The sequence below is a fragment of the Spinacia oleracea genome, chromosome 1 (assembly GCF_020520425.1).
Source record: "Spinacia oleracea cultivar Varoflay chromosome 1, BTI_SOV_V1, whole genome shotgun sequence".
In the NCBI taxonomy this organism is placed as follows: Eukaryota; Viridiplantae; Streptophyta; class Magnoliopsida; order Caryophyllales; family Amaranthaceae; genus Spinacia; species Spinacia oleracea.
In genome coordinates, this window is record NC_079487.1 from 63,503,114 (window position 1) to 63,575,202 (window position 72,089).

At 37.7% G+C, this 72,089-nt stretch overlaps 3 protein-coding genes across 6 annotated transcripts; 1 reads left to right on the plus strand and 2 right to left on the minus strand.

The window, feature by feature from the left end:
• Positions 1–19,485: 19,485 nt before the first annotated feature.
• LOC110793234 (uncharacterized) lies at positions 19,486–26,196 on the minus strand. 2 transcript variants are annotated; one of them, XM_021998087.2, is made up of 2 exons: positions 25,896–26,196; positions 19,486–20,905 (listed from the first exon to the last, which is right to left on the minus strand). In XM_021998087.2, the coding sequence occupies exons 1-2, from the start codon at positions 25,999–26,001 to the stop codon at positions 19,788–19,790; spliced, it is 1,224 nt and encodes a 407-aa protein (XP_021853779.2). In that variant the 5' UTR covers positions 26,002–26,196; the 3' UTR covers positions 19,486–19,787. The 2 variants fall into 2 exon arrangements, with proteins under 2 accessions (XP_021853779.2, XP_021853780.2); XM_021998088.2 differs by having other exon boundaries at positions 19,486–20,948.
• A 2,590-nt stretch (positions 26,197–28,786) lies between these two features.
• LOC110774753 (NADP-dependent D-sorbitol-6-phosphate dehydrogenase-like) lies at positions 28,787–30,288 on the plus strand. The gene is made up of 3 exons (XM_021979333.2): positions 28,787–29,034; positions 29,145–29,262; positions 30,151–30,288. Exons 1-3 carry the CDS (start codon positions 28,912–28,914, stop codon positions 30,273–30,275), a joined length of 366 nt encoding a protein of 121 aa, XP_021835025.1. The 5' UTR covers positions 28,787–28,911; the 3' UTR covers positions 30,276–30,288.
• Positions 30,289–33,950: 3,662 nt separating this feature from the next.
• On the minus strand, positions 33,951–39,199 carry LOC110793235 (uncharacterized). 3 transcript variants are annotated; one of them, XR_002534644.2, is made up of 8 exons: positions 38,938–39,197; positions 37,652–37,711; positions 36,713–36,880; positions 36,497–36,631; positions 36,058–36,175; positions 34,462–34,528; positions 34,270–34,371; positions 33,951–34,162 (listed from the first exon to the last, which is right to left on the minus strand). XR_002534644.2 is itself a non-coding variant. In XM_021998089.2 (8 exons), coding segments are annotated over exons 3-8 (528 nt in total). In that variant the 5' UTR covers positions 36,715–36,880; positions 37,652–37,711; positions 38,938–39,199; the 3' UTR covers positions 33,951–34,047. The 3 variants fall into 3 exon arrangements, 2 of the variants coding, with proteins under 2 accessions (XP_021853781.1, XP_021853782.1); XM_021998089.2 differs by having other exon boundaries at positions 33,951–34,167; positions 36,497–36,615; positions 38,938–39,199; XM_021998090.2 differs by having other exon boundaries at positions 36,497–36,615; positions 38,938–39,196.
• Between the last annotated feature and the right edge of the window lie 32,890 nt (positions 39,200–72,089).

The window sequence follows — 72,089 nt, forward strand, 5'->3', positions numbered from 1 at the left end:
TGAAGGAAATAATGCCCTTGGTCCAAGTATGCATTCTATGTTAAGTCTAATAAATGCGGTTCAGTATTAATTAACAAGTTAATAATTCAGTGAGATCAAGTGAGCTGAATGCCTAGCTAGAGGCCGCTTCAGTTCAAGTGGAATTAATGATATTAATCCACAGCTTACTCTTGACTGAACCCGTAGGGTCACACAAATAGTACGTAAACGGATCAAGTATTTAATGGCATTAAATACTCCATCTATGAATATTCGGAACCGACGGATCTTGGTTTCAGTGGGAGCTAAGATCGTCACAGGCAAGAAATGAATACTCCGGAAACGATGATATTGCCGGAAACGGAAATATGGATCGTATCGGAAATATAAATATTATCCAAGTCGTAGATGTTGCCGGAAACGGAAACATGGTACGTATCGGAAAATATTATTGGAAATGGAAATATTACCAGAATCGGAAATATTGCCGGAAACGGAAATATTGTCAGAATCGGAAATATTGCCGGAATCGGAAAATAATTCCGGAAACGGAAATATTAAATATTTGTTCGAAACGGAAATTAATTCCGGAATCGGAAATATTAAATATTGTTCGTAATCGGAAATAGATTCCGGAAATGGAAATTTAATCGGAAGCGTATCGTACGAATTAGCATCGGACGAGGCTTGCCGGACGAAGGCCCAGCACGAAGCCGGGGCCATCGCCCAGCAAGCATGCGCGCCACAAGCCCAGCCAAGGCAGCGCCCAGGCCTACCGCAAGGCAGGCCCAGCGCGCGCCAAGGGCCACGGCTGCGTGGGCCGTGCTGCGCGGGCTGCTGCTCGCACGCGCATGGGCAGCCCTTGTGGCTGCCGTGTGTGTGTGAGTTTGTGCTCATGCGTGATTCCTGAATCTACAAGAGTCAGTGTATGATTAAATTTCTATTCCTAATTGGATAAATTAATTAAATAGAATTCATGTAGGATTCTAATTCCAATTAATTCGCATCCTACTAGGATTACGATTCCTTTTCCATAACTCTATAAATAAAGGCCTAGGGGTCATAATTTATACAGAAGTTTCAAAGTATTCAAAAGTGAGTTTTTTGAGAGAAAATTAAAACACATCTTGCTCATAAAGTGCCGAAATTTTCTAGTACCTTAAGGGCGATTCTAGTTGGTCAATCTTAAGGCGGATCCGGACGTGCTGTGGACTATCTACGGAGGGACGACACTTGGAGTCCTAAAAGACTTGTTCTTGTTCGGTTCGGGCGCAGCTAGGGAGGGCACGCAACAAAGAGTATGCATCTAAATTATGCTATATGATTATGTGTAAATAATATGTTGTCCTGGGTTAATGGTTGTTTCCGCATGATCTATGTAATGTCATATGTATCATAACCTAACAGTGGTATCACGAGCCCCTTATTATTTTCATAATCTAAATTGCATGAACATGGTTAAATATTACAAATTTGCAAGAATTAAAAGGGGTGATTAATTTTCGTAATTGTTAATTAATTGCAAATTGCGTTTATTTAATTATACGTACGCAGTTTTTCGGCAGTTTCTTCGTTACTCATCCGAATTGAGTGATTTTTGTGTCAATTCCGCATGTAAAAGACATTCTAAAATTTTGACAAAAATAGTATTTTTCTGCCGAACCCAGAATTCTCAAATTCGAAGCCTAACTATGACTTTTCGAAGGTTTTAGTTTTTCGAATGCAAAATTTCGTAAATTTAAGATGTTAAATTAAATATTTGCGATTCTTGTTGATAAATCTTGAATTTTTGATTGACCTACTGCATATGTTTAACAAGTTTGAATGCCTAGTCTTGTTAATTATGCAATCTAATTTGTAATTATGATTAATTTGTTGAAAATTAGAATAATTTAGAATTAATTTGATTTTCATAATTAATTGTAATTTAATTAGAAACCTATGATTAAAAACCACCATAAAAATTGTAAATTTACGATAAATTTTAAATTTTTATGACCTAGACTTGAATCCATAACAATCGGAAATCAATTGGATAATAAATTTTCGATTTTTTCGCCCTAAAATTATGAAATTAATAATATTTATTAATTTGTCATTAATTTTAAATATAAATTTTAAATTTTTATGCGATTCGTTCATATAACTTGCACGCACGAAGCAATGGACGCTTCGTGTTACCCTTAAGGGGTGTTGTATAATGCGGGCATGCGACGACGAGCAAGGGAGCTCGTCGCCCGTGCGGCACGAATGCAATGAGCAAGGGCGTAGTGCACGAGCACAAGGCAGCAGCCCTGCCTTGTGTCGTGTGCCACGAGCAATGAACGAATGGGCATGGGCGAAGGGCGAGCCAAGGCAGTCGCGTGTGGGCAGCAAGCGAGCTGCGCCACAACGCGCGCTGCCTCGCACAAGTGCGCGCAGCCTCGCGCGCAGCGAGCGCAAGCTCGCGTGCCACGAGCGCTGCGCCCAGCACTGCTCGCGCGCGCAGCGCGCGATGTCGCTCGCCCAGCGAGCGATGTCGCGCCCCAGCGAGCGATGGCTCGCGCGCGCAGCGCGCGATGTCGCTCGCCCAGCGAGCGATGTCGCGCCCCAGCGAGCGATGGCTCGCGCGCACAGCGAGCGAGCCAGCGCGCCCAGCGAGCGATCTCGCGCGCGCGCACTGCGAGCGATAGCTCGCGTGCGATGGGGCGCTGTGCGGAGGCTTGCGATAGGACAGCAGCAGCTATGCGACGAGCGCATGAGCTGCGCGCACATAGCCAGCAATGGCTGTGTGCGTGCGGCCCATGGGCGTGCAACGCATAGGGTGTTTGCGTTACGATTAGATCGTTTTGAATGTTTAATTTGAAAATTTCAGTTCACGTAATTTTAATTAATTTTAAAATTAATAATTTGAATTAATTTCTTGGATTTTAATTTTGAATATTATAATTATAATAAATGGAATTTATTCTAATTATTTTACTAAAATTAAAATCATGAATTAATTTAAATGCGACTGAAATTAAATTAAATTTTTGGATTCAATTATAAATTTATATGAGCTTTAAATTTTAATTAAATTTGTATGTTTCCGGTTAGACTAGAAATACAATTTTATGTTTAAAATTAGTAAAGCATATGAATTTATTGGTTTGAGTGGGAGCGCTTTTTAGTCATAAACTCTTGATTAGGTCTACAAATCCTTAAGGTTAAAACAACTCGATTAGAATTAATAAGGACTGAATAATTGGTAGATTATTGGTGCCCTTGATTAATTGCTGCAAATGTTTACGTGATGCATAATGTGTTTTACTAACCAGCTATGTGGGCCATTCATGATAATGAATGGGTGAATGGTATATATATTGTATATGTACTGTTTTGCAGGTTATGAAGTGACTAGTATGGCCCAAATAGGATAGAAAATATGGTCTGCGTACCATTAATTTGAATGTAATTGGTCTAAAGCACCAAAGTTATTTTTCAATTCAAAATGGTCTGCGTACCATCAAATAGTTGTAATTAGTTATAGCTTATCCTATTTGAAGAAAATGGTGCCTCCCACGGAGATTTTCAAGACGGACTTTGAAGTCAAAGCTTCAAGATGAAGTCGGGCCATACTAGGTCACAAATATCTTATGCATGTTTTAAGTTATTTATAGCTTTAAATATGTCTTAAAATGCATGCGATCAAAAGCTTGATTATGTTGCATGATTAAGGATTTTAGTTCACTTAAAATCTAACCAACATAGTAAGAGCCTTAAGTTCCAAACTTAAAAATTGAGTTAAAAGGTGCCATGCCAAAATATACACTTGCTTGGATATCCTTTACATCAATCTAGTAATATTTTTTCGCTCAGCGAGGTGTTACTTATTGGTCCTAAAGGGGCAAGGTACACAAATAATTGTGAGTACATGTTAGTTTTGGTGAAACTCAACGATATAAGTAAGGAGTCCTTTTATGTCGTGGCAAATTCGATAGGTTTACCTAATAAGTTCTTAGACGTACCTATCAACCAAGAATAGTTTCTAGACTATTAGCAAAAGGCTTTTGCTTACCTAAGATGTTCTAGGATTAAGTCGACAAACTGTGCTTAGTTCTTCAATGATTTTAGGATCTTGGAATCATTTTATTCACACCTGCCGGAACACATAACTTGAATAAAATGCTTAATAAACATTGAATTATGCATGTATGCTAGAATTTAAGTTTATTAAGAGAAACTGTGAATGGTTATTTATTTGTTTATTCTTTTCAATTGTAGTTTTTAATATGGCAAACAACAATTCATTCAACATTCGATCAATTCTCGAAAAGGAGAAGTTGAACGGGAAAAACTTCCTTGACTGGCAAAGGAACTTGCAAATAGTTCTTATGCAGGAAGAAAAGGAGTATGTCCTAGATGAGGCGATGCCCGAAGCTCCTGGCGACGGGGTCACTCAGGCTGCCCTCAATCGTTGGATTGATGCCAACAAGGATGTGAAATGTCTAATGCTCGCCACCATGAGTGCGGATCTGCAGAAAACGTTCATCAACTCAGATGCTTTCACAATCATCAGTGAGTTGAAGAACATGTTCCAAGATCTGGCTCGAGTCGAAAGATTCGAGACTCATAGGCAAATTCTTGAGACCAAGCTTAAGAAAGGCGAGCCCGTAAGTCCACATGTTCTCAAAATGATTGGACTCATTGAGAATATGAGTCGGCTGGATCAGCAATTTTCTCAGGAAATGGCTATAGACACCATCCTCCATTCTCTTCATAGCGGGTATGATCAGTTCAAACTGAACTACAGTATGAATAGTCTGGACAAAACGCTCACTGAGCTTCACGGTATGCTGAAGACCGCTGAAAAGACGCTCAAAAGTGATAAGCAGGATGTGCTTATGGTGCGTGGGGGCAAGTTCAAGAAATCTGGAAAGAAGAGGAATGCTAAGAAAGGTGGCAACAAGGCCAGCCCAACTAAGCAAACTGGCGCCAAATCTGCAAAGAGGAAGGTCAGTCAACCCACTTCTGAATCCGAATGCTTCTACTGCAAGAAGAAGGGGCATTGGAAGAGAGATTGCTTGAAGCTAAAGGAAGATCAGAAGAACGGAACAGTCGTTCCATCTTCAGGTATTTTCGTTATAGACTGTATACTTGCTAATTCAACTTCTTGGGTATTAGATACAGGTTGTGGCTCACACTTATGTTCCAATCCACAGGGACTAAGAAGAAGTAGAAAGTTAAGCAAGGGAGAAGTCGACCTACGAGTGGGAAATGGAGCACGGATTGCTGCATTAGCCGTAGGAACTTACTATTTGTCGTTGCCCTCCGGGCTAGTTTTGGAACTGGAAGAATGTTTCCATGTTCCAAGTCTTACTAAAAACATCATTTCAGTTTCTTGCTTAGATGCTAAGGGATTTTCCTTTATAATAAAAGACAATAGTTGTTCGTTTTATTTTAAAGAGATGTTTTATGGATCTGCTAGATTAGTCAATGGACTTTATTTATTAGATCACGACAAACAAGTATATAACATAAATACCAAAAAGGCCAAAAAGGATGATTCAGATCTCACCTATCTGTGGCATTGTCGATTAGGCCATATAAACTTGAAACGCTTAGAAAGACTTCAAAGGGAAGGAATTCTAGAACCATTTGACTTAGAGGATTATGGTAAATGCGAGTCATGTTTACTTGGCAAAATGACAAAGCAACCTTTCTCTAAAGTCGGAGAAAGAGCAAATGAACTATTGGGTTTAATCCATACAGATGTATGTGGACCAATGAGTACAAATGCTAGAGGTGGTTTCAGCTACTTTATCACTTTCACTGATGACTTCAGTAGGTATGGTTATGTCTACCTAATGAAGCATAAGTCTGAATCCTTTGACAAATTCAAGGAATTTCAGAGTGAAGTAGAGAATCAATTAGGCAAGAAGATTAAGGCACTGCGGTCTGATAGAGGCGGTGAATATCTGAGCTATGAATTTGATGACCATCTGAAAGAATGTGGAATTCTATCAGAATTGACTCCTCCTGGAACACCACAATGGAACGGTGTGTCAGAACGGAGGAACAGAACCTTGCTAGACATGGTCAGGTCAATGATGGGTCAGGCCGAACTTCCATTAGAATTTTGGGGACATGCACTAAATACAGCTGCACTCACTATAAATAGAGCTCCGTCTAAAGCTGTCGAAAAGACTCCATACGAATTATGGTTTGGAAAGCCTCCAAATGTGTCTTTTCTTAAGATTTGGGGATGTGAAGTATACGTCAAACGATTAATTTCAGACAAACTTCATCCAAAATCTGACAAATGTATCCTTGTGGGCTATCCAAAGGAAACAAAGGGGTATTACTTCTACAATACATCTGAGAACAAAGTGTTTGTTGCTCGAGATGGTGTCTTTTTGGAGAAGGATCACATTTCCAAAATGACAAGTGGGAGAAAAGTAGACCTCGAAGAAATTCGAGTCGAACAACAAACTCTAGAGAATGCTCAAGATGACATTCAGGATGAAACTCAGAGATCTTTAGAAGAATCTGGTGAGAATCATGGTCAATCTAGAAATGTTACCCCGCGTAGATCGCAAAGATATAGATCTCAACCGGAAAGGTACTTAGGTATTTTGACGAACGAGAGCTATGACGTTCTATTACTTGAAAGTGATGAACCTGCGACTTACAAGCAAGCTATGACGAGCCCTAGCTCCAAGCAATGGCAAGAAGCCATGCAATCTGAATTAGACTCCATGTCTGAAAACCAAGTATGGGATTTGGTCGATTTGCCAGATGGCTACCAAGCCATTGGAAGCAAATGGGTTTTCAAACTGAAAAAGGACAAGGATGGGAAACTTGAAGTTTTCAAAGCTAGATTGGTTGCAAAAGGTTACAGGCAAGTCCACGGTGTGGATTACGATGAAACCTTTTCACCAGTTGCAATGCTAAAGTCTATTCGAATAATGTTAGCAATCGCTGCATATTACGATTACGAAATATGGCAGATGGATGTCAAAACTGCTTTCTTAAACGGCGTTTTAACAGAAACTGTGTTTATGACACAGCCTGAAGGTTTTGAGGATCCAAAGAATGCTAAAAAGGTATGCAAGCTAAAGAAGTCAATCTACGGATTGAAGCAGGCATCCAGGAGCTGGAATATACGTTTTGATGAAGCAGTCAGTGACTTTGGTTTCATCAAGAACGCGGACGAATCTTGTGTATACAAGAAGGTCAGTGGGAGCAAAATTGCTTTCCTAGTATTATATGTCGACGACATATTGCTTATCGGAAATGACATTCCTATGTTGAACTCTGTCAAGATTTGGCTTGGGAAATGTTTTTCGATGAAGGATCTAGGAGAAGCACAGTACATATTGGGCATCAAGATTTACAGAGATAGATCTAAAAAGATGATTGGACTTAGTCAAAGCACTTATATCAATAAGGTGCTTGATAGGTTCAAGATGGCGGACTCCAAGCGAGGCTACCTACCCATGTCTCATGGAATGACTCTAAGCAAGACTCAGTGCCCAAAAACACTTGATGAGCGTAGACGAATGAATGGGATTCCATATGCATCATTGATTGGTTCAATAATGTATGCTATGATATGTACACGCCCGGATGTTGCGTACGCACTCAGTGCTACGAGCAGATACCAGTCAGACCCAGGAGAGGCGCATTGGACTGCTGCCAAGAACATTCTGAAGTACCTGAAAAGGCACAAAGATGACTTCCTGGTCTATGGTGGAGATGATGAATTAATTGTTAAAGGCTATACGGACGCAAGTTTCCAAACCGACAAAGATGATTTCAGATCACAGTCTGGGTTTGTCTTCTGCCTCAACGGAGGAGCAGTAAGCTGGAAAAGTGCTAAGCAAAGCACCATTGCGGATTCTACAACTGAAGCGGAGTACATTGCTGCACATGAGGCAGCAAAGGAAGCTATATGGCTAAGGAAGTTCATAGGAGAACTTGGTGTAGTCCCCTCCATTAAAAGACCAATAGCCCTGTATTGTGATAATAACGGAGCTATTGCACAGGCAAAAGAGCCTAGACACCACCAGAGAGTCAAGCATGTACTTCGTAGATTTCACCTTCTACGAGAGTTCGTTGAAAGAAAAGAAGTCGAGATAAGCAAAATTGGAACTGATGACAACATATCAGATCCATTAACTAAACCTCTGCCGCAGGCGAAGCACAACTCGCACACTGCAGCTATGGGAATCAAGCATATTGGAGAATGGCTTTGATGTCTCTGTTTAATGTTTTAAAGTTTTAGAGTTTAAATCTTTTGTAAAACATTATTGGTTAATCATTCACAATAAATGAAAAGAATTCATTTTTCCATTTAATTTGTGGTTTATTAAATGATGAGTCCCTTCAATTTGACGATATATTCAAGATAGACTGTCAGGACCAGTCCTGTGACTAAGAAATGTCTATCAAGTGAACTTGAATGTCAAAGGTTGAAAATGGTCCCTAATCGGAGTTTTCTATAAAATTGGACGCATAGAAAACGTTAGACGATTAGAATGCAAGATGACTAGTAGTTCTGTTTCTTGAACTATGTGGACATGGCAATGTCATAATCATTTGCATAGATACTTACTTTGGGAAGACTAGTATCGGACAAGACCTATGAAACTTTACTGTAAGAGATGAAAATCTGTCATAAGTAAATTTCATTAAATTATTAGACACTAAATCCTCAATACCTGAGTGATTTGAGATTACTTGTTTGAGAACTGGTTGCTTTGACGTTGACCAACCGTCGCACCGTAAAAGGAGGCTATAAAGGCAACGCTCAGGTAATCACCTATCAAACGAAGTCTAATCTCAAGATCGCAAGATTGGGATTGTCCTCCCATAAATCGGGATGAGATGCTTAAAAGTTGTACAAGGCCACTCGGAGAGCTAGAAACTGTGAAATGCATGGCCGTGCTCGGATGAATCATAGGCTATGATTATCTGTTTATTTGATCAGTTGAACTCTGAAACCGAGGAACACCTCTGGACGTAATAAGGATGACAACTCTTACCTTATGTTCAAGAGCAAGCATCGAGCGACAAAGGAATTAGGAAATGCACACTTGTCCCTAAGGACAAGTGGGAGACTGAAGGAAATAATGCCCTTGGTCCAAGTATGCATTCTATGTTAAGTCTAATAAATGCGGTTCAGTATTAATTAACAAGTTAATAATTCAGTGAGATCAAGTGAGCTGAATGCCTAGCTAGAGGCCGCTTCAGTTCAAGTGGAATTAATGATATTAATCCACAGCTTACTCTTGACTGAACCCGTAGGGTCACACAAATAGTACGTAAACGGATCAAGTATTTAATGGCATTAAATACTCCATCTATGAATATTCGGAACCGACGGATCTTGGTTTCAGTGGGAGCTAAGATCGTCACAGGCAAGAAATGAATACTCCGGAAACGATGATATTGCCGGAAACGGAAATATGGATCGTATCGGAAATATAAATATTATCCAAGTCGTAGATGTTGCCGGAAACGGAAACATGGTACGTATCGGAAAATATTATTGGAAATGGAAATATTACCAGAATCGGAAATATTGCCGGAAACGGAAATATTGTCAGAATCGGAAATATTGCCGGAATCGGAAAATAATTCCGGAAACGGAAATATTAAATATTTGTTCGAAACGGAAATTAATTCCGGAATCGGAAATATTAAATATTGTTCGTAATCGGAAATAGATTCCGGAAATGGAAATTTAATCGGAAGCGTATCGTACGAATTAGCATCGGACGAGGCTTGCCGGACGAAGGCCCAGCACGAAGCCGGGGCCATCGCCCAGCAAGCATGCGCGCCACAAGCCCAGCCAAGGCAGCGCCCAGGCCTACCGCAAGGCAGGCCCAGCGCGCGCCAAGGGCCACGGCTGCGTGGGCCGTGCTGCGCGGGCTGCTGCTCGCACGCGCATGGGCAGCCCTTGTGGCTGCCGTGTGTGTGTGAGTTTGTGCTCATGCGTGATTCCTGAATCTACAAGAGTCAGTGTATGATTAAATTTCTATTCCTAATTGGATAAATTAATTAAATAGAATTCATGTAGGATTCTAATTCCAATTAATTCGCATCCTACTAGGATTACGATTCCTTTTCCATAACTCTATAAATAAAGGCCTAGGGGTCATAATTTATACAGAAGTTTCAAAGTATTCAAAAGTGAGTTTTTTGAGAGAAAATTAAAACACATCTTGCTCATAAAGTGCCGAAATTTTCTAGTACCTTAAGGGCGATTCTAGTTGGTCAATCTTAAGGCGGATCCGGACGTGCTGTGGACTATCTACGGAGGGACGACACTTGGAGTCCTAAAAGACTTGTTCTTGTTCGGTTCGGGCGCAGCTAGGGAGGGCACGCAACAAAGAGTATGCATCTAAATTATGCTATATGATTATGTGTAAATAATATGTTGTCCTGGGTTAATGGTTGTTTCCGCATGATCTATGTAATGTCATATGTATCATAACCTAACAAAAAATTGCCTTCCAAATCAACACTTACAAAAATCTAGGGATCTAAGATAGTAGGTTTACGCTAAAGCGAGGTGCTATTTTAGTTGACTTAGGTGGTAAGGCGTCCTAAAGGAGCACGTTGATTGTGGTTACAACTCAAACAACAATGGCATTAAGTTGTGGCAATGGGATGAATTATGGCATTAATTTATTAACCAAGAGTAATTTGGAGATTACTAGCAATAGGTTTTGCTTACCTAAAATCTTTAACTACTTAAGACATGCTAAAGCTGCTTAAGGATTTAGGACTTTTGGGGTCTTGGAATCATTTCATTCATTTTGGACCATGTTTTTGCTTTTTGCATGAATGAAATGTTTTTAATAGCTTTAATGATTGCATGTTTTGCTTTTATTTCAAAGTTATTGAATTGTATGAATGGTTATTTATTGCAAATTCTTTTCGATTGTAGTAATCAAAATGGTCGCAAACATAACAACAATCATATCATCTGAAATTCTGGATGTCGAGTTAGACTTGACCAATTTTCTTGAATGGAAAGAGAAACTTGTCGAAGTTTTGAAAGTTTATGGCATATACTATGTCATTGAACAACCTTTCCCTAGCTATGATGCGCGAGGCATGACTCCTGAAAGGTACAGAAGTTGGGCACTTCACAAATACCTTGTCACGGAGTTCATCCTTAAGTCTATCCCTGAGAGTTGGAGAGGGAGGTTCATTACTTTTGAACCTCAAGCTCTCCTAAGTAGCCTCGAGGATAAGTGTGCGGGTTTTCGACCCTTGTGCCAAGCTGGTGGCAATGGGGTTGACGAATTGACTAATTCGATGAGCGATCTCAAGCTCATAACCCCACGCAAGTCGTGCCTAGAAATCGAACTTCTGGAGGCACAAAGGCGCATCTACTCTGTCAAGATGGACAAAAACACATCAATTCGGTCTCATGTGGATATGATGTCTGGATTATTTTTCACAATTGAGAGACTTGGTGGTTCCATCAAAGAGTCGGTAGCTATTGCACTAGTGTTGAATTCTCTTCATAAGGATTATGAGGGTTTTGAGATGCACTGTCTCTTTCATCAGAAAGAGAGCACATTCTGTGAACTTGTGGAATTACTCATGAAATGCGAGAAAGTCCTTAAGTTCAATCAAGACCATTTGAATGTGAGGTGCACTAAATTCAAGAAAGTAGGCAAGGGGAAGAAAAGCAAGGCTGCATCTTCGTCCACTCCCGGAGGGCATCTGGCGCCTTCCAAGAGCAAGATGAAGAGGAATGCTTCTCCTTCCACATCGCAATGCTTCAATTGTAATGAAATTGGTCATTACAAGCGAGATTGCCCCAAACTAAAGGAAGAGAAGAAGGACGGAAACGTTGCTTCTCCTTCAGGTATGTATGTTATACATTGTAATCTTGCTAATTTTACTTCTTGGGTATTAGATACTGGTTGTGGCTCACACTTATGTTCCAATTCACAGGGACTAAGGAGAAGTAGAAAGCTTGATAAAGGCGAGATGGATCTACGCGTGGAAAATGGAGCACGGATTGCTGCATTAGCCATAGGATCTTATTTTATTTCTTTGCCTAGTGGGTTTGTTTTGGAACTAGAAAACTGTTACTATGTTCCTAGTATCACCAGAAACATTATTTCCGTTTCAAGTTTGGATTCTAAAGGCTTTAGTTTTCAATTTAAAGACAATAGTTGTTCTTTTTCTTTGAATGGAATGTTTTATGGTTCAGCACAACAAGAAAACGCTCTTTATGTGCTAGATACGAGCAAACACATTTATAACATAAATACCAAAAAGGCTAAAACTGGTGATTCGGATCTCACATTTTTGTGGCATTGTCGATTAGGCCATATAAACATAAAGCGCATGGAATTACTTCAACGAAAAGGAATTCTAGAATCATTCGACTTAGAAAAGATTGATCAATGCGAATCTTGTTTACTTGGAAAAATGACAAAGCAACCTTTCTCAAAGGTGGGAGAAAGAGCAAGCGAACTACTAAGGCTAATACATACGGACGTATGTGGGCCTATGAGTACGAAAGCTAGAGGTGAGTTCAGCTATTTCATAACGTTTACGGACGACTTCGGTAGATATGGCTATATTTACTTAATGAAGCACAAGTCTGAATCGTTTGAGAAATTCCGAGAATTTCAAAATGAAGTAGAGAATCAACATGGCAAGAAAATCAAAGCTCTAAGATCGGATCGAGGAGGTGAATATCTTAGCCACGAGTTTGATGACCATCTAAAAGAATGCGGTATTCTTTCTGAATTGACTGCTCCAGGGACACCTCAATGGAATAGAGTGTCGGAACGGAGAAATAGGACCTTACTCGATATGGTCAGGTCAATGATGGGTCAGGCCGAACTTCCTTTACAGTTCTGGGGACATGAGTTGCAAACTGCAGCACTCACACAGAATCGTGCTCCGTCAAAAGCTGTTGAAAAGACTCAATACGAATTATGGACTGGGAAACTTCCAAAGTTGTCTTTTCTGAAGATTTGGGGTTGCGAAGCATATGTCAAGCGATTAATTTCGGACAAGTTACAACCTAAATCTGACAAATGTTTCTTCGTTGGGTATCCAAAAGAAACTATGGGGTATTATTTCTACAACAAGTCAGACAACAAGGTATTCGTTGCTCGTGACGGTGTCTTTTTGGAAAGAAATCATATTTCCAAATTGACAAGTGGGAGAATAATAGACCTCGAAGAGATTCGAGACGAACAACGAACTCAGAACTCTTTAGAAGCAGTTCAAGTTGATGAACCTCCAAGGTCTTTAGAAGAGCCAGTGGGAGTAGTTCCTCAAAACGTTGTTGCCCCTCGTAGGTCAAATAGAACTATTTTTCAGCCGGACAGATGGACAGGCGTCCTCTTGACTGAAAACTTAGACGTTCTCATATTGGATAGTGATGAACCTTTGACTTACAAGCAAGCTATGACGAGCCCGAGCTCCATTAAATGGTTAGAGGCCATGCGATCTGAAATAGACTCCATGTCTGAAAATCAAGTCTGGGATTTGGTTGATTTGCCGGATGGGTTCACACCTATCGGATGCAAATGGGTCTTCAAGTTGAAGAAAGACAAAGATGGAATTGTATACATATACAAGGCTAGATTGGTAGCAAAAGGTTACAGGCAAGTTCACGGCGTTGACTACGATGAAACCTTTTCTCCAGTCGCGATGCTTAAGTCTATTCGGATAATCCTTGCGATTGCCGCTTTTCATGACTATGAAATATGGCAAATGGATGTCAAAAATGCCTTCGTGAACGGTGTTCTTGAAGAGACTGTGTTCATGACACAGCCGGAGGGTTTTGTCGATCAAAAGAACCAAGGAAAGGTATGCAAGCTTAAGAAGTCCATCTACGGACTAAAGCAGGCATCAAGGAGTTGGAATAAACGATTTGATGAAGCAGTCAATAAGTTTGGCTTCATCAAGAATCAGGACGAATCTTGTGTATACAAGAAGGTCAGTGGGAGTAAAATTGCATTCCTAGTCTTGTATGTTGACGACATACTGCTTATTGGAAACGACATTCCTATGTTGGAGTCTGTAAAGACTTGGCTCGGGAAGTGTTTCTCAATGAAGGACTTAGGAGAGGCACAGTACATATTGGGCATCAAGATCTATAGGGATAGATCTAAGAGGATGATTAGACAAAGCCAAAGCACTTACATTGACAAAGTGCTAGCTAGGTTCAATATGATGGAAACCAAGAGAGGCCATCTACCCATGTCACATGGTCGTATATCTAAGCAAGAATCAGTGTCCCAAAACATCTGATGAGCGTAGAAAGATGAGTGGAATTCCATATGCTTCGGCTATTGGATCCATCATGTATGCTATGATTTGTACAAGGCCGGATGTTTCGTTCGCACTCAGTGCAACGAGCAGGTACCAGTCAGAACCAGGTGAGGCGCATTGGACTGCTGCCAAGAACATCCTAAAGTACCTGAAAAGGACTAAGGATCAGTTTCTGGTTTATGGTGGTACAAATGAGTTGATTGTTAAGGGCTATACGGACGCAAGCTTTCAAACCGACAGAGATGATTTCAGATCACAGTCTGGGTTTGTGTTCCGCCTCAACAGCGGAGCAGTAAGCTGGAAAAGTGCTAAGCAAAGCACTATTGCGGATTCTACAACTGAAGCCGAGTACATTGCTGCCTCAGAAGCAGCAAAGGAAGTTGTTTGGATTCGGAAGTTCATCTAAGAACTTGGTGTTGTCCCCTCCATTAAAGGACCAGTGGCTTTGTATTGCGACAATAGCGGAGCCATTGCCCAGGCAAAGGAGCCTAGGAGCCACCCGAAGTCCAAGCACGTACTGCGGCGATTTCATATACTTCGAGAGATCGTTGAAAGAAAGGAAATCGAGATTTGCAAGGTTGGAACTGACGACAACGTCGCGGATCCATTGACTAAACCGTTGCCACAAGTGAAACACAACGCACATGTAGCAACCATGGGAATCAAGCATGTTGGAGAATGGCTTTGATTTTCTAAGTATTGTTTTAGAACATCTGTTAGATCTATGTTTAAAACAATTGGTTTAACCATTTCATATTTATGAAATTTATTTACTTCATATTCATTTAATTGTGAATTAGAATTAAATGATAAGTCCATGTGATATAAATCATTCAAATGGGATGTCAAGATGGATTCTTTGACAAAGAAACACCCATAAGTGAACTTGAATATTGAAGTCACAAAGGATCCCTAATCCAGGTCATTGAAAGGTGGACGACCAATGACTAATGAAGATTAGATTGCAAGTAGATTACTTAGTTCTGTTTCTTGAACTAGAGTGACTGGATGTCAGAATCTTTTGCATAGATACTTATTGGATCTTGTATCGGATTGACCATGAGAACACTTTAAGAGATTAAAGTCATGTCATAGGTAGTTCTCATTATGGGTGATTAGAAACCGTTCCTCAGAACATGAGCGATTATGTCTGCTCGTTTGAGAATTAGTTCGCTTTAATACTAGCTAAATGTCGCACCGTAAAAGGAGGCTATAAAAGCAGTTATTGGGCGTACTATGAATCAAAGTGAGTATTCATAGATTGCAAGAATGGATTGTCCTCCTATCTTTGATAGGATATGGTGTTGTTGTGTAACAAGGCCTCTCGGAGAGTTAGATACTGTAAAATGCATGGCCGTGCTCAGAATGGTTAGGCTTAACCTTCTGCAAAAGTTTGACAGTTGAACTCTGTAATCCGAGAAACACTTCTGGACCTAATAAGGATGGCTTGGATCTTACCTTATGTTCAGTAAGTAACACTAAGCGACAAAGGAATGTGGATGCACACTTGTCTGAATGACAAGTGGGAGATTGAAGGAAATATGTCCTTCACCCAAGGTGCATTAAGTCTAATACCAAGGTTCAGATTAATTGCGAACAATTACTTCAGTGAGATCAAGTGATCGGAACAGCTAGCTGGAGCAATGCTTCCGATCAGTGAGTTCTAATGGATATTGAACTCACAACTTACTCTTGACTGAACCTACAAGGTCACACCAATGACACGTAACAGATCACCGGATTAAATGAAGGATTAAATGAATCGGAAATTCATTTAATAGCTTTTCGGGAATTAGTTGGAAACGTATTATACGATACGACCTTTGTAGGAATCGTATATCGTATCGCGAATATTCGTAAGCTGGGCGACACGAATAAATCGTATCGTACGACAGTGATTCGTCGTATACGAAACGATAAATAATATATCAAAAATATATTAAATCGCGAATACGAAGGGCATCGGAGTTGCCGGCCCGTCGAGCCAAGCACGTAAGCATGCAAGGCCCAACGAGCCAGCAAGCTCGCGAGCAAGGGCGAGCAAGGCCAACCCATTGGGCGCGAGCACGCAATAGCGCACAGCAGCGACGAGCGAGCAAGGCCCACGGCCCAGCTGCTTGGCGCGCGCGCTGTGGGCTTCGGCCTGCAGTGTGTCGCTGGGCGCGGGCGTGCGGTCCGTGTTGCTTGGCTTGCACGGCTTGCTAGCCGGCCTTGCTTCTTAGCTTGGTCGGTTAGTAAGGTTATGAAAATAACCTTACAACCTAATTTCCAACTTAACACAATTCATATTACTAAAACCCTAGAGACACAGAGAACCCTAATTCTCTCTGTGCCTCCAAAGTGAGTTCTTCCCAAAAGCAAAGTATCTTGATCAATTGTCTAAGCTACGATTATCAAGACGGATCTGGTCGTGTCGGTGAACCAAGTAGAGGAACGACAAGTGGAGTTCTTTGTTCGTGTTCGTTGACAGATTATTGTGGAAAACACGCTTCGAATGTAAGTTTGCTTAATCTGTGCTTTATACATGTTTCCTGGCTTTGGGGATTGTTCCACACATGTTATTATGTTTAACTGTATTCCCCTACACTCATGTGGACTCACATGATTTTATCAGATGGGTTCACACCTCCACGGGCATTTTCAATGTTAAAACCGCTTACTTCTCCCAATTTGGTTCCTCTTCTACTGTCCCTCAATCCCTTTCTATTGCCTGGCGTTCAATTAGGAAAGTTAGGGTCCCTTTCAAATATAAAATGTTATTATGGAATGTTTGTCACCAAATTCTTCCAGTAGCTGATAAGCTCTTTCACAGAATCAAGTTAATTTCCCCAGTATGCTCCAGGTGTGGAGTGTACAATGAAACTCACTTGCACCTTTTCAGGGATTGTTGGAGTCCAGTATAGTCTGGAATTTTATATTTCAACGACTATTTTCTGCAGCACAAATTGACTTCAGCTCGTTTTTTAATCTGGCTTGGGAAGACTGGATTTGCTGGAACTTGGATCAAGATCTGAACTGGCGAGTTGTTTTTGCCACAGCTATATGGCACATTTGGATTTCCAGAAATAGAGCAGTTTTTGAGCAAAAAATGTTTAAACCATTTTTTGTATATTCTGCTTTCTTTGTTGACTACATAATTACTAACACCGTATTGCAGGGTCAAGGCAAAGAACCATTAACCCCTCCATCAGCAGGTTATTTGAAACTGAATGTAGATGGTAGCTGGAAGGCTCTCAATGAAGCAGGGGGTGGTGGCGTTTTCAGGGGGGAAATGGGAATTGGTACATGGCCTTCGCGAGCAAATTCAGTGTCATTACTCCCTTGGCTACTGAGCTTTATACCATAAGAGAGGGCTTGATGATGGCGGTGGACTACGACATTAGACAGTTGGAGCTTGATACAGATGCCAAAACTCTAGTGACTTTGCTTAATACAGTGGACCACACTTATCATCACGAGCTTTCACCAGTAATCAAGGATGTTGTTTGCTTAATGAATCGTATTCCTTCGTTGGAAATTAAGCACACTTCCAGGACCAACAATCAGGTGGCACATAAACTAGCAGAATACTCCACCTCAATGGCACTTGGGTACAAACTCTTTCTCAATCCACCCCCTTTTGTGGATCAAGCTTTTCAGGCGGACCTGAATTCTGTTCACCTCAATGGAGGTCAGAGTGACTTAGGAGATCAGGCACAGGATAGGCAGATCATTGATTTAGAAGCTCCTCCACCACCAGAAGTTTCTTCGCAGGACACAGTTACAACGAGTATAATGTTTGGCACCATTCCAACAACGGTGACAACTTCGGTTTCAAGTTTAACAAGGAAGAAGCGTTGGGATGTTGGGAAGGATACACAGGGTGATGCCACTGATGGATAGAAGCCACTGGCTTTTGCTCTTTTGCTTTTATGTATGGTAGATGGAAGTAGTGGTAGTTGTAGTTTAGTTTGGGAGATGATTGCAACTGGTTCAATGCTTTACATGGTAGGATCTAGTGGTTGTAGCTCTCGTTTTTGGGCAGCAAGTTTTTGGGATATGCCCTTTTTGTATAAAACATTACCTATCTAGTTTAATATAATTTCTCGTTTATGCGTAAAAAGATAGTGGATCAAGATTTGATGATGATTCTGGATCTTCTTCGAATGACGCTCAAATCAAGAAGCAAGTGAGACAATAAGAAAGTAACATGTTGAGCCGTTTGAGCAGCCATCATTTACATTTTTATCCAAGTTAATTCGGGAAACACCGGGGAAGTACCAACAGCGCGTTTCCTGTGAGACCAGTCACACCATCAACTTGATGGTGTGACGAGCGCGAAACCAATATCGTACCTTCCCTAAAACTATATAAAAAAAAGTAACAGGTCTAAACTATAGAAGTAACATACCTAAACTAAAAAAGTACCTCCTTTAAAATTATAAGAAAAAAAGAGTAAAAACATGTCTAAACTATAGAAGTAACATACCTAAACTAAAAATGTACCTCCCCTAAAACTATTCCGTATAAAAAAAAGTAACATGTCTAAACTATAGAAGTAACATACCTAAACCAAAAAAGTACCTCATCTAAAATTATAAAAAAAAGTAACATGTCTAAAGTATAGAAGTAACATACCTAAACTAAAAAGATATCTCCCCAAAACTACTCCGTATAAAAAAAATAACATGTATAAACTATAGAAGTAACATACCTAAACTAAAAAAAAGTACCTCCTCTAAAATTATAAAAAAAAAATAACATGTCTAAACTATAGAAGTAACATACCTAAATTCGCAAGTGTGAACCGGTCTCACCATCAGTTGATGGTGAGGACAATCTCATATAAGAATTTGGGAAGTAACAATGCTCGATGGAAAGAAAACTATGTAACTAGCAAATGGTTGCAGTATCCACGATAGATGACATATCTCTCTCGGGATGACTGGATGAGCAAATACGACCCTCATATCAAAGATATGTACACCAGTAACCTAATAGAGAGCCTGACATACTCCACCAGATGAAAAGTAACACTATATTTGAAGATTTCATAGGGGCAATGCACAGACTACATTGAATACATACTCTGCAAATTCTAGAGAAATGACAATACACATGCAGCATCTCCGATAGGAGTAGTACTTGATTTGCAGAGAGATGCAAAGAAATCAACCCAAAATTAAGTCATAAACCTCCCGACAATTATACAGGTTAGTTGCAACGAGGAAGCCCTTCATATAAAATCACAGTGACACCACATCTATAACCAAATACTTCATATAATTTCTAAACATACAAAAACCAAAACATGTGGATTGCTACATAAGATCACATAGACACCACATTTAAAAGGTGTGTCACTATCTAACCTAACGTACTATCCTCGCTCCATCCATGGATACAATGACAAGTTTCACCAGCACCTGATATATACTCTCGACCTAATATATAATGTGCTTGCCACAAAAAAAAAAACAAAAAAAAAAAAACAAAAAAGGCTGGATATGCACCCAAAATTAGGAAATGCCCAATTAATAAGATCATTGCCCTTGAAAATTAAACCTCCTATTGTTACCTTCATTCCAGTAAACAGATGGTTGGTCATCCCTTTGTAACCTTGGGCCCTTATGGTTTGCTACATAGTGATCAGGGCCTTCTCTTTTTCGGCAACCTGAAGTGACGTGTCCTTGTCCTCTATGGATATTTATGGAATCTTTCGGCCCCCAGTTATACTTATCCCTTGGTTTTTGTCCCCACTGGCTGCTCCTACCATTTGGCATTCTGCTACCCCGATATTCTTGAGGTCTATTTCTATTACTGTTACTCCAATAGCTGGTACTGTGTACCTCTTCTGTCTCTTGTTTCCAACTCCTTGAACTTGCTCCACAGTCTTGCCAACCAGAGCTTTCTTTTCTCCATGCGTTACCATCAGCATGCAAGTTACTCGACATTTCAGTGTATTTATTTGGTCGTAAATCCGGGGGAATACCCCATTCACCTCCGCAGGTATTATCCTTAACAACTTCATTCCCCCGACTGCAATGGTTTTCCCAAGGATCTTCTTTATCACTTTTCAACTTGCTTGTATGATTAACGGAATTATCCAACTGATTCCAACCTGTAGCTTTATCCTTGACAGCTCCATCATTGTGTATGTGATGACAATCCCAAGGGTCATCATCTTTATTTGACTTGCTTGCGCCATTATCAGAACTATCCCACTGGCCCCACCCTGATGCTTTATTTTTCTGTACATAACCATGTTCCCGATGATCATCAACATCAGCAGCCCGTTCACAATTTCCTCCTTTTGATCTATTAGTATAAGGTAAATGATACTTATCATCTGGATTGAAGTACGCTTTATCTAACTCCTTTGCTATATCTGGATCTATATAAGGGTTCCAATTTATTTCATCAATATACATATCTGGATTAGGGAGTTGGGTTTCACATGAAAGGCCATTGGTCTCTTCCCAAAAGCGTGTTTTGGCAATATTAAATGCCTCTTCTCCAGCAGAATCATCCCAGCTTAACACATTACTATTACTATGGCAATTCATGAAGTTCTTTGTACTCAATACTTTCTTCCACGGCATCCTTCCCACCAGATAGCAAAACTTCTTCTCCCACATTGGCACATTATCCTGCCAAACCTCTGATGTATGGAGGGTAAAGTAACATTTCAGATCACAGCACCACTGTACATAATCCATGCAACATCCAAGATAATTCAAAGTGAAAATTTTAGTGATACATAGAAGTAAGTTATAAACAGACATAACAATGGAAACATGCACATACACGCATGCACAAGGTTACCTACACGGAATAAATATGGTAACCTAATCAGTTTTGTGACTGCGAGATAATTCATCCGCTGTAACGTTTTATTGTTGCAGAAGCGGCATCTCATGGGTGTTAGACTCATTTTGTTGTCATCCCGGCATACAGAAAATGCTTCATCTTCTCATTGAAATTCAAGGGTATTGGAAAATATCCTTTATATCTTAGCTTACATATAATTTTTAATAAATATCTTGTTACTTCGTATTTCGTAAGGAAGCAAGAGGGCTAAACATGTCTAGTAACTGAGATTTGAGTTTAGTCGTTTAAACTTTTTACACTATTCACATATTTTACTTCGACTATTGATGGTGGTTTATATGTAAGATAAAACATAGTCATGTAAGATATTGTTAGATTCGTCTTAATGTGTATTTTCAAAACATTAACTTTTTCAAATTTTGGCTTAAAGAGAATCAAATATATTAATGATCAAAGTTGTGCATTGGCATTTGTGAAAGTGATCAACATAGCGAGTAAAAACAAATGGAGGAAGTACTTAGTATATAAATTCAATTGTGGGCCTTTGTGGCATGCGCTAACAGGTTTCAAAACGGATTGCACCGATTAATTTGGTAAAACATTTGCAAAATTAGCTACATCAAATATGGAGAAATTAAAGAAAACAGCTAACTAATTAATATTAGACCATCTTACACCCGCATGAGACAGTTTATAACCAATGTCGTGGAATGGTAAAATAAAATAGAACGGCATTTCAAGGAGCAAATTAAAAGTCAATTACACAACAACCACCGCAAAATGGAGCACCTTGTTTTAATTTCATAATGTCAAAAGGCATAAGCAATGTTCAAATCAAGAATTCAAGACCAGCAAGGCAGCAACCATAGATGCAAGATTTGTTTTTTCAAATTCTAGCACATCTAAGCCTTTCAAAATGTAACAGCAATTGAAAGTGTAACAAACCAAAAAATACGCTGGCAGAGTGATCCCATATTGTTAGTTAGAAAGAATAGAACTCTGCAATGACCTGATATTATGGAGAGGGGTAGTTCAGGAAATAGCTTATAAAAGTTAGTAGGGGTATCAGGGGAATAAGTTAGCGGGTAGTTAGGGAAGTAGTACTATATATATAGAGGTTATTTGACAGAGAATGATATGTTGAATATTGTGGATTAATTTGGTTGAGCATTTAAGAGCTCATTGGGAGAGAAATCAAGCCTCTCGAATGCTTGAACATCGGTTACTTCTTGTACTTTTGGTTTATTAATCAAATCTTCATTAATCTCTTGCCTTTTGGTCTATTATCTATGCTAATTCATAGCAAATGGTATCACAGCAGTACAATGCCGGGAGATTAAGTTGTTGATTTTCACACAAAAAAAAAGAGAAAAAAAGATGGAGGTTGTCGGAGATTGTGCGGGTCAATAAATGCAAATATGAATACGAGAGGAGTTCTCCTACATCACACGAAAGAGAAACCGGGGAATTACAGAATTAGAAGAGCGGAAAATCCGGCAAGAGCTCCAAATTCATGAGTTTAATGGGAGAAATTCAAAGGAATGGATCCTTCAGTTGGAGGATTTTATTTGATTTTTTCTAGTTGAATGACGGGGAGAAGTTCAAGGTTGCCATTATCGGACTCGGTGATGAAGCGTTGCGGTGGGTTCAAGGGGAACACCACTTCCTGCCTTTCCATAGTTGGCAAGAATTGAAGGGCCAAGTGATGCTACACACTTTGGTTCATCACCAAACTGTAGATTCTCGTCGGAGTACCAGAATGAGGAGGTTGATTGAGTAGAAAAGGAAAAGGAGGTAGTGAAAATAGATTTGGAAATATCAAAGTGCATAAAACATTCAGAATTTGAGGACATCTCCAAATCAAGAGAGGAGCAAAGCCCAATGGGTGGTTGTTTTGATGGAAGTTCTGAGAAAATGGAGGTGAAGAACAGTAGATCCGAATATTATTTGGGAATTTTTGAGGAAGGTTTTGCCGAAGAACATAGGGGAGATGGGGGTTGTGATTTCGTGATGATTGAGAGTGGAAATTTGAGATATGAGTCTGACGGTTTTTATGGTGGTCTGCCTCAAGGAATATTTGAGCGAGGTAGCGTCGGAGGCTGTGGTTCTGGTGTTGGGCCAAGTAGGTTCGGGTGCGGCTGCGCTGGAGGTGGAGGTGGACGATCTGTAGGCTATTCCAACAGTTACAGGCCTAAGGGTAGAACCACCGTTTGTGGTGGCCTGAATAGGGATAGAGAAGGATTCACGAAGGGCGGATCACCGGCAAGTGGGTCGCGGGGTGGACCTGGGTATTCATCAAGCACAGGTACCGGAAATAGTTCAAGCTTCGTCGCCGGCAAAAAAGTTGTTGGTGAAGTAGGGTGGTGCTCATGGTGGGCCGCTCCACAGATTTTCCAGAAGTGGGCAAGGGATTGTTAGGTCACCTGACGAAAATTGCTAGATTATTTGGAGGAGATGACCCGGGTACCCACCCAACTATGCTTCGAGGAGTAAAGCACAAGGAAAGTTTTGTGTTGGCCCATCTAAAAGCCTTTCTTGTTGCTTTAAATGGGGATAGCTCCTTTTTTGGGCTTATTCTTTTTAGGCCCAAGTATTTACAACCCATTTACTTTACCTACTTTTCCTTTCCTTTCAGTCCACAAGATTATAGCCCACTTAAAAGGAATTAGCTAGCGCCCAATTCTGACACTTCCCCACCCCTCCATGTTTAAGTCCTACACGTTTCTCGAACAAACCAGCTCTAAACACCAAACTCTTCACATATATGACATAATCTACTGGTAATTGTGGTAAGTCCCAGTATTGTTTTCCAATAATCAAGCATTTTGGGAAATGTCAACACCTCATTGATAAGGAGCTTGAAGGCAAGATAAAACAATGTCTGGTTTTTGAGTATCACGACAAATGGGGCACAGATCATTGTGGCTGCCAGCATCGAGAAGTGAGTGCCGACTACTATCCACCTTGAGGACAAGGTGGAAGTTTGGGGGGCCGGTAATGCAATGAACTGATATTATGGAGAGGGGTAGTTCAAGAAATAGCTTTATAAGTTAGTAGGGGTATCTGGGGAATAAGATAGGGGGTAGTTAGGGAAGTAAAACTATATATAGAGAGGTTTTTAGACAGGGAATGACATGTTGAATATTGTAGAGTAATTTGGTTGAGCTTTAAGAGCTCGTTGGGAGAGAAATCAAGCCTCTCGAATGCTTGAATGTCGGTTACTTCTTGTACTTTCAGTTTATTAATCAAATCTTCATTAATCTCTTGCCTTTCGGTCTGTTATCTATGCTAATTCATAGCAAACTTAGATTCAAAAGAGCAATTCCTCATCTCCGCACATCACCAACTTTTGTTTGACATTACTACTGCAATGAATTAATCCAATTCTATGTTATATGATGTCAATTTTGTGGTGTCTTTAAAGGCCTAAACTAAATAAATCATTAAACAAGGAGCTAGGGTAGCAACATTATACTATAGCTTTTGATTGCAAAAGCATTACAGAACTAATCAACAGGAAGAAAAAGTACTTCGATCAATGGATTAATCCTGGAGGGAGTACCCAGATAGAAAAGGTGGCAGTGTCACCTTAATTTTTAAAACAGTAGGCTAACTAGCTTCTCCAAAGTAGCCGAGAATATTTTACAAGCTTCTTCCCCAGAAATGTTTGAAGTGATTGCTGACAAAGGTAAAATAACACTCAAGAGTGAAATGTGCATGGGCAAGCAGTGCCCAAGTCTCCTTTCTACCCCGTCCTTCTCTGTCTATCTCCCCACCCCCCTGTGCTCCTCTCCCATCTCCCCTCCAATCATCTATCCATCTACTTATCACAAGCCACAGAATACAACTCTACTTAACAGCTAAAGAGTTCTGATGTGAGCAGCAGGTGCAATAAATAGTGTGTGGTTAAAGATATGAAAGTTTTAATAAGTGAAAGCAAGGCCATTATATGATCAACCAAGAGAAGGCATAAAAACCGAAGATAAAGAAAATTAACAAAAAAGCGTACTTTCTTTCCTCTCCAACATCTTCCCATAGAGCCAATTTCAAAATCCCAGCATACACAACTTATGCAAACAGCATATGACACTACATTAAGGCTCCGTTTGGTAGGGCGTAAAACGTTTTCATGGAAAACAATTTTCCCCTTTTCAATCATTTTACGTTGTTTGGTTGGGTAAGGGATGTAAAACGATTTTACATGACTTCCTCAAATGTGGAAAACTCTTTCCATTTGAAAGGGAGGGAAACCACTTTTCCTTCTTTCCTCCCTACCCCCTTCTCCTTTCTTCCCCTCAATCTTCACCATTTTCTCCCATTTTCCTTTAAGTTACCAAACAAAGGAAAATTAGTTTGTAATTGTATTTTCCCTTGAAAATTATTTTCCATGGAAAATCATTTTACATTGAAAACGTTTTACGCCCTACCAAACAGAGCCTAAGGGTTTATCACAACAGTACAAACACTACAAATTAATTTGACTTGTTCAATTGAAGTGTTCAAATCAGTAATTAACCTTCATTGATTTTACTTCAACAAACCCAAAACTAAGTACACACTATTGAATTTCTTTTCTAATTCAAGTCTTATTACAGCTCATTTGAATCAAATTTAAAAGCAACAAACTAAAAACATTATACCCTATCAACACAATGGCGCATAACACCATTTAGGTTTAAACATGTTACTTAATTAAACAAAAATAATGAATAATTCAGAGAGTTCAAGAAACCCTAAATACCTAGTTCGCAATCTGTCGTAAATCAGATGAACAATTCAACAAAAAAATACTGTAAAAAATAAAAGAGAGAGGAAAATACCAGTCTCAGGGTCAGGGCAAGGTTCATCTCTGGGAGGAGACCATTGATAATCTTGATAATAACGGCGCCTTGGACGCGCGTAATTCCGTCGATCCCATTTCCCCATTTCGCCTTATTTCTGCTCCCACGAATTGCAATAATCTTAAAATTAAAACAAGAATCCCCAATTCAATTGAAAACAGGTTTTACGAATTAAATTAGGGTTCTTGTGAAGAAGAGACAGAAAGAGGAGCGATGTAGTATTGGACTATTGGGTGTTGAATGCAGAAAGAAAAGCCCCACAGTATGGAGGAAAATTACAGAGGGAAGAAGGAATTTATATGGGAAAATTACGTTTAAACATTTATTTCTACCGACCAGACAGCATGGGCTTTTTTCGCAATTTGGATTATACACCCGAGTGCACAGTGCTCATTGTGCACCCTGTTGAACATTTATTGAAAATCTAATGAACATTGAGAACGATTTCAATGTACATGTACTAGTGAAATATTTAAATTATATGTTCTATGAATTTGAACTATATGTTCATTGGCTATATGTTCTTTGGATATGAACAATATGTTCTTTGTATTTGAACTATATGTTCTTTGTAAAACAGGGTGCACAGTGAGCATTGTGCACTCGGGTGTATAAACCATATTTTGGGATTTTTTTATCCATGACATGATAAATTGATAATTCTTCTTTTATAGTTTTATGCAGTGAAAAGAGGGGGTTTCGTTTTTCAATTCCAGTTGCATGGACCCGGTCCACCATAAGTTTACCATGGACTAGGGTAATTAGAAATATCATTTAATAGCGTTTATTTAATAGCGCTTTTCCCCCTTCCGCTGTCAAAAATGTCAAATATAGCATATTATAGCGCTTATAAAAAACACGCTGTCATAAATACACATATTATAACGCTTGTCCGATATACCCTGTCATTTTTCATACATATGATAACGCTCCTTAAAAAAACGCTTTCAAATGTTATAGGAAAAAACTTAAAAAAATATATACACTTTCAAAATTGACTGAACGCGGCTTGTGAGTGCCTACCTTCTCTCCTTCTCACACCTTCCTCGTTATTTTTCTCTCTCTCTTCTCACCTACCTTCTATGCTTCTACTCTCACCAACTCCTCTCACCGGCCGTCGAAAACCAATGATCCGACATGGAAGGAAATCATAGGAAGCACAACTACACTGTTGTGTTCATTCTTGTCGGCATTTTTGGAATTGAGTTTAGGAAATTAGGGTTTGTGAATTAGGATTTGGGGATTTGGGACTACGCGAGCATGGCGCACCAGTGCTCCACCACGGAACCACTCCATCTGGTCTAGCGACGTGAGTGACTTCCGGTAGCCGACATCGGTGATCGACGACGGAGCCAGATTTGTTTTTTATTTTAGTAAATTTTCAATTAAAATTCTAATTAAATTGTATTCAAATATTTTTGTAATTACGTATTATAATTTGTTAGCAGATTCGCATTGTCAATCGATCACAATCGGAGCATAGAAACCCACGGTAGCAATTTCCTTCATATGGCGGGGCTTTCCTTCTCACAGCAAGAGTGGAAAATCGAATTTCAAGGTATACTCCATAAAATTTAAGGAGTTTTGCTGATTTATGTTTGGGTTGTTCTTAATTTTATGTTTTGAAATGTAGGGTTATAGTTAATTAATTTTCTTGAATTGGTTGTGTAGGGAATTGAAGGGGGGTTGAATTCAATTACAATTAATTAAATTATGGGTTTTGGTCATCTGAATTTGTATATGTAGGTTGTGAGTATTATGTGATTTCATTATTGTGTTCCGATTTTTAATTTGATGGGTTGTTGAATTGCCAAGGGTGGAAACAATGTCACTGTCATTTCAGGATGGAGGAGTACTGAGTTACTTTTTTTCAACTGGTTTTTATTAATCAAAATTTATATTTGCCTGAGATTTTTGATTTTTTTGTGGAACAAAATTTGTTCTTCTTGAACTGCTCTTAGCTGAAGTGAATTTTTTTTTATCATAGCTTATCTTTGTTACTGATCTGCAACTTGCTCACTTGTACTTCGTATAAGCATACAACCTTTAAGAAGATGCATGAGCCCCATGAGAATTTAAACATTCAGTTTGTTGTTCCTCTACAGCTCTATACTTGTTGTTAGCTTTACATGACAAGTAAATATGGTAAATGATAAACTTTCAATGCTCCAACATAATTTATTTTTGAACAATAGAAGTTAGTACTTTTCTCAATAGTTGCAGCACCTCTAAGAGCTTCCTACAAAATTTAGAAAATTAAAGTTAGAATCATTCTAAAAACAATAACCGAAAGCTTTTTCTGACATCTGGAGGAGTTACAACAACAGGTAGCTCTAAACTATAATTACTCCTTGTGCTTATTCTTAATCTGTTAGTCAATTCAGTTCTATTGTTTGGCAGTGAACTGAAATTAGAGAATTGCAACACCAACCAGCATTCTAAAAGTCTATAGTTTGTATTTTCAGTTTTGTAATGAGCACTTGTAATTTGGACTTGCATATGCGGGTTTCATCTACGATGGGTAACTTGCAGATTTCCCTTTACTGGCTTTATTTTAATGATTTACATTTGCAAATTTACATTTTAGATAGATTAAATTCTGTTCTGAGGTAATTAAATTGCTTGAGATTGTCCATTACTGGCTTTATTTTAACGATCAAAAGCTGCTTGTTTAATCAACTTATTTTCTTTTGTTATGCCTATAAAGAAATCAAATATGATCTGGGTTTTAAGGCCCTGCAGTCATAATGGAAGACTTATGGCCCGTCAATAGGCGAAGAGTGTGTTTTTCTGATGTTGCTGTGTTGATATATGATTCTGTACTGTTTGTTTTTTGTTTCAGAATGAATATTAAATTGGAAGGATGTATTTCGAAAATTTGGGGCAGTTTACTTCAGAACAATTTTTTATGCAAGAGCCTTAGAATGACAAGTAGAGAACACATACTGATGTTCAGTAGCACATATATCTTCAGGTCTTTGTTGATAAGATTACGATGAGTAAGCAGTTAAGTTTTGTTGCAGCTGATTACCAGAATGAAGCTGAGGTTAGGGAGGCACTTGCTGATGCATTTCAAACTGGGCTTGTTAAGAGGGAGGATCTTTTCATAACCACTAAGGTCAGTCTGTTTTCAAAGGGATAAAAGGGGACAGTGTTTCTAATTTTGGGAGATATCTGGCTCACTAGCTGACTACTGCACTCATGTATCATATCTGATCCCAATTGCAGCTGTGGAACTCTGACCATGGACATGTACTTGAAGCCTGTAAAGACAGTTTAAAGAAACTTCGCCTTGATTATTTGGATCTGTACTTGGTTCAATTTCCTGTAGCCACAAAGAATACTGGTAAAATTAAAAATCTCGACTGTTGAATCATAAATTGCAAATATAGTTATGCTAGGAACAACATCTGACTGATATAAAGATGTTGGGTTTTTCTGATAATGCTACCGAATTGGTTTATAAATTGCACCAGTCTTATTGTGCCATGTTTGTGAAGAAGCTTGCTCGTGCTCGTGTAAGTATTATTTATTGGTTGGATACCTACGACCTCATTGTTACAGGAGTAAAGAGTTTAAGATAGGATACCCTGATAACTTTGCATATTCCTTGGTTTCAGTTGGTTTTTTTTATCTTAATGATTCAGTCATTCAGACAAGGCTTTACTTCAAAGATATGGGTAAGCAGCTTAATTGGCCTGGTTAATAGACGAAGCAATCTCAGCTTAATAGGCAGCTTAATTAGCCTGGTTATCGTATAATATTGGTTCAGGCAAGGCTTTGCCTGAGTAAGAATCATTGTTTTTATGTCACAATGTTACTGGTCTTAGGGGTTGATTTATGCTTAGGATCTTATTCACTGTCTGTGGAATCACGTTTTCTATAAAATGTTTTTGTTAATTGTTTTCTTTAAAAGAACTTGCAATCCTCTAGTGCTGATCTAAGTCAAAGATGAAGCTTTGCAGAATTGGAGATTCCATTAGTTATAGAAGTTGTTTACTTGTTGCTGCATTGAGCAATCATAATAATCAGCCTGTGGTTTATTTACGAGTCATTTGAATTGTCATTATAATAATTAGTCCCTACAGATTCTGTGTAGTTTAGTTTTAATGGGTTCTGAATGTTAATGTTATTGTTTTTTATTGCCGTTGTACTTGAGTTTTTGAGTAAATCGGATCACTAGATTCCTTGCTTGGATTACTACTGTCTTGTGTAACCGGTTACTTTGTCCCAGATTTGACATCCCAGATGCTTGTGAGAGACTTAATCCCCTCAGTGCCTTCTTTAGATTCACCTGGTCAAGTACAATTTATGATAGGAGATTGTGAAGCTGCAGGTAATGCCTTTCTCTTTAGTTAGATATTGCAGTACCTGCACAGCTTCAATTTATCAGCAAGGCATATTATTTTCTAGCTTCAATTTATCAGCAAGGCAATTTTTGCAATTCTTTTCCAATAGCATCATAATCTATTCCTATAATGTGAAGTTCATATTTTTTTCCCTTCATGTATGCCACTTATTGTTTATGGTAATATTAGTTCATTCGTTTTTTTCCCTTCTATATATATATATATATGAATCCTTATGCCCCCATTGATTCGCAGTACTTTTCAGATTGACAGTTTTCAAGTTAGGACAAAGAGCGGATTGACGAAGCAAGAACCGAATGGGTGCGCCATGTTGTTCAACAATTGTGTAATCGCTAGGTTATGTTGAAGGAACCAAAAAACATACGATTCTATTAATTATTAATTAATGTATTTTGCATAGTTTAATGTTTAGAATTTTTATTTTAGATCTATGCAATCGGTTTTGTAAGGGTGATAATTGTAAAAATTCTTTTAATAGAGGTTTGGAAATTAATTTCAACTATTTACTATTCTTCAATATATGGTGTTATTTTGTGGCAAAAAATGAAATGTTTTTCTAGTATATTATAAATAATTAAAAATAATTTAAAAATAACTTTAATAGCGCTTCAGATACATCCACTATTAGAAAATAATTTAAAAGTTGGCGGTAAATCTTTGACAGCATTTCTTTAATAGCGCTTATAATGTGATATGAAAGAAACATTTGAATTATCCTGATATGACATATTACAACGCTTTTGAAAAGCGCTATTAAAGGTACCTTTTACTTTTAATAGCGGAGCCATCAACAGCGCTTCAAGAAGCGCTGTAAAAAGCATTATTAAGCGCTATAAAAAGCATTTTTTGTCGTAGTAGGTAATTTTAACAGTGAGTAAATTATAGAAACTGTAGGTTCTGTAAAGTAACTATATCTCCAGAATAATAACTATGAACATAATAATGATAAGAATAACTATTCTATCCAAAGAGTAACTATATCATATAGAAAAGTAATTTTAACTGTAAAACAATTACTACTATATATTCATTCTTGCAGACAAAAAGAGTAAATTATAGAAACTATAGGTTCTGTAAAGTAACTATATTTTCAGAATAGTAACTATGAAATAAATAATAATAATAATATAGTAATTTCGATGAGAACAATTATTCTATCCAAAGATTAACTATATTATATAGAAAAATAACTTTAGCTGTAAAACAATTACTATATTATAAAAATAAACAATATGATATAGATGGTTTAGAGGTCATATAGTAATCTTTTCTATTATATATCACATAATTACTGAAATATAAAAGAGTAACTATATCAAAAGTAACAGTAATTATAACTCTTGAACAATAATAAAGAAAACATTAACTACTTGGTTAGTTGTTTTAGCTACGACATTCTAATTCTTTGCATCTATTAAAAAAACCATGTTAAACTCAAATGTTTTTTGAACTAAAAAATACTAATCGACACGTCCACGTGGACCACGTCTCTTTTTTCCACCAACACATCATGTCCTTCCTCTACCACGTTCTTGGTTTCCATTGTTGTCAGGATTTTCTTCTTCTCCTCCTGCTTTTGTTTTCCTTGCAGAATTTATTCTTTGCACGATTTCAATTCTGGGTGCATCATCTTTGTATTGCTGAATCAATAATATTTAAACTAAGTTAATAATTTAACATTTAAATATGAAAAAATAACATAGTAACTATGTAAAACGTGTAGTTTCTATTATGCATCATATAGTAACTCTTACCATTAACGATGGTAAAATACTTGCAGAATTGCATATATAGTTATTGTTATTGTTATAGTCATATAGTTAATGTCAAAATAATATAGTCACTTTTATTAATAATAACATGGAGTACAAAGAAAGATCATAAAAAGAACATAATGATAAGATAATAACTATTAAAAACATATAGTTACTATTATACATGATATAGTAACTCTTAATATTAATGATAGTCATATACGAGCAAGGTTGTAAATATAATTATTGTTATGATCATGTAGTTGTTGTGATCATAACATAGTAACTCTTTTTATTAATAACATAGAAGACAACAAAGAACATGAAAAGAACATTATAATATACATAAAAAACTATACCAAACATATAGTTACTACTCCCTCCATTCCTTTTTGTTCTTCCCGTTACTATTTCGGGCGTTCCATATGTTCTTCCCATTTCCTTTTTTGGACATACCTTTTTACCATAAAATTCTCCACCATCCCTTATTTAATTCATTCACATTTCCCTATTCACCCACCCAACCCCACTTTTATGATTTTTTATTACTTTATTAAAAATATCTTCTCTCTCCTTCATTTCTTTATTACTTTCCTTTACTACTTTATTACTTTCTCTTACATTCAATCATTACTCTTACACACAATCATTACAAGATTCCATTTTCTTAATCTCCACACCATTTCCCAAACGGGAAGAACATAGAGGAACAGAGGGAGTATAATACAAAATATAATACCTATAAATATTATTGATGGTCATTTAGTCACAGAGTTGCAGACATAGTTGATGTGATAATAATATAGTAACTCTATCCATAATACAGTAACTATATCATTAAAAATATAGAATAACATAAAAACATGCACATAACATAATAAACTAACATAGTACCTATTTCAAAAATATAGTAACTATATAAAACGTACAATAACTATTAAAGAAAATAAACATATGGTAACAAGTCATGATAAAATAAACATAATATCTATTTCAAACATATAGTACTATATAAATAATATAGTAACTATTGAAGAAAATAAACATATGGTAACACATCATGATAAAATAAACATAGTACCTATTTCAAACATAAAGTAACTAATATAATAATACACTACTACAAAAACACCTTTTCGTGTTGCCTCTAAATTGCCTTTAGTGTCGCCTATGATGCGACTCTGAAGCTAGGGACTCTAAAACTTTTTGGTGTTTTGGAGTCGCCCCTTTGAGGCGACACGAATATTATTATACATGTCGCCTTTTATGGAAGAGGCGACACTGATGATATATTTTTCAAAAAAATTAATTTATTAATTAATCTTTCCGAGTCGCCTATTATAATAAGAGGCGACACGAAATGTACTTTGAATTATTTTAAAAGAATTAATTAACCTTTAATGTCGCCTCTAATCTCTATAGGCGACACGAAAAATAATTTCCGGAATTGTTTTTTTAATTTTTTAATTGTACGAGTCGCCTCTAAAGTTTATAGGCGACACGAAAACATATTTTCCGGACATTTTTATTAAATATGTTAATAATCGAGTCGCCTAATATACTAAGAGGCGAACCGAAAGATGTTTTGCACAATTATTTTTATTAAGCTAATTACCTTTAGAGTCGCCTCTTAATGTTACAGGTGACACGAAAAGTATTTTCCGAATTATTTTTTAAACGTTTTAACCCATTTTGAGTCGCCTATTATACCAAAAGGCGACACTGAAAATATTATTGTTTTAAAAAAATATATTAATTAACCATAAGAATTCGCATGTAATTATAGGAGGCGACACCTAAAGTATGTATTATGTTTTTATTTTTTTTATTTTGTTCTCGCTAATTTAAATTATTTCTACGTACGTAATAAATTCAAAAAAGTAATAAATAGAGTTGGGATCTGCAGAATAGCGAAAATATTTTTGTATTAATTCAAACAAGAAAGTTGGTTCAACGTACAATTGTAAATAATTGTATTCCAAAAAATAACCTGCGCTTTGTTATAGTTTAATTTCTATCTGTGAAAACTAGAAAATGACTACAAACTACTAATAAAATATCTACTCCATTTTTCTCGAACATCATCGATCTCCTCTTGAGTGTATGGGTTTGGAGAAAATATCTGTACTTCAACAAAATAATGAATTAATTAGTAAAGCTTAGATAAAAGCTAGCGCATATATAGTAACAACTGAGATAAAATAATAACAAACATACATGTACACGTACCTCTTCCACATTACTAATACTTTGTAATCCAAGTAAAACTATTTGATACATGTACTTCATGACGTAATAGCAACATTCAAGCATTTCCGGTTCGCGAGAACACTAAGATACAAATATAATACACATTAAATTAAAGAATAACATATATATGAATCTACGATAAAAATAATAATCAAACTAATTAAATCTTACTATAAATTTTTTCCATCTTAGAGACTTTCGAGATCCTTTGTTGTTGGCTTGCCAAGTCCGATAACTCCTAAACATGAGAACAATTGTTCCAAGTATTATTAGTTGTAGACTCTTGAAACACGGTTAATCACTTGCGTGGCATATATCATTCATTTGAAGACTCTTGAAACGGAACAGATACATCAGATACATGCATAATTAAAGGACAGCTCCATCTACACCACTAATACAGTTTCCTCAACTATGATACGCTCAGTTACAACATTGTTAAATATGCATGTGATCACCGATTTATCCTGTAATACTTTCAATTCTTAAAACCAAATGACCCCAGAATTAAAGAGAACCCAGTATAAACCAAACGACATAATGTATAATGGACAATTAGAACATAGTAATTAGTTAAGACTGCGACTACTGAAATATGCAAAATAGACGTTATGTTTTGCGAAAATCTATTAGGTTGCTGAAATGAAAGACCATATACTTTCAGTTTTGAATAACAACATATCCAATACAGCACATATCAACAAGCTAACATCTCAATTGTGTCTCTTAACCAAGAAAAAAGGGAGTAGAACAGTTTAAGATTACAAACTCAAGCCTGACAGTTCAAACAGAATGTAGGCAGTATATAATCAAACAACCACCAAACCTGAGGCACAAAGCTACTATTTTCTGTTCATGAAGACATTTAATATAAATCAAAGTCTGCGCTTGTTTCGCAATGCTATCAGGCACACTCTTGGGCCTCTTCAAACTCTGAAATCTCCTGATATTTCTGTTTTTTACCTATGGTTTTCATAAGGGGCACTGCCGCACTATGTTTGTTTTTTACTCTCCTTTTTTTGGTACTCAGATCAATCCTCATAGCTAGAATGGCCAATGCTCAAAAGTAGAAAGGTCTATAAAGCCTTGTTATTTGGGGGGGGGGGGGGGGGGGGGGAGGTTGGGGGTGAATATTAGTGCATTGAAGCTAATGCCTTCACTAATCCAAAGTGTCTCAGATTAGTTTTGATGAAGCCTATTAATATATCTTCTTCCTGAAAGTTTCCTTCTACTTTTGTAAGGAATTGTAAAATCTGTGCAAAAGAGTTAATCCTGTAGTGATGTTTGTGTTCTGTGTAATTCTGAGAAGGAGTCTGTTGAGCATTTGTTCTTTGGCTGTTTGTTTTCTGCTGCTGTCTGGCAGAGAGTTCTGAGAAGTATAGGGATCTCTAGATGTTCTGATGATCTCAGGAGTAGAGTAGAGTATGCTTAGTAGCTACTGTCGTAGCTAGTCTTAGCTGTTGCTCAGTTTGTGCTCTTTTTGGGGCTGGTGTTTTGTGGTCTGTGCTCACTGTTCTTTCCCTTGAGTGTTCTTAAGGCTTTGGTTTTTAATATATCCTATTATTAATTGCCAAAAAAAAAGAGTTAATCCCACCTCCCCCTTCCCTTTTGGTGCAGTGTTTCAACAGTTATCCCACAGGCCGGACAACACAGCTAACATTCAGATTATAGCCAACATAAAAACAGCAGTAAAATGACAGGAATTTGACAGTAGTAAAACCAGTTTAAGAAAGAGAACAGAGAAGTTTATTCTAATCTAAAACTTACATAGATATATGTCCTTTTACTTGCACGCTATCTAATCCAACTATTAATAAAAATAGCTGCTCCATTTTTCTCGAACATCGTCGATCTCCTCTTGAGTGTACCGGTTTGGAGAAAATATCTGCACTTCAACAAAAGAATGTATAATTAGTAAAGTTAGGATAAAAGCTAGCGCTAGTAAAAAAAATGAGATAAAGCTATAATATTCAATGATGAGTTTTAAGCCTTTACAAGTAATATTTAGCCATACATATTGCTTATGTTCACAGTCCCAGAGTTATTCTTTCTGGATAATATATCTGAATTGCTAATATCATATACAATAAAACTTTCCAATACAATGTTGAGATGCTAATACTGCCTATTGTTGTCATTTCTTTTGACATACTCCTAGTAAGACAGAGCATCAAACAAATGAGGAAAATAGTTATTAGAACACAACCTTGCCTTTGTAAAACCTGGGTACTGTCACCAATTTTCCAGCTTCTCATAAGCAGACTTTGTAGTATACGAAGTATATCGTACCGAATATTGCGTGTCCAAAAACAACTGAAAATAAACCTGCATAAAACAAAACCTGGGAGAATTATACGCTTATGCAGAATTTTAGAAACTTAGCTACACAAGGCAATGCATATGAATCACGTGAGAGGCTTACATGTAACCGGTCAAGATAATTGGCTACTTGATTAGCTGTAATATGATAGCAAAACTGTAATACATATTTCTTATGCTAACAATCCCGGCTATTCTTTCTGGATAAAGGATACACAAATTGCTAATGTCATATACAGTTTTAAGTTGCCAGTAACAGTTGTGGAGTTGCCTGCAACAGAATAATGGCAGAGGGTGAGATTGCAAGACAAACACATAGATACTCTAAAAATGAAAGCGTATACACAAGGCGAGATTGTAAGACAAACATATTTAATCAACAGAAGTGCAACACTTGTGATATGGTCCAAAGGTGGCTAGGAGATCAGTGTTCCAGGAGAAGAATGACAATGTTGATGCTTTTGTGGCTGCTTATTCTACAGAGCTTACTTAGGCCCAAAAGTTACTTTCACCTAACATTTTCTAAACTATCAAATAATTCCAAATGTTTCATGTAATTATAGCCAACCCAGAATTGATCTTCCATCGCATGATGAACAACAATGGTAGGTTTTGGATAACTTCAAAAGGTTGGTTAAAATAATTTCGGTCACAGATTCTATTTAGCAGAGCTAAATGATTTTCAAGCATGTTCATGAAACACAGTAAAAGCTACAGAAATCTCGACTACGGGTGTTGTTTTGGTGTGGCTCCTATGATTGGTCTGAATACTGCATCCTTTTTTGCAAAAAAATTTGAAGCAGCTACAATGAGACTGACAATTTCTTCCTATAATGGTTTTCTATTTATCAAAGTGACAGAGGTCCGTGTAAGCACGACTCTCTGTGGGCTCAGGACCTTCTATTTGATGCTTTTCTGGCAATAAGTAAACATGTTCTGTACATCTAAGCAATCTGATCTGAGGAAATATCATAGAACTTGGAGGTCTATACAAGGAAAACTAAGATTTATCAAATAAGAAAAGAAACAGGAGAGCTACTACCTTGGAGGTTATCCATTTTTCGTGAATCAATCTTGGTGACATCTCAAACCTGTTTATCAACTGTAAAAGCAAATTGCAGAAAGTTTAGTCTAACTAAACATGACTGTAAAACTCAATCCTCAATTGACAGATAAAAAAAGTCAGTAGTTAAAACCAAATTACTAAATAAAAACAAATTCCTTACACAACCCAACAAGTACTTGAGAAATTAATTTAACCCAAAATCAAATTACAAACATCTTAATTTTGATTAACTAAACTAAAAATAAAGATTATTATTTTCAGAAAAATCAAACTAAAAGCTACAACATAGTTACACATTTACACCGTCAAAATCAGGGAGGAACTCAACCTCAGTAAACACTCAATATGTGCTATATTCTGAAACAAAGCTTGGTGATTTACACAGAGGCCAACAAACGGTATCTATAAGCTTATATTAGTCGATAACAATGACATTGCTAAAGAGTTAGATTCCTTAGATCACTCAATTCTTAATAGCCTAATAGATACAACTATGTTACCGGTATATGCTACAGAAAACCATAAGAGTAGGAACAACTGGAAAGATTTTAGTCTTTTATATAAGGGATCCAAATAAATAAAATATATTCCATAATGTATTTGAACAGATCCACAGAAGACACTAAGAAGAACGACCTCCTCTTCTTCTCATCATTCAGTCCGATTATATCACTTAACATACTATGTTTTGAAAGAACAAATACAAGTTCCTAGATTATAAATTCAACATTGAAAATCAGCTAGCACATATATCAGAATTCTAGGTTATATGATGTGTTTGATGACTGCAATATGCTATGTTTTGAGAGAAATAAATGAAAGGAAGTCCCAACATAGGAATCAGATTGTGTATAGATTTAATAACCAGAGGATTAGGAAATTCTCTTAAATCTCTTTCACTCTATACCCCCCCTCATCCGCAATCAACATCTGACAACTATTATATCAACGTACTACCACCAAAAATTAAACAAAATGCTAACATTCTTTTATCACCAATCGAGATAATCTACAATTTGAAGATTTCAACCAAATTAAACAAATAGATAAGCACTTACAGCAGAATTAGCTTGAATCTATCATTTTTACCGCATAACAATAAAAGGAAACCCTAAAATTCCCGATTAAATGGAGAAAACAAAGAGCAACTTCAAAAATTCAACAAAATCTTGTCAATTGAAAAGCAAGGTAATTGAGTGAAATTACATAACATAAGGAAGAAGAAAGAAGAACCAAGGGTTTAAGGGTGAGAAGAAAATCACCTAGAGCATGAGTAAGGAGACGAGTAGAGGTGTCGAAATCATTGCGAACGGAAGCAACTTTGACATATTCGAAGTCGGACGAAGCTCAATGCATAACTTCTGAACATGATCCTCCATTTAATTGTATGGCTCTTACATTGTCGGTATCATTTCCTCCATCTTCAACCATATGCGAACCCTAAAAGTGGAACTAGAAGAGAGGAAGGGAGTTCAGCGGGAAGTGGAAATGAGGGATCTGGCTTTTCTAACTTTTTTAATGTATCCTAGTAATTATGATATAATGTCTCTTGTTTTATTATTTCGTATTAACAGGCCATATTAAAATATTCTTGTCAATTTTTGAGAAAAAAAAATGAAATAAAATTAAGAAGGAATAGGTGTCGCCTATTCTATATACGACACCAACATATTTAGAGTCTCATTTTATACTACAGGCGACACTAAGGCCTTATTTGGCAAATGGCTTTTTGATGGCTTTTTGGTTGGCTTTTGGCTGTTGGCTTTTTAATCTGGTCAAACAGCCAAAAAATATGTTTGGTAACTGGCTTTTTAGCTTGCTGAAAAGCCAGCTTTTCCGCCAAAAATGAAAAGCTAGTAACACTAGCTTTTTGGAGTTGGCTTTTGGATTTTCACTATCTAAATTACTTTTTTGTCCTTATTTTTTACTAATTAACTAATAGTTAATAATTAATGATTAACAATTAATAATTAATAATTAATAAATAATAATTAACAATTAATAATTAATGATTAACAATTAATAATTAATAAGTAACAATTAATAATTAACAATTAATAATTAACAATTAACAATTAACAATTAACAATTAATAATTAATAATTAACAATTAACAATTAACAATTAACAATTAATAATTAACAATTAACAATTAACAATTAACAATTAACAATTAACAATTAACAATTAATAATTAATAATTAATAATTAACAATTAATAATTAATAATTAATAATTAATAATTAATAATTAATAATTAATAATTAATAATTAATAATTAATAATTAATAATTAATAATTAATAATTAATAATTAATAATTAATAATTAATAACTAATAACTAATAATTAATAATTAATAATTAATAATTAATAATTAATAATTAATAATTAATAATTAATAATTAATAATTAATAACTAATAACTAATAACTAATAACTAATAACTAATAACTAAAAGTTAATAATTACGGAGTACTCCGTATTAATTAATGACTAATAACTAAAAGTGAATAATTAATAAATAATTAGTTATTAATTAATAATAATTAATCATTAATTATTAATGATTAATTAATAATTAATAATTATTATTAATTATTAATTATTAATCATTGATTATTAATTATTAGTTATGAATTATTACTCCATAATTATTAATTAAAATAATAATTTATTAATACTATTGCATAAAGTAATTTATTTTTAAATTTATATTTTATTTATTTGTAATTACGTTTTACTCCGTACATAATACAAAGTATGTATTGAAAAATGAAATAAAATTCATTAAATGTCCTTAAATGTCATTTTACATAGCTACAGCCAACAGCCAACAACTGATTTTACCAAACATATTTGTAACCAATCCATAGTCAAACAGCCAACAAAAGCAGCCAACTTGAACAGCCAGTCAAACCAGCCAAGTAAAACAGCCGACAGCCAACAGCCAACATCCAATTGCCAAACAGGGCCTAAATATTTTCATTTGATTTTAAAGTAAAAGACATAGGTGTCGCCTGCTATTAAATTTTTGACACCAAAACTTTTAAAGTCCCATTTTTAAATGGAGGCGACACTAAAACTATTTCATTTGAATTTTAAAAAAATTATTAAAATGAAAATTAAGAAGAATTGGTGTCGCCTGTTACTAATGTGCGACACCAAAACTTTTAAAGTCTCCTTTTATTATACAGGCGACACGCTAGTCTCATTGGAATATCTGCTAGCAACTTTATGTGTCGCCTGTTTTATAAAATGGTACTTTAAATGTTTTGGTGTCGCACATTAATTTGAGGCGACACTAAAAGGGCGACTTATAAAGGTGTTTTTGTAGTAGTGATATAATAACTATTGTACACATATAGTAACCATTATAATCACACAACAACTAGCTTAACATATAGTGACTATTATTATAATATAGTAAATATTGTACAAATATAGTAACCATTATAATCATATAGTCACTATCTAAGAAGCAGACAAAAATATACTCGAAATAACATATTACATAATGTAATCGTATAATAACTATTATTTATCAAAAAGTCACTATAAACTGTTCTTAACATAGTAACTATCTTAAACACATAGTTATTGTTTTAAATTTATAATAACTTTCTAAAAAATATAGTAACTATTTTAAACACATAGTTACTGTTTTAAAGTTATAGTAACTTTTTAAAAAATATAGTTACTCTAAAAACTACTACTAACATAAACACAATGAATATTCCAATGACTATTAAAAATATTATTTTGCAACATAAATTAAAGGTAACTATATCATTTATATACTAACTATATGAAACACTAACCCTAATTTCACCCAAACAACAAACACTATTTCTTCCTCTTGTGCTTTGCTGCATCAATTCTTAAAGTTCACAACCCTTGTCTCTTTTTTCTAAATTTAAGGCATTATTTCTTCTTATACAAATGATATTGTAAAGTATTTTTGGAGATTCGCCACTAGATAGTGCAACTTTAGGACCTGGAATAACATGTGATTGATACTTCGTATTATTTTCTTATACAAATATCAAATATATAGTAACTATATAAACCATATAGTAAGTATATAAACCATATAGTAACTATATAAAACATATAGTGACTATTATTAAAATATAGTAACTATTGAACATATATAGTAACCATTATAATCATATAGTCAATATCTAAGAAGCGGACAAATACATACTCTAAATAACATAGTACATAATGTAATCGTATAGTAACTATTATTTATCAAAAAGTCACTATAAACTGTTCATAACATAATAACTATCTTAAACACATAGTTACTGTTTCAAACTTATAATAACTTTCTAAAAAATATAGTGTGAGGGGGTCGAAAAAGCACGAGCCTAAAGCGTGACCTCGTCCCTCGTGGGTGTGACGATTCTTTTTATTCAATCAAGTGTAATTGGATTTCCTGTGAGTTTACACCCAATTGACTAGTAATATAGGAGTCGCCATTCAGTTTTTAACGACAATGAGAAAAACTGACAAAACCCGGTTATCGTGACATAAAGGGAGTGCAATTATGTTTGACCACGACGGCCGTAGGTTCCCTTGTGATCCCTGGTGTGGGGATCTCTCAACATACACCCGCAAGGTAGAGATTGAGGGTTCGGGGGACTGTAACTACCGAGAGGAGTACTCGCTCGTCGATAACTCCAGAGGCAGGATATCCTTACTAGCTCAACATAAATAATTGAAGGGACATGCGTTAACTATTAAACTAATATGAGTTGATTTTAGCAATATGCAACATATAATACTAGATCGATCGCGATTATCTGATTTAAATAGCATTAAGGGACCTAGCATGATAATCCAATTTCCCAAAAATATTATATTTGTTAGGCGTGGTAGAACAATCAGATTTAGTTAGTTTAACAGTTCATAAAAAGGGCGAGGAAAGCGATTAAATCATCGAAAAGGGACACATTACGACGCACCCTTGAGAGGTGCGTCACGGTTCTCAGAAAACTAACCACTTTGACTTTGCTATTTCTCCTTTTATTTAACGAATTTCAAATTATGGGACAGGATACGTTCTGTTCGATTTATGGATCGATTGCGACAGAACGCGTGAACAATTTCGCAGCGAGAGGCTTAGGCTAAGGGTTGGAGTCAATACTCAGAATATGAATTGTGTGTGTTTCACGTCGAATTTGGGGCTGTATTTATAGGGAAGAGTTTGTGGAAAGATAGAATCGCAGAGCCCTAATCCACAAAGAATTAGGGAAAAACACGTACCCAGGTATTTTCAGCGCCCAGGCCTGGGCGCCGAAGATTTCGGCGCCCAGAGCCAGGCGTTGAAAATAGGGTCTGGGCTGTTTTCTTAGTCAGATTCGGATTCCTGAAATCCGTAGTGTTTGAGACTTAATCGAGTCTTTTAGTGCGTATCAATTTCATGACGGAATGCGTCTGGGCCCGTTACGAACTCTAGGCTCGTTAGGATTTTAATTAATACGTAACTCTTATTTCCGAATCATATTAGGAATAGGATTCTCGCAGTTTTCTATCTCATTTAGGATTTATGTTGGAGTGCAACACCTAATTCTGACAGGTTTCTATCTTTTATGACTTGCCACTTTTAGAAGCTACCCTTTACGGCAGTTACTATTTTTAGCAGGTTTCCATAAGTAGCAGGTTTCGGGTGAAATGAAAAGGGGAATTGAGATTCGTTTATTTTATAGGAGATGCGTTGTCAAGTGGAGATTTTTGCTTTCATCATCGAACCTTTCCCTTTCGGGAATGGGGACAAAAGTAGGTGTCTACAGTTAGCCCCCACTTTGACTGAGTCTTGGAGTAAGACGATGGTCAAAGTATTAGACGGAGTGCGTCACACAAGCCATGGTGTATGTGACCTGTTTTGCGAGGGTCTCACGAGCCCCCGAGTGATAACATTTGACTTAAGGGTCATCACTTGAAGTGTCGACATATCCCTCACGTGTCATTGGGATTTGTCAACTGATAGTATAGAATACTCCCTCACTTTGTCATTGGAAGTATCTAAAGAGGCGTAGAAACTCCCTCACTTTGTCATTGGGAGTAGCTACAGATGTTTTCGAAATCAAAGCTATAAAGTGTAATCGGGCCTGGCCAAGCCTAATCACGAGGTAAAAATGTTTTTAAAGATTCTCATTTTCAGGGCTAGCTAAACGAGAAAACCCCCTTGTTTTTATGGGATGTAAAACGAAGGAAAATCTAGCACCCTTGTTTTTATAGGACGTAAAACGAAGGAAAATCCAGCACCCTTGTTTTTATAGGACGTAAAACGAAGGAAAATCCAGCACCCTTGTTTTTATAGGACGTAAAACGAAGGAAAATCCAGCACCCTTGTTTTTATAGGACGTAAAACGAAGGAAAATCCAACACCCTTGTTTTTATCGGACGTAAAACGAAGGAAAATCCAGCAAAAGTTATCGCTGCAGCGACTAAGGACCTGCGCGGTTTTAATGGCGCAGACCCCGCCGGCTAAAGTGGCGAGCCTGTCCGCTAAGGGTGGACACCCCATCCGATAGAAGTGGACGAATCTGTTTTTTTGAAATTTGAAAATAAGGACCTACATAGACCCCGCCGGCTAAAGATGGCGAACCTGCCTGTTGTTTTGAGGAAATTTTTGAAGATTATATTTTTGAAGATTATATTTTTCGAAAACTGAGGACCTACGCGGCTAGTGACGCAGACCCCGCCCGCTGAAGGTGGGCGAGCCCTGTCCGCTAAGGGTGGACGCCCCGCTCGCTGGAGGTGAGCGAACCTGAATTCGTCTTTTCGATTTGGGATTCGTGTGCCGCGATCTTGCCCGATTGAGGTGGGCAAGTCCCTATTTCATTTCTTTTCTTGTGATTTCTTTTGAGAATTTCTTTTCATTTATTCTTGCAGGAGCGAATTCTTTCGAGGGATGCTCCGATTTAGTTGCAACCTGAATGTGGGTTGACAACATGCTTAGACGGACCATTGTCTTGTGGTCATCATCCTTTATGGTTTTGAGTTAGTCCTTACGGCTCAATTTTGCCACTACCTAGGTCCTTGATTAGGGGACTATGTATAGGTATCAACGGTGACCTTTGTCTTGAGGTCGTAAACCGGTTTATTTTTTATTTTTTGAGACATCCAAACACGGGACTTCGTATAGCGTAGTCCGGGAATATTGTTTTTAACTTTTTATACTCTATATTTTCTTTCGAGCCCCCAAGAATTCGTGCTTGACGGTCATTTCTTGTTGAAGAGGTTCCTTGGGGATACGCATTTCGTAATGTCCTTGATCGTGTTTGGGATTGCGCTCGTAAGTGCGAGCGATCTTTGTAGTGGCGTGCTACTTTTAACAAAGCCGTGAGGTGCGACTTTCGGCAATTTTAAAGTCGAATGAATATGGCAGGGCCCTATAGAAGTCAGAGCTGTTTTTTTTTTTGGGTCTGTGATCATTTTCGGCGCCCAAGCCTGGGCGTTAAAGATTTCGGCGCCCAGCGCTGGGCGCTGAAAATAATTTCTGGCGAGGTTTCTTGATGACATAGTTGGCCTCTTGTTCATTCGCTTATTTCACTTGGAAGTTCTATGTATTCTCTCTTCTTTTATTTTTTTCTTTGTTTTTAGAACGTGATGATTTTCTTGAGAAGCCGTAGCCGATTGGTGGACTACGGTGCTTGTTGCTTTGGGGCGATTATTTTAAGGAACTGTTGCTCTTAAGGCGTACAGTTATTGTGACAGTTGGGCGAGTCTATATGGCCCGAGGAACATACCTTGAAGCGTAAGACTTTGAGCGCTCTTGTTGTTGTATATTCCTTTTGAACGCGTTCGTGAATGTTCGATACTTAGAATGATGATATGTATGTGCGAACGAGCGTTCATAGAATGGCCGTTGTTTGCGGTCCATTAATCAGTTTGCTTGAATTTTTTTTTTTTTGAGCAATGACTGATTTTGAATAGTTTTCTTAGAAGCTTGATAGGGTTCAGGCCCATTCATGAAGTGGGCTCAAACATCGTACCCTTTTGATTGTTCAAACATTTGCTTCGAGATTTTTTATTTTGCTATGGTTGTTTCGTAGCTTGGAGCCCCCAAGTATGCATGTTGGGATGCTTCCTTTTGGCGTACGATTTTTGTAGGTTCTTGCGAGAAAGATACCTTGGGGTTCCGCTCGTGTAGGTGCGAGCTATCCCTTTCGTGGTAGGTAATATTTTGCTACCTTTAATCCTTAATGTAGAAGTCGTGGGGCTTGCATTTTGATAAGTAGTCTTTGCCTCTTTTACACATGTTCCTTAGTGCAATATGCCTTACTCTTTTTTTCTTAGACTTGTATCGTGGGATGGTTGAACTTATGGTTCGACGTAGGCTTGTGGCCTAACGGCGTGTCTTAGAACATTCTTCCAGGTGTTGGGATATCATTTGCATTGGAGTATTTCATCATGCCTTGTTCAGGTGCTCGAATAAGTGTAGCACCTTCTGTTCGATTTATGGATCGATTGCGACAGAACGCGTGAACAATTTCGCAGCGAGAGGCTTAGGCTAAGGGTTGGAGTCAATACTCAGAATATGAATTGTGTGTGTTTCACGTCGAATTTGGGGCTGTATTTATAGGGAAGAGTTTGTGGAAAGATAGAATCGCAGAGCCCTAATCCACAAAGAATTAGGGAAAAACACGTACCCAGGTATTTTCAGCGCCCAGGCCTGGGCGCCGAAGATTTCGGCGCCCAGAGCCAGGCGTTGAAAATAGGGTCTGGGCTGTTTTCTTAGTCAGATTCGGATTCCTGAAATCCGTAGTGTTTGAGACTTAATCGAGTCTTTTAGTGCGTATCAATTTCATGACGGAATGCGTCTGGGCCCGTTACGAACTCTAGGCTCGTTAGGATTTTAATTAATACGTAACTCTTATTTCCGAATCATATTAGGAATAGGATTCTCGCAGTTTTCTATCTCATTTAGGATTTATGTTGGAGTGCAACACCTAATTCTGACAGGTTTCTATCTTTTATGACTGGCCACTTTTAACAGCTGCCTATTACGGCAGTTACTATTTTTAGCAGGTTTCCATAAATAGCAGGTTTCGGGTGAAATGAAAAGGGGAATTGAGATTCGTTATTTTATAGGAGATGCGTTGTCAAGTGGAGATTTATCCTTTCATCATCGAACCTTTCCCTTTCGGGAATGGGGACAAAAGTAGGTGTCTACAGTTAGCCCCCACTTTGACTGAGTCTCGGGATGAGACGATGGTCAAAGTATTAGACGGAGTGCGTCACACAAGCCATAGTGTATGTGACCTGTTTTGCGAGGGTCTCACGAGCCCCCGAGTGATAACATTTGACTTAAGGGTCATCACTTTGAAGTGTCGACATATCCCTCACGTGTCATTGGGATTTGTCAACTGATAGTATAGAAACTTCCTCAATTTGTCATTGGAAGGATCCAAAGGTGCGTAGAAACTCCCTCACTTTGTCATTGGGAGTAGCTACAGATGTTTTCGAAATCAAAGCTGTAAAGTGTAATTGGGCCTGGCCAAGCCCAATCACGAGGTAAAAATGTTTTTAAAGATTCTCATTTTTAGGGTTAGCTAAACGAGAAAACCCCCTTGTTTTTATGGGACGTAAAACGAAGGAAAATCCAGCACATCGTTCTTTTTTGGAAAAAACGAAAAACCAATCTTTTAAATTTTGGAAAAAAGGGAAAACTACTCACATCGCTTTTTTGGAAAAAACGGAAAACCAAAAGCTACTCACATCGTTTTTGGGAAAAACGGAAAACCAAAAGCTACTCACATCGTTTTTGGGAAAAGCGGAAAACCAAAGAAAGTTATCGCTGCAACGACTAAGGACCTGCGCGGTTAGTGACGCAGACCCCGCTGGCTAAAGATGGCGAGCCTGTCCTCTAAGGGTGGACACCCCGTCCGATAGAAGTGGACGAATCTGTTTTGAAATTTGTTTGTGTTTATTTATTTTTTGAAAATAAGGACCTACGTGGTTTGCGCCGTAGACCCCGCCGGCTGAAGATGGCGAGCCTATTTCATTTTGTTTTTTGAAGATTCTATTTTTCGAAAACCGAGGACCTACGCGGCTAGTGACGCAGACCCCGCCCGCTGAAGGTGAGCGAGTCCTGTCCGCTGAGGGTGGACGTCCCTGAATTCGTTTTCCTATTTGGAACTCGCGCGGTTTGTGGTGCGATCTTGCCCGATTGAGGTGGGCAAGTCCCCATTTCATTTGTTCTCGTGATTTCTTTGAGAATTTCTTTTCTTATTCATTCTTGCAAAAGCGAATTCTTTCGAGGGATGCTCGGATTTAGTTGTAACCTGAACGTGGGTTGACAACGGGTTTAGACGGACCTTTGTCTTGCGACCGTCTGCTTTCGTGGTTTTGAGCTAGTCTTTACGGCTCGATTTTTGCCACTACTTGGTCTTTGATCAGATGACCATGCACAAGTGTCAATGACGACCTTTTTCTGAGGTCGAACCTGCTTTTTTTGAGATATCTAAACATGAGATGGTGTATGGCGTAGTCCGGGAATGTGATTTTGATTGTGCGCTCCTTGTTGGAGTATATTTTTTCGCGAGCCCCCAAGCACTGGGGCTCGTCGGTCGTTTCTCGTATCTTGTAATCATGTTTGGGGTCATGCTCGTATGTGCGAGCGACCTTTTATAGTAGTGTGCTACTTTAGCGAAGCCGTGGAGTGCGACTTCAGTTTTCAGGCGACATCCGGTTTTAGCTTGGCCCGGATTAATCCTTTGACAGACAAACATTTTTCATTTGGAAAACCAACGACTTAACGACACACATTTTTGGTGTTTCGAAGAATGACCATGATATTTATTTTGATTTGAAAAGTGTACATAAGCATTTTCTGAGACAAGTCTAAGTTTCGACCAAGTTTTAATGTTTATATTTGCTTATTCGGGAGCTAAAGGTGCTTTGGGCTTGATCCTACTTGCAATAGGGCCTCGTGTTTAGCAACACGGTTTTAAGTCCTTTCCTGTTCCACGTTTTGTGAAATTTGGGCCTTGGGCTGCATTTTCGGCGCCCAAGGCTAGGCGTTAAACATTTCGGCGCCCAGCTTCGGGCGCTGAAAGTCCTTTCCTGGCGAATTTTGACTTTCGGATTTCTTAACGCGTTTCCGAATGGGATCAGGATGTCACTTGATGCGTTCAGCTATATATAGGGGCTAGATACGTCCCTATTTTCCACCACTCTCAATTTCTTTCTCTCTTTTTTGCTGTATTTTAATTACTCATTGCTTTTGCCATGTCGATCCCTACTTTCTCACTCCAACGGACTGTTAGGCGTTGGCTACGGGCTCTTACTCCCACAGAAAAAGCTTTGTTAAAAGAATACCATTTAGAGGCACTTTTAGGCTTACAACAAATTAATATTGATTATAACTTTCTGCATGCTGCCCTAAGATTTTGGGACTCCGATCATCATGTTTTTGCCTTTCGGGGCAACGAAATATGTCCTTTGTCAGATGAATTTGCTGCGATCCTTGGTTATCCTACTAATGCTACTCCTGTTACCCTTGGCACTATTGAAGAGGGTAAAACAACCATAGGGGCTTTCCTAGGACTAGATGATAACATGTTTGCTGAAATTATTGTAGGTGACGAGGTTAACTTGGCAAAACTTGTAAAACATCACTTTAGGCCTAGTAAGAATATGACCGAACAGAAATTGAATATTCGAGCCCTTGTATTTTGCTTGTTGAATCACTATTTGCTGTCGAATAACAATGGCGCGTTCGGTGACATAAGGTTGATCCCCTTGATTAGCCAGATGGAAAGTTGCTATTCTATTATGTCGTTGGTTGTTGCCGAGACTTTGCTGAGTGCGGATGAGCTGAAGAAGGATGCCAAATCTGAACATTTTAAGGGAAGCCCCCTATTACTGCAGGTAATCGATTTTTCCTTGCGCATGTATACACATTTTTTTTTTGCGTACACAATGAGTTTCAGCGCCCAGGGCTGGACGCTGGAATTTTCGGCGCCTGGTCCTGGGCGTTGAAACTGCGCACCAGGAACCGTTTTCTTTTATTATTTTTTGATCGTGCCCGCTTTTTGCAGATTTGGCTCGTGGAACGGCTTAGACTTTTGGAAGCTCCTGCCGATCCTAAACATTATCGCCCTATAGCCTTGGGTAACCGAAAATACTTGCACCAAGGCCAGGACGAGGCCGAATGGACCTCCCTTTTTACTTATGGCATTTGTTCTATTAAGTGGGTGGTACCATGGTGGGGTTTGACTACTATGACAGGGGGTTCTGATGTATCGGTTTATGTTTCTTTGTTGGGGCTATCTCGTCCCATTTATATTTTCCCTTACCGAGTCATGCGTCAATATGGTTTAAGGCAGACTATCCCTTTTTCTGATACGGTACCACCTAAGGTAGCGGCCTTTTCACAAGCACGGGTTCTAGCGTGGGCTAAGTATTATGATGGCCTCCCGCGTTGGGCCGTAGCTACAAATGGCTTTGTGGGTCTTTCTGAAAACTACAAGTTGTGGATGAGCTCCGATGATAAAGATGTGAGGACCGAGGCTCGAAATGGGGAGCCGGCTGAGCTTTTGATACCTCGTATTCGTGTTAAGTATGAGGGTCCTGATTCTGCCAAACCTCGTACCTATAGTATTAAGACTGTGAAAGCTCGTCCTGATCGAAAGTGAAAGGAAGTTCCTCCCCGTTCCAGTTTCAGGCCTAAAAAGATGCCTAACATGAAGGGGCCTGCTGTTGTTAAAAGAAATGCAAGCTCTCGCGGAGATCGTCGCCGGAACAATGTATGGGTTAGGAAGGCTCAGCCGCCTGTAGAAACAGTGGCTAGTCTAGTTGATGATAATAATCCTTCTCCCACCATTGTCTGTGCCCTTGAGGCTGAGCGGGCTATAACTGAGAATGTTTATGAAGCCTTGGCATCTTTAGAAGTTAGTGTCCAGGAGCCGGTTCTTATGGAGATTGATATTGGGGCAGCGCAGAAGACTGTGGGGGTGGATCCTGCGAACATTTCCCTCTACAAGACTTTATTTGATGATCCGGGAGAATTAGAGTAGTGTAGTTCTTGCTAGGGTGTAGGTGCCCTTTATTTATTTCAGTTGTGTTTGTTTTTATTCTTAGCACTTTTGTTTTCCTTCTTATTATTTTTTCAATAAAGGCGTATTTTTATTTTTATTTTTCATTTTCATTTATTTTGTTTCTCCTCTTTTTTATGTTTTTATATGTCTAACACTTTTTGCACAAAGAATATGTGTTTTTTTTATTGGACCGAATCCTTGGTAAGGATTGCCTACGTATCTTGTCAGAATCAGGTCGCGCGTAGTTCTAACTTTAGAATAAGTTCTAGTATGCCGGATTTCGGTAGATATGCCCTGAGGTGGAAGCATATTACTTAATCGGTCAAATGAGTGAAGTATTATCATTATTTTCATCTGCCGTTTTTTGCCATAAGTCGCGTAAAAATGAAATTCGATTAATTTGTATGGCTATATTTTTGGTAAGCCTATTTGGATACGTACTGTACCCCCCAAGTGTTCGTTATTTTTCCGTTGTGTGCGGATAAAATGACGAGCACTTCTGAAAAGAAAATTTTTGGCAGACAGAGAGTTTCAACGCCCAGGCTGGGGCGTCAAAGATTTCGGCGCCCAGCCTTGGGCGCTGAAAATGACTTGGGCGGTCAATTTTTGACGCTTTGCTTCACATGTTCTTGCATTTATTTCTTTTTTTTGTGCCTTGATTTTTTGCTCGTATTTAAAGTCAATTTTGAGGCTATTTTGGAGGCTTTTTTGACTGTTAGCGTGAAATGCATTTTTGTCCGGATTAATTTTTTCTATTCGTGACTTGAAACAGTTTTGAAAATGGAGTTAGGGTGCGGAAGTTATGAAGACCTTTGTGTAGGCTTTTGAGTGGGTTGAGGTGCGTATTGATGCGGGGGGTGGTGTCTATTTTTTATGAGTTTTTTTCTTGAGCAACCTTTGTATTGTTTGAATTTGATTTCCTTTTGATTTCCTTGGGTTGCATGGATTGATTTTTATGATGACACTGGTTGACTTTTATGTTTTGGGGATATGAATGTGATGGTGCGGTTTATTTTGTGGGTTTCGGGAATTGGTTCCCATGGCACTATTTCAAAACCGAGTGGGCTTTGTTTGTTGGGCCTAGAGTGGGCCGCCTCTTTATTTTTGTATTTTGCAAGTACATTTGTTGTTTATTTAGTGTTAGAATAAAATTTTTAGGAGAAATATTACGCCTTTATTGATTCGGAAAGTAAGGAAAACACACTGAAATAAAACTGACCTATATTCTAAGGGGCCTTAGGACCATCTAAAGACTCTGTTATTTTTTTTCTACCAATCTAAAGAACTACTAGGCGCTTTTTACTAATGGTGCTCTATGTGGCTCAAGCCTGGGGTTTAGTCTCATAAAACTTCGGTCCTTCACCGGTACTCATCTTGAATTCTATTCCTTTTGCATTGACCCACTGATATGTCTTCACCCATCCGTTCTCGATCTCTTCTAGTGTTGATGCAGGAGAGATTAACCGGGTTGGATCGAAACCTTCATCTTGTAAAGCTAGGGTAGTCATCACAGTCTCGTTCTTCATAGGCCTCGATTCGTTAAACAATGTCCATAGAGCCTGGTTGTCTAATATTTCAGCTGTTTTAGTCTTGGTGAGGTGGGGTGCCTCATCCAAGGTGTGGCAGTCATGGAAAATTTCAAATCCGGGTTTTAGCAAGCCATCCTAAACGAAGGGTTCAGGGAAATCGCAGCATGGGTGTTCTTCTCCTTCCCGAACGAACATCCCGTTAAGGGTTCTTTGATACGGGGGAAGGAGGGTGGTTTGTTTGGCTTTGTTAAGGCGTAGCCTAGACAGGCGGTCTGCAATATCTTCCTCCGTTGGTTCATAGCCTAAGCCAAAAGGAGTAGATTTGTTGGGTAAAGGATGGAATGTGCATTCCTTCTTCCTTATGCCCAATGGGGTTCCTGGGAAATAACCTTGAGCTAGCAGCATTCTAGGGATGACCCGGGGTGCATGCGGGTCTAGGAATGCTGGATCATAGTCTTCAATGAACTGGATTGCTTCTTCCATTTGAAACCCATAAAGGTCGTCTGCAGTTTCGGCCGTTCCAACCATAGTACAACTGATGTCGAGATGAGGGGCGCAGATTTCTAGTATCACCCCGTTATGGTTAAGTTTGACCATTTGGTGAAGGGTAGAAGCCACACCTCCTAAGTCATGGAGCCAAGGTCGCTCCAATAGGAGGTTGAAAGTGGGCTTGATGTCGATTATTTGAAACTCCGTGGTGCGTGCCACAGGCCCGGCTTGTATGGTAAGGTTGATTTTTCCCAACACAGGCCTTCGAGAGTTATCATAGGCTCGTACCCCTTGTGTGGAGGTTTGGAAGTCATCGCTTCCTAGTCCCAGACAATGGGCGGTTCGCAACGGGCAAACGGTAACCGCCGAACCGTTATCTACGAGCGCTAGGGGGATGTTTTTCCTTTGCATCCAACTACTAGATAGAGGGCTTTGTTATGGGCACCCCCCTCCCTGGGTAAATCTTTGTCAGTGAAAACTATGGCCTTTTCTCCAGCATCTCTCGTGACGTGGTTAACCAATGAGTCAGGTGTGATATCTGTAGGCACTGAGATGAGGTCAAGTGAGCGAATAAGCTTTTCGCGATGTTCTTTTGAGGTACACATGAGATCCCAGATGGTAATTTCAGCCTTGGTTCTTTTCAATTGTTTCAAAAGAGGATTTTCAATGACTTCTGCGACGGTGGTGTGCCGTCCATTCTCAGGAGCTTGTCTGACTGGGATATCGTCCATAGGAGGTGGGCGAATGTCAGGCTGGTATATTCTTCCTGATCTGGTGAGGTTATCGACTTCGGGTTCTTGAGTGGTGGTGTCAATGAGAGCATACCCGGTTGGTATATCCTTCCGGATCGGGTGAGGTTGTCAACCTCGGGCTCCTGAGGGGTGGTGTCAATGAGAGCATACCCGGGCCAAGTTTCAGTAAAGAGGTCCTGGCCCGACACTTGAGATAGGTAGATATCTTCAACATCATCATCCCACACACCACACACTTCTCTCTCGATTCGATCCATAGGGACCACAGCGAGTGGTACACCTTGGGGTGTAATGTACACCGTAGGGTAGAAGTTCTCATTTTCTGGTTGGTCGAGAGAGATGTGACAAGAGACGAGTGGACTCTTGTTGTTGTTGGGTTTGTCGACGTTAGGGAGAGGTATCACTTCATCCTCTATCATGTCCTGGATGGTATTCTTTAGGTTCCAGCAGTTTTCAGTGTCATGCCCATTTCCTTGATGGAATTTGCAGTAAGTTCCTTCGACCCAATATTTGCTTTTGACAGGAGGGTCACGGGTGGGGCCTATAGGTCTCAACTTTCCTTGATTGGTTAATCTTTCAAAGGCTTGTACCAAAGTCGACCCGAGTGGGGCAAACTTTCGGTCTCGGACCCATCTTCCAGGGCTTCTTCGGGCGGGAGTCTCTTCTACAGCATGGACTTCTTGGGCTTGGGATGTGTTACCCCGATTATAGGTGTTGTTTTTATATGTGGGTTCGCTTTGTATGGTTTTGGTGAGGTCGTCCTCTATCTTTATTCCTACATCATAAACTCTTTTGAAAGTGTCAAGTCCCAGGTACCTAAGGTGTTGTCTGTAAGCCGGGTCCAGGTTGTCAATGAATTTTTGGACCAATTCTGTTTCGGGAGGCCTATTGATTAGCTGGGCCGCCTGGTCCCTCCATCTAGCAAAGTAGGTCGTAAAACCCTCATTTTTCTTTTGGAAGAGAACTTCCAGCTCGCGCATGGTGACTTGGAAATCCATGTTCGACGAGTATTGCTTGATGAAGACATTGACAAAGTCTTCCCAAGTGGGGAAGAGCTTAGGGTCCTGGTGATAGTACCATTTGAGCGGCACAGGTTCCAAGGACAAAGGAAAGGCAGGTAAATACGTGGACTTGTCCACGCCTTTCAAGTTCATGGCATTCACAAAGCTTAGTAGATGATCACGGGGGTTGTCCGTGGCCTTGAACTTTGGTAAGTCAGATGAACTGAAATTTTCTGGTAGTTTGCCAGGAAAAGGTTCAGGATCGAGGGAGAAGTATTTGCTCCCCATGGTTTGCTGTAGGACCATTTTTTCAATCCTCTTCTCGTTATCGAGGTCATTTTTGGCTTGCGCAGCCGCTAAAGCTTCATTTTCCATTTTCAATTGGCCCATAAGTTGGGTCATTTGGACCATCTGGTCTCGCAAATCTTCGATGGACATGTTTGAAGGTGCGAATCGAGGTTGGGGAAGCGGAGATCCTTGAAATGAGGGACGACGGACGGAGCTTGGAGTCACTAAACCGGATGTTGGCGATGTATCTTCGAGACGCACTAACCGTTGATTCCCTGATCGGCACCAAGTGGCAGGACCAGTCCTAGGCATAAGACAAGCTAAAGTTTAGGTTCCCAAAGTTTCAAGCATTACTTAGTCTAGACTTCGACTCTCTCTATTGGTTTTTCACTCTTTCTTTTGTTGGTACACTTTTTAGTTTTTTTCTTTTGGTCATTCTTTGGATTTTCGAAACACTTGCCCGTGTGACATTCATAATTGTTAGCATGTTCGGTTTTTAGTGCCGAGCATTGTCGTCGCAGGAGGCCTAACAACGACGCAAAGAGTTATTAATTTTTTACGAGTCGCTTTTGAAATCGAGTGCTTTTCTCACGCCCTCGTAGCAATTCTTTTTACGAACATTTTTTATGCTACGTATTTTCCTTTCGCGCGGGCACTGAGGCTGCTGCGCCTGACCAGAAGGCCAAGCAGCAACTTCAGCGCCCAGCGTCGGGCGTGAGAAATTCTGGCGCCCAGCTAGGGGCGTTGAAAATGCGTCCCTGGCTGATTCTCGTTTTCTGTTTGCGTCTACTTTTGTTTATGCGACATCGATTTGCGTGCTTGCCTAATAACGTCCTTTACGCGTTGTGCAGCGTTTGTGGGATTCGTTACAGGCCATCCCGAGCGTCGCTTATTTTTGTGGCGATCATTCGGGTTCGCGGAACACGTATTTCGGTATAACTCTTTGGCAAATTAGTCTTATGAATGTTTGGGCAATTTTTTTTAGGTCGTTGGTTTTCTAGGATAGTTTGTCACACACAATCACATATTTCACTACACATACCTAACATTCATCATGAGGCGATAATAACATGTCATGTAGTTTATGATAGGCTTCTATGGGTAGTTATTTGCGCCTGGCTCGGTACCGCTTCTATCGTAGATCCAACACATGCCCCGGTCGAGGTAGTGTCTTCAACAGACGAATTTCGCCCAAGAGGCCAACCCGCAAGTGCAAGTCAAGGGGGCATGCAGGCGAGAGCGACCTAATGAGCGAGCGATTGGGTTCGGGATAGGTGTACTACCTGCACAAGTACCGAGTGGGCAAAATGCGCGGCGTATGCACCCCCCTATTGGCGAAAAAAGGTATCCTTAGTCCCAACTCCCGAGGGAGCCGAGATTCGTTATGATGTTCTGCCCGTTCACATTAATATGCTGATTTTCAGGTCGTCCCAACTTGATTGGGAAATAAATGCGGGGTAGGATCGTTTCACCCTTTGGCTATTTTGATTACCTACAAGCACGAGCATTTCCTTCATTATCCCCAGTGGAGTCGCCACTGTGAGGGGGTCGAAAAAGCACGAGGCTAATGCGTGACCTCGTCCCTCGTGGGTGTGACGATTCTTTTTATTCAATCAACTGTAATTTGATTTCCTGTGAGTTTACACCCAATTAACTAGTAATATAGGAGTCGATATTCAGTTTTTAACGACAATGAGAAAAACTGACAAAACCCGGTTATCGTGACATAAAGGGAGTGCAATTATGTTTGACCACGACGGCCGTAGGTTCCCTTGTGATCCCTGGTGTGGGGATCTCTCAACATACACCCGCAAGGTAGAGATTGAGGGTTCGGGGGACTGTAACTACCGAGAGGAGTACTCGCTCGTCGATAACTCCAGAGGCAGGATATCCTTACTAGCTCAGCATAAATAATTGAAGGGACATGCGTTAACTATTAAACTAATCTGAGTTGATTTAGCAATATGCAACATATAATACTAGATCGATCGCGATTATCTGATTTAAATAGCATTAAGGGACCTAGCATGATAATCCAATTTCCCAAAAATATTATATTTGTTAGGCGTGGTAGAACAATCAGATTTAGTTAGTTTAACAGTTCATAAAAAGGGCGAGGAAAGCGATTAAATCATCGAAAAGGGACACATTACGACGCACCCTTGAGAGGTGCGTCACGGTTCTCAGAAAACTAACCACTTTGACTTTGCTATTTCTCCTTTTATTTAACGAATCTCAAATTATGGGACAGGATACGTTCTGTTCGATTTATGGATCGATTGGGACAGAACGCGTGAACAATTTCGCAGCGAGAGGCTTAGGCTAAGGGTTGGAGTCAATACTCAGAATATGAATTGTGTGTGTTTCACGTCGAATTTGGGGCTGTATTTATAGGGAAGAGTTTGTGGAAAGATAGAATTGCAGAGCCCTAATCCACAAAGCATTAGGGAAAAACACGTACCCATGTATTTTCAGCGCCCAGGCCTGGGCGCCGAAGATTTCGGCGCCCAGAGCCAGGCGTTGAAAATAGGGTCTGGGCTGTTTTCTTAGTCAGATTCGGATTCCTGAAATCCGTAGTGTTTGAGACTTAATCGAGTCTTTTAGTGCGTATCAATTTCATGACGGAATGCGTCTGGGCCCGTTACGAACTCTAGGCTCGTTAGGATTTTAATTAATACGTAACTCTTATTTCCGAATCATATTAGGAATAGGATTCTCGCAGTTTTCTATCTCATTTAGGATTTATGTTGGAGTGCAACACCTAATTCTGACAGGTTTCTATCTTTTATGACTTGCCACTTTTAACAGCTGCCTATTACGGCAGTTACTATTTTTAGCAGGTTTCCATAAACAGCAGGTTTCGGGTGAAATGAAAAGGGGAATTGAGATTCGTTATTTTATAGGAGATGCGTTGTCAAGTGGAGATTTACGCTTTCATCATCGAACCTTTCCCTTTCGGGAATGGGGACAAAAGTAGTAGTCTACATATAGTGACTATTTTAAACACATAGTTACTGTTTTAAAGTTATAGTAACTTTTAAAAAAAGTATAGTTACTCTAAAAACTACTACTAACATAAACACAACGAACATTCCAGTGACTATTAAAAACACTAATTCGCAACATAAATTAAAGGTGACTATATCATTTTTTATATACTAACTATGTGAAACACTAACCCTAATTTCAACAAAACAACAAACATTTCGAATCACTCAACAAAATAATAACTATTGTACACATATAGTAACTGTTGTACACATATAGTAACCATTAAAATAATATAGTAACTATTGTACACATATAGTAACCATTAAAATTACATAGTACCTCTTTAAACCATATAGTTACTTTATTACTCATATAGTTACTATTTAAAATCGTGAAGTAACTGATCGAATTCGCGAAGTGAAAACGATACTTCGGTAAAACACAAACATTAATTTCTTCAAAACAACAAATATTTTCAATTTTAAATAAAAATAGACTTAAAATTCTTAAAAAACAACAAACCGAGATGTGATCTCTAAAAATTCTTGCGAAGATTTGTAGGCGAGTGCAAATTCTTCGATTCGATTTCGGCAACGACGAACCTCCTTCTTGATCTACTACTTCCTCCAATTTTTCCTCATCAAATAGATCCAATCATAAGAATTATAAGATAATTACGAAAAAAATCGAACAAAACCTAGAAATTTGGGCTAAATTTTGAAAAGCATAGAGAGAAAATGAAGAGAGAGAAAATGAAAGAGAATGAACAGAATGTAGATCTGAAATTTTGAAAAATAAAAAAGTTTAAAACGTATATAAAGTGGGCTAGACACAAATCGCATTAAAACTCTTCAAAACACATAGTAACTCTTTAAAACACATAGTTACTGTAATACGCATGTAGTTACTATTTAAAATTACAAAATAACTGTCACGTGACAGTTACATATGTTACCCATAAAAATTACTCCGTTGCCCTGGTCCATGCTAAGTTAGAATGGACCAGGTTTATATTAGTGTAAATATTAGTTTTTTCGCATATCTGATATGTGTGGAAACACACATATCAACTAAAAGACAAATAGCTAAAAGACAAAAAATGAAGTACCATTCATGTAAAAAAGTACCATTCTGTAAAAAAAAAGTACCATTCTATAAAAAAAAAGTACCATTTGTGTTTAGAAAAGTACCATTTAATTTTTTTTTTGTCCTTTTTCCTGTTTTGTCTTTTGTTCTGATATGTATTTCCCCATACATATCTGATATGTATTTGTACTTTCTCGAAAAGAGGGCGTCCGGGTATCTAATTATTAATATATAGATAGGTATCCACCTATCTATATATGCATATGCAACAATACAGCGTCGTTTCATCTCGCCATATGCATAAAATTGCACGCGCGAAGCACATGCTTCTTACTAGCAACAGATATAAAAGCTGCTCCTGACGTCATTGGAAGAGAATTCGACATTTTCTCTCTCCTCAATATCTCGCCATTTTCTCTCTCATCAAACCGCCCACTCTCTCTCATCAAACCGCCCACTCTCTCTCATCAAACCTCGAATTGCAGTACAAAAGCGCAATTCAGTGACAAAACTGAACATCGAGGCGGTTTCGAAACCCTAAAAATGGATCTCCGTGAGGAAGTGAAGCTCAGTAGAACAAAAATTACATTAAATAGAGGAAGAACGCAAAAGTAAGTAATGTACATAATTTATCGCGTTTTCCAGATTTTAATTTGATTTTTGTTCATAATTTTTCGCGTTTTCCAGATTTTAATTTGATTTTTGTTCATAATTTTTCGCATTTTCCAGAAAAAAGAACAATCGAGTGGAATCGAGTACTGCGGATGCTGTATTGTAAGTGAATTTAAGTGTTCTAAACATTTTTTACTCAATTTACAAGTTGTATGTGAATTTACGTTTTGAAATTTATAATGTTCATAATTTTGGACCAAATGTTCATTATCCTTTACTATAAGATCTGAAGTGTCTCTGCCTAGATATTATCATTGTTCTAGAGCGTGTGGAAACATGAAATATTCATGTTCAAAATGTGAAACAACATGTTCAAAATATGAAACAACATGTTCAAAATGTGAAACATCATGTTCGAATAGGTTATAATAAAAATTTTGGTTTGATTAGCTGTTCAAATATTCGTGTTCAAAATATGAAACAACATGTTCAAAATGTGAAACAAAATGTTCAAAATGTAAAATAACTTGTTCAAATAGGTTATAATAAAAATTTTGGTTAGATTAGCTGTTGAAATATTCATGTTCAAAATGTGAAACATAATGTTCAAATTGTCAAATAACTTGTTCAAATAGGATATAATAAAAAATTTGGTTAGATTAGCTGTTGAAATATTCATGTTCAAAATATGAAACAACATGTTCAAAATGTAAAAAAACATGTTCAAATTGTGAAATAACATGTTCAAATATGTCATAATTTTTTTTTTTGGGTTTGATTGGTCTGTGCAGAAATCCAAAACATTTGAATTCTGTGAAACCAGTAACCGCAGATGAATCAGATTCTGAAACGTGAGTGAAGTTTTATGTTAGAAACTGTTTGCTAGTTGATCATTATGTTAGAAGCTAATAGTTATATTTGCAGCCTCAAGATGATCGATGAAGAAGAAAATATTCCATTAGCAATCCTAAAGAAAAGAAAGCAACAAGAACCTGCAACAACTTCAAAAGTGGTGGATCCAATACTTCTGCAAAACATAAATGAATCATATACAGAGAAAACCGTGAATGATGCGTATGTAACTCTTTATGTTCACTTCTATAATTAGAATATACATATTATCAAATGTTGTTGTGGTTTGTGGTGCTGTTGTTGGGGTTTTTGCTGCTTTTTTGATTTCATGCATTTTATATGTTCATTTTCTAATTCATCTTGTTCAATATATTATCAGTAATGTTCAATTGATGTTTAAAATTGTTCAGTGTGCTATTCACTTTTGTTTAGGTTGATGTTCAAATTCTTAACCTATAATGTTCAACATACATTGAATCATGTTCAAAACGTTAAACTTTGTTGCTATATGGATTATAATTTTAAAATGTTGTTTTTTATATAGGAATCCTCAACCAAAGAATCAGAAAAAGTCCAAAATCACATTCACATTAAAACCTCCAGCTGAAAAAATTATTGATCCAGTTCAAGATGTTCCGGTTCAGGAGGAAAGGTATCAAAATAGATTTGTTCAACTAATCCTGATAGTTTAAAATCAAAAAAAACATGCTAATAATATAATATACTTTTTGCAGGCTAGAAAATGACGATGGTATGCATGATGATAGGACAAGGATTCTGCGTAATGTATTGAAGTTTTCTAAACATAAAAAGCATATTCGGCATAACCATCGCAGGATAACTATGTCCCCTGGAAGGTAATAATTTGATCAGTTATTACGTTCTGAATAAAGGATCATGTTCAACTTTAAAATCTCATGTTCATATTTTAAAAACTATTGATCAATTTTAACTTATAATCTATGGTATTAAATAATTATATTGATGTTGGTATAAAAAATTTAAATTATTGTTGAATTAATTGTGGTATTCAGTTTTTTAGGGTTCATGTTCAACATTTTATTAATAATGTTCAACATATAAGAAACCTTGTTCTATTTATCAATTCACTTTAAACTTATAATAACCTATGTTCAACTTCCCAAAACAAATGTTCAATTTCTAAAGTTTAACATTCATATTCACCATATGTGCTGCAAGAATGAATTGGCAAGTCCAGAAGCAATAGCATCAAAAATAAAGAAGCAGCAACAAAAGAAAAATGATGATTTAGAAATGGAGAAGATCATTTTGAGAGAGGCTGCTATAGCTGAAGAAGAAGAAGCCGAAAGAACAAGAAAACAAGAAGCTGAGAGGAAGAAAAAAGAGGAAGATGAGAGGTTGATAAAGGAAGCTGAGAGGAAGAAGAAAGAGCAAGCTGAGATTAAGAAGAAGGAGGAAGCTGAAAGGAAAAAGCTTAAAAAGAGGAAGCTGATAAAAAGAGAAAGGAAGTTACCGAAGCTAAAAAATTAGTTGCGAAAGAGGAAGCTGAAAGAAAGAAATTAGCTGTAAAACAGTTAGCTAAAAGAAAGAAGGCCGAGAGGGAAGCTGCAAAATTGGCAGCAGAAAAAAAAGAAAGCTGAATTGGAGGCAGAAAAATTGAAAACTAAATTGGAAGCCGAAAAGAAGAAGGCTGAATTGGAGGTTGCAAGGAAAGAGAAGGAGTGATCAAAGCACGCTGAAGATGAAGATGAACCACCTTTGAAAAGAAAGCATATTGCTAATAGAAAACAAAAGGAGAAAAATGTGCTAAATTTCTCTTTCGAAAAGAGAATGACAAGAATTCAGACATCTGGAAATGATATGGAGCCTCAAGAAAATGAACCGGAGGAAAGTGAGAATGGGACATCATCTGAAGATGATGATGAAGATGATGAGGATGTCGTCATTACACAGTTCTCAGAACATTCTGATAGTGATAGAGACGATGACAATATCCCGTCAAAGAAAAGGAATACAAAAAAACAACTCGTACAAAAGACAGAAACACCAGTTCGTAAAGCTGGCAAGGAGGAGGATAAGAAGAAAAAGGAAATGAAAAAGACAGGGGTGAGGGTTAATCATACATCTTTCATGGAATGTGTTCCTAAACTAACCGATAATCAAAGAAACGCTATTAAGGAAATCGGGTTAGGACCATTGCTCACTGTGAATCTGCCCCAAAATGATCAGGTAATTTTTAATTTTTAATGTTCAAATTCATATTCTGCATGTTCAATATATAAAGGATTATGTTCAACACTACAATGTTCAAAAATTTTAAAAAGTAAAAAACAGACAGTTTTGTTTAGGTTGATGTTCATATTCTTAATGTAGCATGTTCAATATATAAAGAATGATATTCAAAACTTATTAAAATTTTAAATATGAATGCAGGCATTTTGTTATTGGCTTCTTGATCAATATGAAGAAAATTCTTCAACACTGTACTTACCGCGTGGTAACACAATCCGATTGGAGGTGGATGATGTACACATTATGTACGGTCTTCATATGGGTGGTCGCAGAATCATTGAGTCCAAGTTTGACACTGATACTGAGGAATACAAAAATTTTCTCACAGAATGGAGGAGAACCTGGAATATCAGAACTGGAGCCCCTAGTGTTTCAAATATAATCAAGCGATACACAACAAAAGTTGAATTCATAGGTTGTGAACCGCGTGATAACTTCATCACTGACTTCTTAGTGGTTGCGGTGAATATGTTCATGAAGTCCAGTCAAAGTACACAAGCAAACTACAGATTTCTGCTATCCATGATGGATCGTAATGAGAACAGAAATTTGGATTGGTGTGAATATGTCCTATCGAGTTTGGATGCTACAGTGGAAGACTAGAAAAAGAACAAGACAAGATTTTTCAAAGGACCATTGCCTTTCTTACAGGTATTCAACATTAAATAATGTTAAATACTTTTTAATTCAATGTTTAATACCCGAAATTAAACTTTTAATTCAATATGTTCAATGATTCCATATTTTGTTTCATACTTTTAGTATGTTCAATATGTTCAACTTTTAATGCATCATGTACAATTTTTAATACAACATGCTGAATATACAGTCATGCCTGATTTAACTCATTGTCATTAACAGAAACAAATATTCAATTTTTAACTAGTTATGTTCAAATGATTGTTACTATTAATACGTTTTTTTAATTTTAATGCATAGCTATTCTACTTCGACCGCGTCATGAAGAAAAGGGTAGAACAACCAAGAACATTTCCCCTAATATCAACTTGGACAAAGAAAATGGTCAGAGATAGAATAATAGAGGAAAGGAAAGGGTATGGGCTTGGCCTAATTCTTAACAGAATACAATTGCCGGGACCGGAAGTGCCTCAAGAAAATGTGCCTCATAATGTGCAAGGAGAAGCTGTGCAACAACTTGTGCAACAACATGTGCAAGGAGAAGCACATAATGTTCAACAACAGGAAAACCCGAAGGTAAATATTATCATATTTTTAATGTTCAGAATTTTATATACAATGTTCAGCATTTTATGATTTTTGTTCAGAATATTGGTTTCAGAATTATGTCTTATGTTCAGAAAGTTATTTTCAATGTTCATAAAATGTTCAGAATTTTATGTCTTATGTTCATTAAGTTATGTCTTATGTTCAGAATGTTTTGTTCAGGATTATGTCTTTTCAGAAAGTTATTTTCAATGTTCATAAAATGTTCAGAATTTTATGTCTTATGTTCAGAAAGTTATGTCTCATGTTCAGAATGTTGTGTTCAGAATGTTGGGTTCAGAATTATGTCTTATGTTTAGAATGTTATTTTCAAAATTCATAAAATGTTCAAAATTTTATGTCATATGTTCAGAAATTTATGTCTTATGTTCAGAATTTGGATGTTCATATTTGAAATATTTACATGTTTATTTTTTTACAGGATTTCATGATGGATTTGATTATGTTAATGAACAATTTAGGGGCTAACTTGTCTATGTTGAGCACAAAACTGAAAAGGGCTCAAGAACTCTTCCCGAACAACAATTTGGTGAAGAATGTTGAAGAGTTCATGGGGAAAATGGCAAGAGAACCATCAATTCTTAGTCAAGAAGAAGAATTGTATGGGACTGATGATTCTTGAGGGATGTAGAAGAAATAGAAATGAATATTGCAGAAGGAGTTGCTAAGGAGAACATAAGAATTGCAAATGAGGAAAACGAATACATACCATTCAATCCAAATTGCCCCTTTAGCCTAGGAATTGGCCTAACCCCAGAAGTACCCAAAGATAAGGATGAGGCATCAACTTCAAAATCCTCAGGAGAAAATAAAGGCGAGGACCTGAACCTCGATCTAAATCTGGGATAAAAAAAACTGATGAAACACCACAGACTGAGAATGTGGGTCAAATTATTGCGCCGGTGATACCAAATGTTGAGGAAGGAACATCAGCAGTCAAAGGCACAAATGTTGGAGAAAGCACAACAGTGGTGGCGGATAATATTCAAATGTTATATGAATGATGAAATGTTTTTGGTAAATGTTCAACTTTTACTGTTATATGTTCAAATGTTTGAGTGAATGTTTAATGTGATGATCTTCATGTTCAATTCTTTTGAAGATATTCAAATGTTTTAAATGTTCAACTTTTACTGTTATATGTTCAAATGTTTAAGTGAATGTTTAATGTGATGATCTTCATGTTCAATTCTTTTGAAGGTGTTCAAATGTTTGTTTCATAAATATATTATTTAAATGCAGATTAAAAGGGAAGCAACCCTTCCAAAAACGAGCTCAACGGGAACTCCGAGACGTACCTGCTTGCTTCAAATCACCATTCATGGTCAAGTACAAAGATTTATTCAAGACGGTGGAGAACATGAGAGCAATAATTTCAGATTATACATTTGGTGATGGAGACAAAAAGTAAGTAATTAATATATTAGATAATTACTTAATCTTTTTAATATTTTATATATTAGATGATTTTTAATAAAATCGTTGTATCAATATTGTAGGGAAGTTGTATATTTTGATGGAGAGAACTCAATAAACAGAGATGAGATACAAACATTGGGTCGTGATTGCTACATAGACACCGATGTCGTTGATGCATGGTCTGCAATTCTAAACAACAAATGCTCCAAGACTAAGTTCTATTTCTCCACAATGCCCTTTGTAAGTATAATGCTTTTGGGGTACAGTTCTGGATAAATTGTTGTATTATTAGTGTTCAATGTTCAGAATTATATGTCTTATGTTCAGATTGTTATATCTCATGTTCAGAAAGTTATGCCTTATGTTCTGAATATTATGCCTTATGTTTTGAATTTTAATCCTTATGTTCATAATTATATATCTTATGTTCAGAATGTTATATCTCATGTTCAGATTGTTATGCCTTATGTTTTGAATGTTATGCCTTATGTTATGAATATTAATCCTTATGTTCAGAATTTTATGTCTTATGTACATATGTGTTACAAATGCAGTTGATCATCAACACCTTCACAGTCAGTCCAGAAACAGATAGCTGGGACACAAGGCTTCATAAATTCAGCCACAGATTGACATCTGAAATGAGGAATGCTAGTGTTCAAAGCCTTAAGATGTATAAGGAGATATATTTTCTGGTATGTATAAGTGCGCATTATTATGTGTTGTGCGTTAACTTCTATGATCGCTCAATAGATATTATAGACAACCGGAAGCTGCCACAACATGTCAAAGTTGGCACAAAGTACCAAGGACACCCAATAAAAATGGTAAGTTAACATCCAATGTTCATTAAATTAATAAATATATGTAGATTAAAAACACTTACTTGCTGTTTAAAATTTGAAAATATAGGTCCAAGTTCTAGAACATTTTTACAAAATTAATGATTATAGAGTAGGAGAAGGATTGTCAAAGTTCAAAGAGGAACTGATTAAGATGAAATGGCGAAGCAATGAGGATGCAATTAACTGTGGAGTCTACATGTTGAAACATATGAAAACATACACAGCAGACCCTGAACTAGAGTGGAATCCTGAGTTAAAAGCAAACAATGTAAGTCTTTTCTATAATGTTTATTTTATGAAAAGGAATGTTCAATATATTATTAAAAATATTCAATAATTTCTTTAATTTTCTTCTGGGTGCTTGCAGCTTGTTCAGATAAGAAAATTAAGGATGCATTATTGTGCTGAAATTCTATTGGACAATGGAAACGGACATAAGTACCGAATCCAGACTGCTGCTAAAAGAAAAAAACGAGGAGAACTGGATGCAAAGATGAAGGTAGAAGACGTCAGGTGGATTGCCTTGGAATTATAGTTCATTGTTTGTTTATAGTTTATAATAGATTAGATATGACATTCTGGTAGACAACATGAATTTCAAATGTTTGGTCTGGAACAATTAAGTACCTATAGTTAAAGGCCATTTGTGGGTTATTTTTCATTTATTCAGTTTCGCATTTAAAATGTTCAATTATAAAGAGCAAATGTTCAAATAAAACATGATGTAGTAACAATGCTGTAAGAAAACATCAAAAATAATATATATTTTTTTTTGACAAGCAAGAGGTAGAATATATTATAACTTGAAAACTGGTTACAACCTAGACAATGAAACCAAGCAAAGAGCCAAGGAAACACAGCCACAAACAGCAAGTCTCAACACACTGAGACTGAACAGCCCTAGAGCTAACTATAAAGCAAACAACCAGCTCTTATCTAACTCATTAATTCTATCTTGACACAACTGAATAGCTCTTTGTTTAACACTATAGTTCAAAGTTTGGATGACAGTAGCAACAGCTGGCACTGCTCCCTCCCAAACTGAAGTATTTCTAGCTCTCCAAATTGCATAAACCAAGCCTGCAACAGCAGCAAAAATGATCTTTCTCTTGAAAGCACTCTTGCAGTACCTTCTAGTCCAGTTCAAAATCTGAAGAAAATTCTTCCTAGTGCAAGACAGACCTAGCCAATCTGTAACTGCAGCCAAACAATCCAAACTGTAGGAGCACTCAAAAAAGAGATGAGCACTGGTCTCAGGGGCAGAACCACAAATGGCACATAGATTATCAGTGCTGATGCCATATTGATGAAGCCTATACTTGGTTTTGTGCCTATCCAACAAGGCTAGCCACAGGGAGAATTTATGCTTAAGAACAGACAGTCTGTTCCAAATATACCTAGCCTACTGAGTTCTTTCAGAAGGGGTGCAGAGCTTGATGTACATACCCTTGATAGAGTATTTAGAGTCAGTGAGCCAGCTAGGGTCATTAAGCTTTTCAGTACACAACCTTTTGACCTTGCAAATGTGCTTCACAGGCCAACTGGCAGCTAATGATGGTGAGAAAAGCTGCCAGTTTTTGTTCTTTATATACAAAGCATGAATCCATTTCACCCATAAATTATCTTGCTTTTTCTCAACTGCCCATGCCAACTTTCCTACAGCTGCTTGATTCCAAAGAGCCAAGTTTCTAAACCCAAGATCACCTTGTTCCTTAGGGTCACAAAGTTTATCCCAGTTAACACTACCAGGTCTACCATCATCATATACTCCAAACCACAAGTATGATCTGCAAATGGAATTGATTTTTTTAATGATGGAGTTAGGGAGGAGGAACAGATGACACCAATACACACTAATGCTCATAAGAACAAAGTTTACCAACTGCATTCTCCCTGCAAATGACAGGTGTCTTGAGCTCCAAACTTTAATTCTAGCCACCATCTTTTCTACTAGCAGATGGATAAAGTGATGGGGGAAGCCAAACTCCTTCATAACTTCCTCTATAAAACTCCATTCAACAGTGTCATAAGCCTTCTTGAGGTCTAGCTTCATCATGCAACTAGGTTTAGCATTGCCTCTAGTATAAGACTTAATAATATCTTGGCAAATCATCACATTGTGCAAGATTGATCTTCCTGCAACAAAGGCACCCTGGGTGGGTGAAATGATATCTGGTAACACTTGTTTGAGCTTGTCACACATCAACTTTGAGATACATTTATAGATTACTGAGCAGCAAGCAATTGGTCTGTAGTCACCAACAGAGTTTGGGACTGTAACTTTAGGAACAAGAGAGATAGAAGTGACATTCACTTCTTTGAGAATTTTTCCTGTAGTGAAAAAATCTAAAATGGCTAAACACAAGTCATCTTTTATGATGGGCCAGGCAGCTTTCAAAAACTTACTGTTGAAGCCATCCAACCCAGGTGCTTTATTGTTTGGGATTGCATTAAGAACTCTCATAATATCCCTCTCCTGGATACTAGAAGAAAGGGTGGCTAGATGCTCTGCAGTGAGTCTTGGACCTTGGTCTATCACCGCTGCTTTAACTGGTGTTCTGTTGGTCATAGAATCACCAAAAAGGGAACTGTAGAACTGAGTGAAGGCTTGCTGCACCCCATCACTAGTCTGGATCCAATTACCCTCCTGATCATGGATAGAGTTAATCTTATTTTGTCTTCTTCTGTGCTTAATACTCATGTGAAAAAGGCCAGTGTTATCATCCCCCAACTGGAGCCATTGCAGCTTGGCTGTTTGCTGAAGGAAAGAAAGATAGTTGTGATGAGCAGTTCTGTAGGCCTCATTTGCAGCTTTCTTCACTGAGGCTAGAACACTGTCCATAGGGGCAGCATGCAAAGCATTCTGTGCAAGAAAAAGATCATTGTGTGTTTTGATGTTATCAGCCTCAACTGAACCGAAACCATTCTTGTTGAGCAGTTTCAAGTCAGCTTTAATCCACTTTAGTCTCTGAACAACCCTAAACATGTGACAACCATGGACTGGCTTGCTCCAGTTTGCCTGTATTGTGGGAATGAAATGCTCAGAAGTGACCCACATGTTATAGAATCTGAAAGGTTTTTTCTGGTGTGCCACTCTATAACAGCTCATGATCATTGGACAATGATCAAACTCCTCTTCTGGCAAATAAGTAGCTTCAGCAGTAGTGAAAATATCTTCCCACTGTGAGTTGGCTAGGACCCTGTCAATCCTAGTGAAAACTCTAGCTGCACCATCCTGCTTATTTGTCCAAGTGAAATGTCTCCCCATGGTTTTAACTTCAGCAAGGTTGCAAGAAGACATGCATGATCTCATTGGTTGTATTTCCCCCCATTTAACAGGAGAGCCAACCCTATATTCAATAGCCATGATGGCATTGAAATCTCCCATGATCACCCAAGCCATGGAGATTGAGGTAGCTAAGTGAGAGAGGTCCTGCCAGAGAGCCTCCCTATCTTTCTTATCAGAATGTCCATAAATGAAACTTCACCAAAATGAGAAAATAATCTTTAACCAAAGTAAAAAGTTTAATATAATTTGAAAAATGAGTTGATCAAACGTATCACATCTGAAATTCAAAAAATAGAAAATATCGCGCGGTAATTACACATAACGAAACCTATTTGTCAAAATTGGCCATAATCTTGTTAGGTTATGATACATATGACAATTCATAAATCATGCGGAAACAACCATTAAGCCAGGAATACATATTATTTACACATAATCATTTAGCATAGTTTAGATGCATACTCTTTGTTGCGTGCCTTCCCTAGCTGCGCCCGAACCGAACAAGAACAAGTCTTTAGGACTCCAAGTGTCGTCCCTCCGTAGATAGTCCACAGCACGTTCGGATCTGCCTTAAGATTGACCAACTAGAATCTCCCTTAAGGTACTATTATTTTCGGCACTTTATAGGCAAATGTGTGACTGAATTTTTCTCTCAAAACTCACTTTGAATACTTGAAAAACTCGTTATAAATATGTGACCCTAGGCACCTATTTATAGAGTTATGGAAAAGGATTTGGAATCCTATTAGGATACTAATTTATTTAATTATAATCCTACTAGGACTCTAATTAAATAAACTAAATCTTTTAGGATTAGATTTAATCATATGACGAATCCCGGTAGCCTTAGGATTCGAGTAACACACTTCGAGTAATACGCTAGCACCGCACGCAGGCCTTGCGGCCCACGCACAGCGCCAGCCCACTCGTCGCAGCCCCGCGCGCGCGCCCAAGCTTCGGCTGGGCCTGGCTTTTGCGCTGGGCCTGGTCGCATGCTTGGCGTGTGGTTGTTGCGCTTGGCTTTGCTGGGCGATGGCCCGGCTTCGTGCTGGGCCTTCGTCTGGCAGGCCTTGTCCGATGCTAATTCGTACGATGCGCTTCCGATTAAATTCTCGATTCCGGAATTCATTTCCGATACGAACAATATTTAATATTTCCGATTCCGGAATTAATTTCCGTTTCGAACAAATATTTAATATTTCCGTTTCCGGAACTATTTTCCGATTCCGATAATATTTCCGATTCTGACAATATTTCCGTTTCCGGCAATATTTCCGATTCCGGCAATATTTCCATTTCCGATAATATTTTTCGATACGTACCATGTTTCCGTTTCCGGCAACATCTACGACTTGGATAATATTTATATTTCCGATACGATCCATATTTCCGTTTCCGGCAATATCATCGTTTCCGGAGTATTCATTTCTTGCCTGTGACGATCTCAGCTCCCACTGAAACCAAGATCCGTCGATTCCGAATATCCATAGTTGGAGTATTTAATTCCATTAAATACTTGATCCGTTTACGTACTATTTGTGTGACCCTACGGGTTCAGTCAAGAGTAAGCTGTGGATTAATATCATTAATTCCACTTGAACTGAAGCGGCCTCTAGCTAGGCATTCAGCTCACTTGATCTCACTGAATTATTAACTTGTTAATTAATACTGAACCGCATTTATTAGACTTAACATTGAATGCATACTTGGACCAAGGGCATTATTTCCTTCAAATCTCATCATAAAGCGAAACACGAGCTTCAGGAGAATTCAATTCCGTGTTAGCAGAAATTGGAGGGCATGTCGAATATATTCCTTTCCTTTTCTTAGATTGAGAACCAAAACCACCCTACATTATCAAAAACAAAAAATATCAGAACACAATGTTCAGACTATGACTGATAATGTTCATAAGTAAGTCATATATGTTCAAATACTTGGACAAAACATTCCACAGATTCCACAACATCTGGTACTGCTTTCTTTCCACAAATATCCTCCTACATAAGAATCAAATTCGTATATTCAGTTAATGAAATGTAATATTCAAAGGATGAAAAACAATTTTCATAAATAAGATAATACCTGAACAGAATCCAGTACTACACTCTTTCCAGAAATACCTTTCTACAATTATAAAAGATACATGTTCAGTTTTTAAAGCATATTCTCAACCTATTTTTTTAGTCATATTCACACACTAACCTCAAGGGATGAACCTAATACACGCAACTCTGAGCCAGAACTTGGATGAGAATAAAGGAGAGGATTTCCCAAAGCATCAAACTCCTAAAAAGATGCATGTTCAACTTTTTAGAAAGAATGTTCAACCATGAAAAACACATGTACAACATATAAAATTAATGTAAAAAAAAAAACTGAACAGAAGCTTGCACTTTAGCTTTAACATTTTCAGCATGTTTTTCAGCACGTTTCCTCCAAGCCTTCTTTTTGTTACACTCCTTCTCAACAATACCCTTAGGCCTCTCGTTTGTCTCACCCTTTTTCCTACGCTTTTTTTGATCTTTAATGGATGGACCATCCTTTCCATATATCGTGACCAGGAACATCAATGCCCTCAACCGGCTCTGTAAAGTCAATAGCACCCCTAACACTCTCAACCTTTTGCCTTAACAAATCAAATGCGGTATCAATTTCTACTCTAGCTTCAAGGAAATCTTGACAAGA

Excerpts from the sequence above, each read along its gene's own strand:
- LOC110793234 (XM_021998087.2), bottom strand. The coding sequence starts at position 26,001 with ATGGGGAAATGGGATCGACGGAATTACGCGCGTCCAAGGCGCCGTTAT. Across the intron at positions 20,906-25,895 it reads TTGCCCTGACCCTGAGACTG|AGGTTTGGCAGGATAATGTG; the intron begins GTATTTTCCTCT and ends TCCATACATCAG.
- LOC110774753 (XM_021979333.2), top strand. The coding sequence starts at position 28,912 with ATGAGTAAGCAGTTAAGTTTTGTTGCAGCTGATTACCAGAATGAAGCT. Across the intron at positions 29,035-29,144 it reads ATCTTTTCATAACCACTAAG|CTGTGGAACTCTGACCATGG; the intron begins GTCAGTCTGTTT and ends TCCCAATTGCAG. Across the intron at positions 29,263-30,150 it reads TGTAGCCACAAAGAATACTG|ATTTGACATCCCAGATGCTT; the intron begins GTAAAATTAAAA and ends ACTTTGTCCCAG.
- LOC110793235 (XM_021998089.2), bottom strand. Across the intron at positions 34,529-36,057 it reads GTAAAAGGACATATATCTAT|GAGTTATCGGACTTGGCAAG; the intron begins GTAAGTTTTAGA and ends TCTCATGTTTAG. Across the intron at positions 34,168-34,269 it reads GTATTAGTAATGTGGAAGAG|TACAGATATTTTCTCCAAAC; the intron begins GTACGTGTACAT and ends ATTTTGTTGAAG.